The sequence below is a fragment of the Populus alba genome, chromosome 10 (genome assembly GCF_005239225.2).
Source record: "Populus alba chromosome 10, ASM523922v2, whole genome shotgun sequence".
In the NCBI taxonomy this organism is placed as follows: domain Eukaryota; kingdom Viridiplantae; phylum Streptophyta; class Magnoliopsida; order Malpighiales; family Salicaceae; genus Populus; species Populus alba.
In genome coordinates, this window is record NC_133293.1 from 2,396,832 (window position 1) to 2,468,920 (window position 72,089).

Sequence of the window (72,089 nt, forward strand, 5' to 3'; positions counted from 1 at the left end):
TGACAAGTTCCCACTGGAAGGCACTTCACCACCATCGTCATGCCGTGGAACACGATTGATTCTTGTTCTCATATGAGGTTCGAAATAGTACGAGATAAATGTTGATATCTCTTCAACAATATAGGCCTCAGATATGGAAGCCTCAACATGCGCCTTGTTCTTAACATTTTTCTTGAGATTAAACAAGTACCTGCATTGAATTACAATTCAAGTATTTCCAATTAAGAAAAACATAGAAAAAACTCTTAGATATGAATTCTATTGCAACTGTAATATCTCACCGTTCGAATGGGTACATCCATCTATACTGGACCGGTCCTCCAGCTTTTACCTCAAACGGTAGATGTATAGGGAGATGCTCCATTGAGTCAAAAAATGAAGGAGGGAATATCATCTCAAGTTTGCATAGTGTCTCGATGATATTCGTTTGAAGCCTCTCAATGTGCTCAACATTCAACTTGCTGGAGCATATATCTCTGAAGAAATGACTGATCTCCATTAGTGCATCCCATATTCCCTTTGGCAACAAATCATGAAAAGCTAATGGGATAAGTGTTTCCATAAACACATGGCAGTCATGACTCTTCATTCCATACAATCTGTAGTCCTCTATGTTAACAAGCCTTGATATGTTCGATGCATGTCCATCCAAAAAACACAGACTCTTAAGCCATTTGTAGACTAGTAGCTGTGCGTTTTTCTCTAACACGAAGCTTGCCCTTGGTTTTGCGACCCGTGACTCCTCATAAACCAACTCCATATTTTTACGGTTACAGTATAAAGCTATATCCAATCTAGCCTTCATTTTGTCCTTTTTCTTCCCCTTCACATCCATGACGGTGTTGAAAATATTCTCAAACACGTTATTTTCGATGTGCATGACGTCAAGGTTATGGCGGAGAAGATTGGTCTTCCAATAAGGAAGGTCCCAAAAGATACTTCGCTTTACCCAATTATGGGTCAAACCAAAACCAGAAAAATTTTGCTTACCTGATTGAAGGCCAAACACAATGTCACCGTACTCTGATACAACATGATGCAATTCTTCACCAGAAAGACGCGTGGATGCAACATCTTTTTCAACTCTGCCAACAAAGAAATCTTTTTTGTTCTTTCTGAACCTGTGATTAAGTGGCAAGAAGCGACGGTCACAGTCAAAAAAAGAAGCTTTACCTCCGTTTGCTAGCGTGAATGCCTTGTTGTTTTCCATGCAGTATGGACATGTGAGCTTCCCATGTATGCTCCAACCAGAAAGCATTCCATAAGCTGGAAAATCATTGATAGTCCACATCAAAGCCGCCCTCATAAGAAAATTTTGTTTCCTCAATATATCATAAGTCAGAGCTCCGGAGGACCACAACTGCGCTAGCTCATCAATTAACGGTCGAAGACAAACATCTATATTCCGCCCCGGGCTGCTTGGAACGGGTATGGCAGTAGATAAAAACATGAACTCCAACCTCATACACATTCCCGGTGGCAAGTTATAAACTGTGAGTATGACCAGCCAACAAGAATAGGGAGCAATAAATGACCCAAATGGGTTGAATTTGTCTGCACACAACCCAAGACGCACATTCCTTGATTCAGCTGAAAAGTCAGGATGCACACTGTTAAAGCGTTTCCACGCTTCGTCGTCAGAAGGATGCACCATCACACCATCAACCGCATCATGTGTTTGGTGCCATGTCATGTGCTCAGCAGTCCTTCGTGACATGAATAACCTCTGCAGTCTAGGTGTGATCGGGAAATATCTAAGTTTTTTATACGCCACTAGAGTCTTTCCCCTGCAAGTTCTGGGTTTGTACCACGAATGCCCGCATGTCATGCACTCGGTCATCTCAGCATTTTCAAGGTAGTATAACATGCAGAAGTTAGGGCACATGTCAATTTTTTGGTATCCTAAACCGAGGGGTTTCATCATGGACTTCGCAGCATAGAAGTTCTCTTTGAGCCTGTTCCCTTCAGGTAAAATGCTTCTTGCCCAATCAATAATTTTGTCATACCCGGCCTCACTCAGCCCGTGATCTGACTTGATGGTGAACACCTGTGCCACGGCCGATAATTTACTGTGGTTTGTGCAGCCATCCCATAATGGTTCGTCAGAATCTTTCAACAAATCAAAAAACCTAGCTGCCTCTGCATTAGGTTCTTCTTCTACGATTGGACATTGACTGACATTACCTTGATTCATTCTCATTGCATCCATAACCATGTTTCTGTAAGGATTAGTGTTGTCATTTGTCGCTTCATGCACGTTGCTACCACTTGAAGTTGACCCAACCACCGTTTCTCTCATTCTCCTATTACTAACAAATACCTCTCCATGTGCATACCAACACTGGTAATCCTCCACAAACCCTTTGTGTAGAAGATGCATTATTACAACATCTGGATGCAGATACTTTTTATTTTGACACTTCCTGCATGGACACCTAATACCGCCTCCAGTAAAATTTCTGGGAATAGATGTTGCGAAATTAATAAAACCCTGAACCCCGTTACAATAATCCATCCTCCGCAATCCTTGGGGTGAATCTAGATACATCCATGAACGATCATCCATGACTTCTATCGAACCTCTATAAAATTATGATGACATCATGTATATATTAATTAACTAAGTTAGGTAAATAAATTTGTAAATATATTACTTTACCTCGAAATTATCCAACAAACCAATCACAACTTCTCATAAATATTAAATATTCATTATCATTTATCAATGTCCATACAAATTAATATATATATATATAAATTAACAGAAATTACCACTCTACAATACCATCGATAAAACTTAAAAAGGATCTATTAAGCAAGCTATTAATTATTTCAAAACATAACTTGTAATTCCACAAAGTTTTAACAATTTACAAACAAATACAATCTTACAAAATCTAAAACAAACCATAACAGGTATAAAATTATACATTAATAAACTGCAAGTTTGTTTGAGAAATAACAATAAAACATGTACATCTACTAATAAAAATACTTATACTAAAAAAACAATAAAATTGACATTTAAATGTTAAAATTTAAAAAGATAGAATTGCTTACAAATATTGATAAAATCCGTCGGTAAATCAAAACACGGATGCTGTGACCACAAAACTTCAAGAAATACAACTGCTGAGATGAGAAAGATTTTTGTTTGGGGGCGAGGGGGGGCTGGTTATTTGCAAATGGGGAGACTTGGGATTAGGAAGAAGAAGGAGAAATGGGGGAGGAGAATGTCGGTAATATATTCACTTTTTCCGACGGACTCACCGACGAAATAACACCGTCGGTGAATCCGTCGCTAAATGTCATGGGGAATCGACACGTCACCGCACGGACCGCTTTTTTCAAATCCCTTGGTGATTCCGTCGGTATTTTTTGACTGTGCACCTGTCACGTCGTACGTATGGATTTGGCATTGAAATCCGTCGGTGATTCCGTCGGTATTTTTGATGGTGCGAGTCCCAGGATTTGAATCCGTCGGTGATTCTGTCGGAAAAATCACCCGCCAAACCCCCGCCTCAGGTACCCGCCCTTTTTTCATTAATTCTGAACTTTCCGTCCGTAATTCGGTCGGTAATTACCGACGGATTATAACCGTCGGTAATTACCGACCGAATTACGAACGGAAATATTCCGTCGGTAATTTCGACCGAAAAATACCGACAGAAATTTTCCGTCGGGGATTCCGTTGGTATTTAGCGAATTTCTGGTAGTGCAATTACTTAGCCTCATTTTGAAGCCTTTGGACTTCTTTTCTTGCCAACCATCGTCGCCAACAACTTTGGATAAAAGTAGCAGCCGTTCTATTTCGTATTTCATCATTGCAACATTTTTTCTCCTCTCCTTTTGAAGCTTGCTACGCATTGACTGTTGTCGTTAACACATAATGTTCTTGCTTTATCTCCCCGAGAATACGAGATAGACTCTTTAAAACACTAATCTCTTTATTTCTGTCCCTTTGATACCACCTCTCCTTTTGAATCCTCCTTTTCTTTTGCCATAACACCTCATCAAAATACATGAAATCCCTTCGGTTTCTAGGCTGCTGAAAACCTTCTCGATAGCCTATGGTCTCATCCTTAAAACCACCATCACTATTATCATCAACGTCCTCCTCAAAATCCTTATAATCATCCCACTTTGGCCTTTCAGCCCCACTGCTATGGTATGATTTCAATTCAGCCCCAACCTTTCTCACATCTTGGGTACATGTTCCAGCCACATTACCATGTTTTGTCACCTTCTCAAGTCTTTCACACATGTTCCCCATCGTGAAATTCATTATTTCCATCATCTTCATCATGGCTTGCATTTGGAATTTAAGTTCTACATCGGGAGGGCGTGGTGTGTTGTTTTGTTCTGACATTGTACCTGTAAAAATTGGTTAGTGGAAAAACAATCCTCACATCGCTTGTGTTTCGCTCAAACACTCTTAATATCCTCACACGCTCACACCTCTTGTCTCACCTTCTTGTGGTTCTTGTAGAATTAAAACCAACACCAAATAGAACCAATCCAAATATGTATATATGACTCAAGAGGCAATAAAAACTAGAAAAACAAGAAAAAACAAAACTGTGATGATAGTCTCGCGAGTAGCAAGCGAGTCTATCCGAAATATGAATGAAACTGAAGACTTGAATAAAAAAAAAACAAAATATTAAAAATGATGAAACAACACCCAGATATGTTGGATATGATGAAAATAAACTGAAAGAAATGAAAACAACAAAGAGAAACCAAATTTCAAAAGTTGACGCAAAACAAACTCGTTTACGACGAGATAAGTTCGAATCTGGAACCTAAAGTCAATGATGTCCAATTGAGCTAAAAATTCAGATATAGAGCTCTACCAAGCTACATAGATAGAATATGAAATTTGAGCAATTTACGATAAGGTTTGATAGACTGACGCAAAAATGTTATGAATCAGACCTAATTAGACCCGAATTTGAAACCCAAAGAAAACGATATCCAATTGACCCCAAAATCAATATGTGGTGCGATTAGGTTCCTAGTAATAACATAATCAAATTTGAACTCATTCTGAGTTGATTTGGTCAAATTTTCCTTTGTTTAGTTTTCTGGGGCAGAAACAAACGAATGCCTTTTTGAATGACTTTTTTCTTTTCTTTTCTTTTCTTTTTTTCTCTTTTTTTTTATGCCACTGATATATTTTGGTCAGGAACCAAACGAAATAATTTTTTTTCTTTTATATGATACCAAATCAAGAGAAGAAGAAATTGGACACTAAGAATTTTTTTCTTTTTTGCAGAAACAACAAGAAACGAAAATTTCAGAAGGATATAACCTGATTAATGGAGCCAAGCTCTGATACCAAATGATGCAAACCTCATGATCACATGGTCATGTAACCCACATGCAAAGACATCAATTCCCGGAAAGCCAATAAATCAGGTTTGATAGGAGTGTGACACAAAGATAACTTGTACCTAGGCACCAGTACTATTGAAAATGGAGACCCCCGCCCAACAAATATTGATTCATGAACGAGAAGTATAAGGATGACGCCACGAAGACAGTTATTATTCGATAAGTTGTTTTCAGTTCTTTAGAGAACCATGAAAGGGAGATTATCTCACTAACCCACACACACACAAAGTGCGACAAACAAGAAGTTTATTAATCTGAATTGTCTTCTTTGCATGTTTGGTTATGCCCTTATTTATAGTGACTCCGAACTAAAATAAACCATAATGGACCCCTTATGTGAACTTATATGATGCCCACTTACAATTAAACCCAAATAATATAAATAAACCCTAAACTAAGAAGAAAATAACAATAAAATGAATAAATCTGAATTTAAAATCCTAAATTTGATAGGATCATATTTGTTACCCTTTAGAAGTCCCATATAAGATAGGAGAATCAAATCTGAAGGTGGAATTAGTTCTGAAATCTTCTTTCTTTTTTGTAGCTAGGATGAATAAGGAATCCTATTGTTCAATGTTCAGTCCATATCTCAAGTTATAGAAGTCCAAATGACCTCAATTGTTTTTTCTTTAAAAGAGGAGACAATTTTCTAAAACTTTCATGAGTTAAGTTTGTTCAAATTCTGACGTTACCAATGACGTTTTGTTTAGAAAAGAAGATAAGGATTGTCACCAAGTCAAGATGTGGCCACCTAATCAACAATTAGTCATTAAATCAATAGTTTTAAATTTTGGCCTATAGAAGGAGGCATTTGCCATGCATTTAGGCATCTTGGTTGTTCAGATCAAGATCTTGCTCTTGCTCTCTTTATTTGTAATTTGTAATATTCAAGTTTTATTCCATGTTATATTTTCATTAATCTCTTGTTTATGCCTTTCATTTTCTTTACTATACTTTTATAATCATGTTCTCCTCTTATTTATTTATGTTTCTTTTCTTCATAATGTTTAGCTAAGTTTATTATATCAAGGTGAAAAGGTTTCACCAATGGTGTTAGAATAGGTATAATATAAACTTAACATGAGCTTCAATGTTTATATCCAAGAAAGTTTGTTATTAACATGTCTTATCTTTTATCTTACTAATTCTTAATACCTTGTTAAATGGTTAATCTAGATTTGTGTTGTATAACACTTGGTATAACAAATACTTGGCACTTTCCTAGCCAACCGTATGGTATAACCTATACCTGTGCTATAAAAGGAACTTAATTTCTTGTTAACATAAGTTAGCATCATGAATTCCTGACAATATATAAAAGTTTAGTGTTACTTAAATAAGATAATTAATATGATTATGTTAAAAATTTATAATGAACTATTAATGATAAATCATCTTATTGGAACCTTCTTTGCGTGTGGTTTCCAATTGATTAATAAAAAGAGTTTATATTATACTTATTTCTAATACTATTAGTGGATCCTCCAACCTTGACATTTGTTTTTATCATTGTTGAACCTTGCATTAATCTTACATCTCAAAGTCCTCTTTAACTTATTATTATTATTTATATAATTAACCTCTATATGGTCCGACCCCGGTCTTGCCGGGTTATTTATTACTTCGACACTCTTACACTTGGGAGAGACATCAATCTTTTGATCGTGTCAATTGCTCTCTGACCCAAAGCAGAGGACACGACATGAATAGAAAAATGTTAGAGGTCGGAAAAAATCCTACAAAGAGTTTAAGAAAATATGATTGCAACCCAATACTCATTAGCATCACACTTTTCTTGTTTAGTTTTAATTCAACTTTTTTGGAGAGTAATCAAAGTTGATAATGAGAGAATTCTATCAATTTATGGTTCCTAAAATTGTCTATTAAAGGGATTGAAGAAGAGCGTTTTTAGGTTGGTTTTTCTGCACTATTTAGATATATTTTTCTACAGAATTTGACATTCTTCTTCATATATTTTCCATCTTAAATCTTTTGGTTTTTTAAGCTTTATTCCTTTTTGTTTTCCTCGTAATCTAGAGCTTAGTTTCAATTCTTGTAGAAAGACATTGAGTATAGTTCATTTGTATCTGTTGGACCTTGTTTATGAGTGCACCTAAATAAAAAGGTGTTGTTGAAATCTTGTGAGGCTTATTGAAGTGATTTTTTTGCTTTTCACAAAGTGAGGAGCAATAAAGTTTTAAGGATAAATAAGTTACCTTTGGCAACATAAAAAACCAAGGAGGTTGGTTACATTTTAAAATCTTCAACAAGTAATTACTTTAAATTGGTTTTGTTTAAGTATATTTTTTATACAAATTTAGTAGACATGCCAACACTTTATTTCTATATCTTATGCAAGTTTATATATTTACTTAGTATGCATGCTATCATTTTTTTTATTGCAAGGTTATCATATTCTTGTTGGGTCCCAAAATCAATAGACGTAGCGAAAATGATAAATTTAAAGTAATATTTGTGAGTCCCTAAGAATTCGTTAGATAGACCTAGAGTTGTATCGTTTTCATGTGAGTTATGTAACCAAGTCTCAGGACTAGGGGTGGAGCTCGGGGGAGGTTAGTGGGGACCTAGGCCTCTGTGAAAGTTTTAAGATTTTATAACCAGACCCAACTCTTTTTTTTAAGGAAAACATTGTCGTTTTCAATCAAAGATACAAATACCTAGTTAATAATAATTTAGATTGCCGCATCTCTCTATGTGAGTGTGTAAGGGTGAGCTTTCTCTTTTATTTTAGTTTTCTAATGGACAGAATCGACTTATCGAAGAACAATTGTCTTCATGGCGATGTCATATATTTTTTATTCGTGAATTGTTATTCATTGAATATGGAGATATCAAATTTCAATAGTATTAGTGTTTAAATTCAAGGTTATTTATATGTCACATTTTCAAACCTGATTTCTTGTCTTTTCAAGAATTTTAGTGTTTGCAAATGAGTTATGTGTCCATGTTCTTAGAAGCTGGGGACGAGCTAGGGAAGTGTAGTTGGTGCCTAATCCCCTGCAAAAGTCTTAAAATTTTATAACTAGACCTAACTTTATTTTCTTTTTTTAAGGAAAATTTTGTCGCTTTCCATAAAGAGAAATAAATCCCTAGTTAAAAAGACAAAAGCCACACCAGCAACCTCAAATCCTTCCTTCCTCTATTGTTTTCCCTGGCCCTCACCCACCAAAATCCTTCAATTTAGGCGGCCAAAAATTCTAAGCCACAACAAAGAATTTCAATTCAAGTTTGGCTTCAACAAAAAATCCAGAAGATAGTGCCGGTAATATGCTTAGGATTCTTCTGGTACATGAATTCATTCCACGGGTTTACTGTTAAATTTTTTGTCGTTTTCATTTTGCATAGCTTATAAACTGCGTTTCTCAATTTTCTTTCTTAGCTGTGATCCGGACAATGCACCCTTTCTTTTCATATAATATGATTTATTAGTATATAATAATTCCCCTTTAAATCACTGAAGCCTTATTTTCTCTTATTTATCAACTTTTTCTCAACCCTTCTCACACAATCACATTAACTTTTTTTAGATTTATTGACTCAACTTTTCACTCAAAATATATTTGTTATTATTTTGGCATGTCTTGTCATTTTTAATTTCAGTATTAAATTATTTATACTAATATACTTTGTTTGATTTTTGTAACGTGTTTAACTTTAAACTGCAATGCAATATATTATTATTAATATGATATAAAATTTTCTACGTGTTATTGATATTGTTATATTTATTTAATAATAAAAATGTTTGAATTTTTTGTTATTTTGTTAGGAGTTGCTGATATATTTTTAAAATGATTGGTGGATGGAAGCACCGAGGATAGTCTGGTGGTTTGCCACTTTCATGATTCAGATTTTCAAGATTGGGTAGCTATAATTTTCAACGAACTCAAGCAATGGAAAAGAGATGCGTTTACCTATGTTAAATAGGCAATGGAAAAGAGATGCGTTTACCTATGTTAAATATTTTCACATCTAGCAAGGCCAGCCATTTTGTAATATAACGAAGAAACACGAGAGCAGCAATGGATTGCATCCCCATGCTTGTTTTCTGCTTCATTTCATTTCTGATTGTAAGAACAACCACACCTACTGACACCATAAACACAGCTCAGTTCATTAGAGATGGAGACACTATAGTTTCAGCTGGCGGGACCTATGAATTAGGATTTTTCAGCCCCGGGAAATCCAAAAACCGATACTTGGGGATATGGTATGGCAAAATATCTGTCCAGACAGCAGTTTGGGTTGCCAACAGAGAAACTCCACTTAACGATTCATCAGGAGTCGTAAGGCTTACCAACGAAGGACTTCTTCTTCTTCTCAATCGTAGTGGAAGCATCATTTGGTCTTCCAACACATCAACACCTGCTAGGAATCCAGTTGCGCAGCTTTTGGATACAGGAAACCTTGTTGTGAAAGAGGAGGGTGATAATAACATGGAGAACTCCTTGTGGCAGAGTTTTGATTATCCAGGCAACACACTAATACCGGGCATGAAGCTAGGACGGAATACCAAAACTGGCATGGACTGGCACTTGACATCATGGAAGTCACCAGATGATCCTTCCAGAGGTAATATTTCAGTAATCCTTATTCCTGATGGATATCCGGAGTATGCAGTGTTGGAAGATTCAAATGTGAAGTATAGAAGTGGGCCATGGAATGGTATGGGGTTCAGTGGTTTGCCTCGGTTAAAACCAAATCCAGTTTACACATTTGAACTTGTTTTTAATGATAAGGAGATATTTTTCAGAGAAAATCTTCTTAATAACTCAAGGAATTGGAGGGTCTTCCTAAGTCAGAATGGTGATATCCAGCACCTCCTCTGGATCGAGCAAACTCAAAGTTGGTTTCTTTATGAAACAGGAAATACAGATAATTGTGAGCGTTATGCACTCTGTGGCGCAAATGGTATCTGTAGCATTAACAACTCTCCAGTGTGTAATTGCTTGAACGGATTTGTACCAAAAGTTCCAAGAGACTGGGACAAGACTGATTGGTCAAGCGGTTGCGTTAGAAAGACAGCACTAAATTGTTCCAGAGATGGGTTTCGGAAGCTCAGAGGTTTGAAGATGCCGGAGACAAGAAAATCATGGTTCAGCAGGAGTATGAACCTGGAGGAGTGCAAGAACACATGCTTGAAGAACTGCAGCTGTACTGCGTATACAAACTTGGACATCAGGGATGGAGCAAGTGGCTGCTTGCTCTGGTTCAATGATTTTATTGATATGAGAACTTTCTTTCAAAATGAGCAAGACATTTTTATACGGATGGCTGCATCTGAACTAGGTATGAATTTATCCTCAGATTAGAGAAGTCGGTTTTTTTTCTTATTATTATTATTAAAATTCGAAATATATTCAGATAGAAAACTAGCAAGCTATTGGCAAAAGGATACTTTCTTTGCAAGGCTATCAGCAACAGTGTTTCCTTCTACACAGCTGATTAGTCATGGCTTGGTGATGGTAACATGATGGATTGGTTTTCTCCTACCCAAAATGATACTGTTTTATAACAAATGAGTAGAAAGCTGAAATTGAATGCTACAAAGAAAACTTTCCAGCCATATTGTCATTTCCTCTTTTTAACACCAGTTTTTCTGTACCATGTTATAGATAACGGTGGCTCTGCAAAGGCTAATACCAAATCCAAAGTGAAGAAAATGATCATAGTAAGCTCTGTGTTGCCTACTGGGATTCTGTTCGTTGGCTTATGCTTGGTCTTGTATGTTTGGAAAAAGAAGCAGCAGAAAAACCGTAAGTATTTGTTAAATTAATTAAGATTAAAAAAAAAAAAATACTTATGTAGGAGACTGGAATTCTTATTAATCTGTTTATTTTAAATTGCTTGAGTTAACCTAAATACAAATAGATTATATATAGGTTAAACTGAAAATATTATTCTAACCTTAATAAATAAAACATAAGTAAATGTATTATTTAACATCTCTCCTCAAACTCACGATGAAACAGCTACAAGCATCGAGAGTTTATCAAATAGAAAACGAAAACGAGAGATGAAATGCGACTTGGTAAAGAAATCTACAATATGCAAGGAAGAAGGAACAAAAGGCAAAGTAATGGTGTCATGCATGAGATGATGACGAGTACGATAACAATCGATCTCAATGTGTTTAGTTTGCTCATGAAAAACTGAGTTGTGAGCAATCTGAATAAAACTCTAGTTGTCACAATACATAGAAGTAGGATGAGAATGGAAAACTTCAATATCAACAAGTAACCAACGTAGCCAAACAATCTTCTTGGTAGTAGATGTCATAGCACGATATTCTGCTTCGTTTAAGGATTGAGAAACAATAGATTGTTTCTTACTCTTCCTAGAAATAAGAGAATCACCTAGAAAGATACAGAACTGGTAACAGACTTGTGATATGTGGGATCACTACCATGATCAGCTTTAGAGTATGCACGCAGCTCCAAGGAAGAGGTGGATGGAAATAAAAGACTCTGAAAGACTATATCTTGAAGATATCGCAAATTATGAAAAACAGTTGCCTAGTGAACAATAGTAGAAGAAACAAAATGACTAACAATATGAACAACATATGCAATATTTGGATGAGTAATGGTGAGATATACCAAGCTCCCAACAATAGTATGGTATAAAATAGGATATGTTAAAGGTAAACCATCAGAAGAAGAATACCTTACGTTAACCTTAACGAGAGTATCTACAGTCTTGTTATCAGTGAGTCTAGCTCGTTCAAGAATATCTGCAATATATTTTGACTGGGAAAGAAGATAACCTCTAGGTGAGGAAGCTACCTCAAAACCTAAGAAATATCGAAGATAACCCAAATCCTTCATTTCAAATTGTCTAGCCACTCTGTCTTCAAAATTGAAATACCATTAATATCATCACCAGTAATAATCATGTCATCAACATATAAAGATAGAATGATATGACTTGTATTAGTGTACTTAATAAAAGAGCAGAATCATGACTGCTAGAAACAAATTCAAGAGACAAGATCATAACAAAGAATTTCTCAAACCAAGCACGAGGTGCTTGTTTGAGACCATATAATGCTTTCTTAAGTTTACAAACATACCTAGAGTCATGTGAAACACGAGGAAGGGGCGCCATATAAACTTTTTCTTGAAGATCTCCATTTAAGAAGGTATTTTTAACATCAAGTTGAGAGATATGCCACTAACGAATTGAAGCTACTGCAATAAGAGTACGAATAGCAGTCATTTTTGCAATAGGGGCAAACGTCTTCTTATAATCCATACCATATTGTTGAGAGTATGTTTTTACAACCAACCTAGCTTTGTATCACTCAATAAACCAATCAAAATTAGTCTTGATCTTATACACCCAATGACAACTAACAACACTCTTACTAGGAGGTAGATGAACCAAATTTCAAGTATTTGTCTTATGCAAAGCAAAAAGTTTCTCATCCATAACCTCCTGCCAAAGAGATCAAGAATTGCCTCTTTATAGGAAGAGATCAAATAGACAATGAATAGAAGTTAAAAAAGGAAGTAAACGATGAAGAATAACAAGAATATACAAAATCAAGTAGTTTTTTGTGGACTTACAAATGCGTATGGATTGACGTAGAGGTGGATCTACAATCTCAAATAAAGCTTGAGGAGCTATAGATAAGAATGAAGCTTCAGGTGTGCTGGAGAGTAAAGTGTCAGTACCTGCAAAATTATGAGTATAAATTGGTTGAACATGAACATGGAGAGGAGTGTCTGAGGTACTAGGAACCTGAGATGATAAACTATTAGAATCTTTAAAAAAAGGATCTGTACGAATAAGATCAGGTCTAGTCAAGTTATGAGTAATGGATGGAATAGAAAAGAAAGGTATATGCTTAAGAAAGACAACATGACAAAACACATAAAGTTTCTGAGTTATTGGGTCAAAACAACGATACCCCTTTTTACTTTCACCATAACCTAGAAAGAAACAAATAGCAAATCAAGAGGACAATTTACCACGTTCTACATAAGGACAAAGAACAAAACAAGTACAACAAAAAACTCTAAATGAGGAATAATTAAGGACACACCCATATAACTTTTCAAAAAGACACAAACCTGAACTATGAGACAATGAAATGGTATTAATCAAACTTACAGCAGTAAGGACAACTTCTTCCCAAAACTCATTAGGAACAGAATCAGACAACAATAAAGAACGTGCAGTCTTGACAATATACCTATGTTTTCTTTTTAGCAACTCTATTTTACTCATGAGTATCTATACATGAAGTTTGTTGAATGGTTCCATCTTAGGCAAAAAAGTGACAAAATTTATTAGAGGTGTAATCTCCACCCAAATCACACTTAAAACATTTGATTACAGCAGAATGTTAAGTTTTAACAAGAGCTTGAAAGGTTGTGTATATCTCAAACAATTCAAAACAATGTTTCATTAAATAAACTCACTAATAACGATTATGATCATCAATAAATGAAACATAATATTGAAACCCTCCTTTATGGTAATATGAGAAGGTCCCCATACATTAGAATTAATCAAGTCAAATGTGAAAAAGAAACAAAAATACTTTGATTAAAAGGTAAAGCAAAAAATATTGCCAATTTACATCCACTACAATAAAAAAATATCAAAAGTTTGCAAATTTCTTAAAGCTCATGTGGATGCCAAAAATCTCAAACAAGAAGACGAAACATGACCTAGACGAGAATGCTATAAATAAAAACTAAAAGATGAAGAACTCAAATAAAAACAAGACAAATCAACAATAGTAGTAGTAGCAGCAACAACAATTGATACTTTTAACTCGTCTAAAATATACAGTTCATTCTCCCTACGACCTGTCCCAATCAGATTTTGAGACTGTAGATCCTATACATAACAAAAAAAAAATGACTAAATAATCATCAGAATCACATAAATGACCAACGAAAGCAAGATTTCATTTGAGTTTTCGAATAAGATAAACATTAGGGAAAGACAAGTGAGGTGTTATAACAGAACCAACACTTACTAAGGGCATAGGAGTGCCATCAACAGTCATAACAGGAATGGAAGGCAAAGGGGACACAAGTAAAAGATGAAGAATCTAGAGACCCATGATGTGAAGCACCAGAATCTAAGACCCATTTAGAACATGACATACCTGAGGAACTATGAGGCAACTGACCTATGGAAGGAGAAATGAACATTACTTATGGCTGTAAGGAGAGAAACTTCTGAAATCGCTTAGCTAGAGTACTATGATCAGTGATAGAGCCTGATGAAGTTATTGCTGCAATATTGTGGTGGTGGTTTATAACCCTAGAGGTGGTTTATAAGCATTAGATTGTGACTGACTGTCATGCTTCCAAACTTGATTCTGTTTTCTAAACTTCAAACACTAGGCCTTCCAATGACCTTTTTGCTTATAGAAACCGCACTCATCGAATCCAACTCTTGTGTAAGGCTTATTATGATGATTAGAGAATGGCTTAAAGGGTACTGTTAGTACAAAAGGATTTGAAGCGGAAAGAATTATCTTTTTAGAATAAGACTAAAAATGTATTTCTCCATCCAATAACTCACTAACAACATAGTTAACAGAAGGTAGTGGAAAACGATGTAGAATTGAACCTCTAAGTCTTTCAAAATCACTGCGAAGTGCTGTTAAAAACTGTATACCAATCGTTAGTACTTTTTCTACGCTCAATATAGGCATCCACATGCCTTTAATTTTGCCGATTATGTAAGAGCTAATTGATCACAAAGATCTGTCATAGCATAATAAAACTCCTGAATACTCATATTCTTCTGATGAAGAGCTCGTATGTCATTCTCTAACTAATATTGCTTTGCAAAATTTGATTGCGTGAATAACCTTTGCAGATAATCTTAAACCTCATTTGTTGTCTTATAGTTCGCCAATTGCATGCCTATGGAATGCTCAACAGAATTGTTGATCCAAGTAATAATCTTTGCATTATTTGCTTCCCATGTATCTATCAAAACAACATCCCCTTCCTTAGTATTCTTGGGTATCACATAAGTTCCACTAACATATTCCCACATCTTCTTACTCTTAAGAAAATTTCTCATTACATAACTCCAGTATGAATAATTCTTTCCATCAAACCTCGCAATCATAGACTGACGTGAATCATCTCTTTCGGTGGCTATAATTAACAAACAAAACCAGAACACAAAAGCAATGAAAGACAAAGTACCAAATTGCAAAAACTGAACAGATATCGCAGAAACAAAACAAATATCTTCTTGAAATTATATAATTACTCCAAAACACAACACAAATTGCAGAAACTGAATGCAAATATTAAATTGCAGAAGTTGAAGGAAAGGAGAAAATACCAGATTTTGTAGAAGCGGAAGAATATCACTCCAAAATTTTTTTTGAGATTAACCCTTGTTCTATAAAATCAGCTCTAATACCATGTTAAGTTAATTTAGATTAAAATAAAATACAAACGAACATAAAGAGAAGGAGGTTGGAATTCTCATTAATTTGTTTATTCTAAAGTCCTTGAGTTAACCTAAATACAAAGAGATTATATATAGGTTAAAGTAAAAATATTATTCAGCAAAAGTAAATTTATTATTTAACAGTATTCACACCAAACAAGATTGGGTATGGTAACGTATTCCTATTGAACCAGTCCTGGATCATTAGATAGCAAGATTGGGTTTTTTAAAAAAAATTAATTTGATTTTCAGTAATGTAAGGTATGACTGTAAGTTGTTCAAAGCCCGGTTGTGTTTGATGCTATACAAATCTTGAGTTTAGCAGCAAATAGAGATCCTTTGTCTTTCTTTCTATTTTTTCAACAAGCATAACAGTTATCCTGACAAGGAAAAATGACAGGTAATTTGCAAAGAAGATCAAATAACAAGGACTTGAAGGAAGAACTAGAATTACCCTTCTTTAACATGGATGCGTTGGCTTCTGCAACAAATAACTTTTCTGTATCCAATAAACTAGGACAAGGGGGTTTCGGACCTGTTTATAAGGTAATAATTATCCATAAACAGTCATGCAATATAGCTTCTGAGTGTTCATGGTACAAACTCCAGGCACCAATGGAGTTCTGTGGTATTGAAATTGTTCCACTACAGAACCAACCTTTTTTTAGCATAAAAGGATGACTGATTGGAAAGAATTCCTGAACAGATACAAGCTGCATGAAATTCTCTGAGAATTCAGCAGACAACGTATGATTTGCTTATGATTCTGATTTATTATTTACAGGGAACATTAACAGATGGACGAGAAATAGCTGTCAAGAGGCTGTCTAAGAATTCAAGACAAGGACTTGATGAGTTCAAAAATGAAGTCAAACATATCGTGAAACTTCAGCACCGGAATCTAGTGAGGCTTCTTGGATGCTGCATTGAAAGAGATGAAAATATGTTGGTCTACGAGCTTTTGCCTAACAAAAGCTTGGACTTCTACATTTTTGGTATGAATCTCACAGAACTTTTCAAAAAGCTATTCCAATGTTTCAAATCAATTTTTTAGCCCTTCGTTTCAAAGGTTGGAAGGTGGCTTTGTAGGGGAAGATTTCTCCACTTTCATGCTGACAAATTCTGCCATATATGTATATGTAATTGTAACTCAAAATTCACTGATCGTAACTTATCATCTCCTTTTTTCTAGTTCCTTCACCAACATTTATGAATCTGATAAGAGATGTAATGGATTGACTTGGGCAGATGAGACTCGAAGCTTGCTACTAGATTGGCCTAAGCGCAACAACATCATCAACGGGATTGCTCGAGGACTCCTTTATCTTCACCAAGATTCCAGACTAAGAATAATCCACAGAGATCTGAAAACCAGCAATATTTTGTTGGATGACGAAATGAATCCAAAAATCTCAGACTTTGGCCTGGCTAGAAGTTTTGGAGAAAATGAAACTGAAGCCAATACTAATAAAGTGGCTGGAACGTAGTGAGTGTCTTCATCTCCATCATACGCATTTTATCTTCATAGTCCGCAAATGGAACTTAAAATTCTATGAATACATGCAGTGGTTACATATCCCCAGAGTACGCAAATTATGGGCTCTACTCGCTAAAATCAGACGTCTTCAGCTTTGGAGTATTGGTGCTAGAGATAGTGGGTGGCTATAGGAACAGAGGATTCCGTCATCCAGATCACCACCTCAACCTTATTGGGCATGTAGGAGTCAAAGCTATGTTACTTATTATCTTTAATTTCAATATATTCTTGAGTACTTTTTTCAGAAACCAGATGCCTGCACATGTTTAATGAGACCTGAACACTTTAAATCTTCAATGTGTTATTTATTGACAGCATGGTTTTGTTTATCAGGCTTGGAGACTGTTCAAACAAGGCAGGCCTCTGGAACTGGCTGCGGGATCAAAAGTTGAAACACCCTATTTGTCTGAAGTGCTACGTTCAATTCACGTGGGGCTATTGTGTGTGCAAGAAAATCCAGAAGATAGACCAAACATGTCATATGTGGTTTTGATGTTGGGTAATGAAGATGAATTGCCTCAGCCTAAACAACCAGGATTTTTCACTGAAAGGGATCTTGTTGAAGCAAGCTATTCATCGAGCGAGAGCAAACCACCTTCGGTAAACGTATGCTCAGTTTCAGTGTTAGAGGCAAGATAGATTACTTGTATTTTTATTCTTATGAAAACTTGTGTGTTTGTTTTGCGTGGTCTTGATGTTTGTGATCGTGTACTCATAAAAACTCTGCTGAATGTTTTCCATGGCAAGGTTAATTTATAGGAAATTATTAACATATTTCAGTGAAAAAATAAAAAGGGAACTTGAGAGGCTAAAATTTAACCCCAATAAAAATACAACTCAAGCTTTTAGAGGAGAGGGAATTAAGCAAAACTAGGCTCTCGGCTCAACTGAGGCCTGGACATTGGATGCATTGTAAAATAATTTTTTGCACTACAAAACATTATTTTATCCCAACTTAAATTTGAACTTGGGTTTGGCCCTTCAAGAATTACCAGTCCAGTCCATGAATGGTAAAATTGATTAGTTTTCTTCTAGAAGGATTTTTTAGATCTGACAGTTTTTTTCAGCTCAAAAGACATGTATTTTAAAGCTCCAAATATTTAGGTTTAATTCAAATTTTATGGAAAGTAATCAAAGCTAATAAGAGAATTTTATCAGCTTTTAGTTTCTAAAATTGTCTGTAAAAGGGATTGAAGAAGAGTGTTTTCAAGCTGGTTTTTCTGCACTGTCTAGATAGATTTTTCTACAAAATTTGACATTCTTCTTCACATATTTTGCATCTTAAATCCTCCGGTTTTTTAAGCTTTATTCCTTTTTGTTTTCCTCATAATATAGATCATAGTTTTAGTCCTTGTAGAAAGACATTTAGTATAATTTATTTGTATTTATTGAACATTGTTTATGAGCGCACCTAAAGAAGACGGTGTTGTTGAAATCCTGTGAGACTTATTGAAGTGAGTTTTTTTACACAAAGTGAGGAGCAATAAAGCTTTAAGGATAAATGATTTTAACTTTGGCGAAAAAAAAGAAAAGAGATTGGTAATATTCTAAAATCTTCAACAAGTTATTACTTTAAATTGGTTTTGTTTAAGTATATATTTTTTATACAAATTCAGTATACATGCTAGAATTGTATTTCTATATCTTATGCAAGTCTAAATATTGACTTAATATGCATGCTATCTTTTTTTTATTGCACGATTATCATGTTCTTATTGGGTTTTAAAATCTATACATGCATCGATAACGATAAATTTAAGGTAATATTTGGGAGTCCCTAGGATTTCATTATATAGATCTAGAGTTGTATCGTTTGCATATAAATTATGTGACCAAGTGCTCACGAGTAGGGGCAAAGCTAGGGGGAGGTTAACGAGGGCCTTAGGCCCTTGCAAAAGTCTTAAGATGTTATAACTAGATCAAACTACTTTTAAAAAAAAAAATGGAAAACATTGTCATTTTCCATTAAAGATATAAATCTCTAATTAATAATAATTTAGATTACTGCATCTCTCTTCATAAGTGTGTGAGGGTGACTTTTCTCTCTTATTTTAGTTCTCTAACAAACTAAATCGACTTATTGAAGAACAATTGTCTTCATGTTGCCATCTTATACTTCTTATTCACGAACTGTTATTCATTGATGGGGTAATCAGATTCTAATAGTGTTGGTGCCTATGTTCAAAATTATCTTTGTGTCACACTTCCAAATCTGATTTCTTGGCTTTTCGAGAGTTGTATCGTTTCCAAATGAGTTATGTCATTCTCACAAGCAGAGGCATAGCTAGGGGGAGTTTAGTTGGGGCGAAGCCCCTACAAAAGTCTTAAGATTTTATAACTAGACTCAACTCTATTATATATATATATATATATATATAAAGGAAAATGTTATCATTTTCCATAAGAGATATAAATCCCTAGTTAAAACGACAATAGCCACACCAGCAACCTAAAATCCTCCCTTCCTCTATTGTTTTCCCTGGCCATTACCCACCAAAATCTTTCAATTGAGACGGTCTAAAATTCTCCCTACTTTTTCTAAGCCACAACAAATAATATTTAATGGGCAACAATATAGTTTCCATATGTGGCTTGGACTCCGTATTAATGTGGAATCCTGATGGGGTATAGAAACAATTATTCTATCCTTATTATAATAGAAATCTATCATTAAATAAGTTTTCAAGTCCGTTAAGAATACTTTGCAAACAAGAAAACTAAAAAGGAGACAACTTCATATTTGATTCTCCTAACTTGTACGAGACTTTTAAAGGACAACAAATCTGATCCTATCATATTTAAGATATTAAATTTGGATTTATTATTGTTATTATTATTTTCTTCTTAGTTTATGATTTATTTATATTATCTACTCCTATCATATTTAAGATATTAAATTTGGATTTATTATTGTTATTATTATTTTCTTCTTAGTTTATGATTTATTTATATTATTTGAGTTTAATTGTAGGTGGACATCATATAAGTCTATATAATGGGTCCATTAGAGTTTGTTTCAGTCTAGAGTCAGTATAAATAAATACATAACCAGATATGTAAGTTAGACAATTCAAATTAATAAAATTTTTTCAATACGTGTTGATGTTTTCTCTCAACCCTTCCATTTTATTCAGGTGTTTCAACACAAGATAATTGATGAATGATGCCATGCTTTTGATAAAAAAAAGCTGGCATACTAAACTCTTGTCCATTATCTAATCTAAGAGTTCAAATATTAGTGTTGAAATGAGTATGAAAATAAGCTATAAAGTTGGTAAGAATAGCTTTAGTTTCTTATTTGAATTTCATTAAAAAAAAAAACTAGGTGAATGTAGTGTAATCATCAACAACGGTAAGGACGAATCTATAACCAGAGTAAGAAAGAACAAAAAAAGGCCCCCAAATATCAATGTGAACCAATTGAAAGGCTTGATTGGATTTATCAGTTGACAGAGGTAAAGGAAGCCTTTTTTGCTTAGCTAAAGGACAAATCTCGTAGATAGAATTGCTAGTAGCTGTTACAGAAGAATCAGAACTACTTAGGACATTAATTTTTTATGCTGAAATATGGCCTAAACAAAAATGCCAATTATTAGAGGCAACGATACATGAGTTGACTAATGAACTAGAAGGCAAGCCAATAGAACTAGGAAGGATTTCAATATTAGATTGAGCAAAAGGTTTGTGAAGATGGTATAGGCTAGATTAAACTTCAACAAGCCCAATCATCCTCCATTTGCTTAGATGTTGCAAGATACATTTTGTTTGAAGAAAAAATAATCCAATAGAATTATCAGCAATTAATCTTAAGACAGAAACAAGATTGACATTAAAGGATAGAACATAAAGAGCATTGTGTAAAATGATATCAGGAGAAAATTTAACAGTTCTAATAAAAACAATTGGAACCATTTGACCATTTGGTAAATGAACTTTGGAAGGAGTTCAAGGCAAAATAATTGAATAAAAAAGAAGAGGGCTACAAATCATATGATTTGTTGCTCCTGTATCAAGAATCCAAGTGAGTTGATTCTATGATGAAGAAATTGTAACAATTCGACTATATGACTTGATCAATGTTAAAAGATCCTAACATATCCTCTTAATTTAAGGGTGTGATTTTTTTTTTTACCAAAACATTGGGTAGAGTTTTGTTTGTATTTACGACATCCCAAGCTATCGACTACTATTAATTTACTCAATCATCCCATCATCACAAAGTCCCATAATTCTGGATCTTATATCAAACATCATAATTCAACACCTCATTCAATCCACACAATTATATATATATATATATATATATATATATATCCTATAAGTAAGTTCAATATGAACATAGTCCACATATCATATCATAAAGCTTAAAAGAAAATGAATACTAACTTACAAAGAAAGCATTTACAACATAGTAATTATTCTTAAACATTTCAAAAGGGTTAATTACAAGATAACTAAAATATTACATGCTAATCTGAACTTTTATAAATACATCAAGGTTTACACAAAAAGTATACTATATAAATGCGTTAATTCTCTTTTGTTTAAGTTAAATATTAAACATAAGCTTGATAAAGTAGAGTCCTAAACTAATTATCTCCATGGATATTTGATGGACCTGTTACATAAATAAACATATCATTATGTTGATAAATAAATATATATATATATATATATATATATATATATATATATATATATATATATATATGCTTATGTAATGTATACGAATGAAGCACGCTTCTATCGAATCCATAAGAATTCTAATAAAGAACTTAAATTTTACTTGTAAATTTTTTAAACCCAATTAACACTCATTTGCATATTCTTAATTTGAATACTCGTATTTACTTGCATGAACCAAGTGACCTTACAAAGTCTAATCTTGTAATTCATTTCCCAGCAATCCTATCAAGGATGTCATTAGCCAAAGCTAATCTTTCCCCGGCAGTCCTATCACAGATTCCATTAGTCGAAGCTAGTCTTGTAAATCATCTCCCAGCAATCCTATCACGGATGTTATTAGCCAAAGCTAATCTTGTAAATCATCTCCTCATCTCCCGGCAAACTTATCACGGATGCCATTAGCCGAAGCTAATCTTGTAAACACGCTAGACTTTATTTACATTGAACATGATATTTATTGTAATTGCATTTACCAAAAGAATTTTAAATTGCATAAGTGAAAATAGGAGGAAGATCATGCACCTGCTTCGTCTGTCTTGCGACCTCCCCTAATAGAAGATCCAATCCTAGTTGCTCTTCCTGAATCATAAGGAATTTTTTGTTATGATTCCTTTAAGCCGATAGTATAGAGAATCCATATTCATCCATTACTCATATGTTACTTTCTATGCATGTTCATTTCCTCATAATAGCATACATACATATATCATGTATATTTTCAAAGTTAGTATCTCAATGTGCAAGTGTTCATATGACTCAATTCTTTTATATTCTTATATATAGTATTCACGTGAAAGTTTAATGTTACTATCTAACTTTGAACTGTTACTATCCAACCGTTGCTTACTAGACATTGAACTGTTACTATCCAACTGTTATTGTCCAACCATTACTGTCTAGACATTGAACTGTTACTGTCCAATCATTATTGTCTATATATTGAACTGTTATTGTCCAACTGTTACTGTCCAATCCTTACTGTCTAGACATTGAACTGTTACTGTCCAACTATTACTCTTTAGACATTGAACTGTTACTGTCCATCTGTTACTATCCAATAGAATCAGTCACAACTCAGTCTTGGTTAGTAACCCATAATTGGAGTTCTACATCTGTAAATTGAGCAAGACCAGTTTCAGTGGTTAGCTAACATCCAAATCTATAATTTTTATGAGGAACCCAATCCTAATTCCCTCATCCTCCTACTCGAAATATCACCAAAAGTCAGGAGATGAATATGTCCAGATTCGTCACCCCCTTTCCTTCACACAATACTTTCATAAAACTACATACCACACATGAATTAACTTACTTTTAACAACAAATACGTTTTCCCCAATTCATGTCTAAGAACCATAACCTATAATTCAATATCAAGGCATCAATTCATTATCAAATTTGAAATGAATTTTTAAGATCATGTTTAGAACACCTTACCTAGTACGAATTGAGATTTTGATCTTTAACAAGTTGAAGATTTTCAACTCCCTCCTTTCTTTTTTTTCTTGTTCAATTTTCTGGTTAATCCCTTGCACACAAGTGTTTATCCCATCTATAAAACTTTAATCTTGGATGGGTTTTTGAAATTTTAGTGTTTCTCTTTTGATTTTGCAAGAATGGATGCAAAACTCTATATTTCCTTTCCTTATGGTTCCTGCAGATTTTTTTGGTGAGGAGAGGGTATTTATACTCTATAATTTTTTTTATTTTCATTTAGGAGTGTATTATTCTCTTCAATTACATCCAACCCTCAACAATACCGGGTTTGTTATAATGTCTCGAATTATTTCACCTGGAAATTTATATTAAAAAATTTCTAAATTCTTGTTTTTATTTAACAATATGCATGAATTTCTTCACTTTTATTTTTTTTTCCCGGGGTTTACATAAATGGTATGACAAGAAAAAGACATACCTGATGCAGATGCAACATTAGTAGTAGAGTTTGAGTTTGAGTTGGAAATGCTATTCGCAGGAGTAAGCAGATTTTGGATTTGCTCTTGAGAGAAAACAATGTTGGGAGTGCCAGAATTTTGCTCCAAAACAACAGTATTGTTTGCAATGGATAACCTTTGAAAATTCTTGCCAATAGTTGGTGTATAAACAAATGTTTTTTCCTTTTGGTCCCTTCCATCTAGGAGGTTATCCAATTAACTGAAAGTATTTATCAACAAGATGTCCTGAATAACCATAATGAGAGGCTAAGCTAGAGAAGCTAGAGAACCATCAATAAAGGCAATTTAATTTTCATTGTTAAAGTAATTGACATGGATCGATTCCATGCAATGTAATTCTCACCAATGAAGATCTTAGAGACTAGAAGAGCATCGGGATTATAAGAAGGATGCAGGTAGTAGCAACTAGATGAATCATTAGAAAGGTTCTAAACAAAGACATTGGATGAACAATTATGTGTCGTAGAAGCATTATCCTCAAGATGAGCACACATTGTGAAGTTTTGGAAATATCAAGAAAATTGTGAAAAGAAATGTGTAGACAAATATCTAATTATCATAAATGTGCTCTGATACCATGTAAAATTACACAGAAATAATTTGTATAGAAAAGAAATGTGAAGCTTAAGAGAAGAAAAATATGTTCTGCTTGAAAAGGAATTCCCCTTTCTTTTGATATATCTTTCATATGTTACTTTCTTTACAGGATAGTGTGAATATATATATATATATATATATATATATATATATATATATATATATATATAGAGAGAGAGAGAGAGAGAGAGAGAGACTTTGATCTGCTACAACTAATTGTAACTGCTATAACTTTAACTCCATTGTATCAATAGCATTCTCTATATTCCAACACTTTTTTCTAAGCCACAACAAAGAAATTTAATTCAAGTTTGGTTTATTTTCAATTTATGGTAACTTCTCATTTTTACTTCTCTCCATAGATTTCAACAAAAAAATTTACAAGTTGATTGTACAAGGTGCTACTTTGATAGTTGGATTAGCCAATACTGGTAATATGCTTAGGTTCTTTTTGGTAATTGAATTCATTATACGATTTTACTATTAATTTTTCTGTCGTTTTCATTTTGTATAGCTTATAAAGTGTGTTTCTCCATTATTTTTTTTATTAGGGTTTGTTTAGGAATGTCATAATGATTGTGGTTCATAGTGTTTTTTTTTATATAAAAATACATTATAATATATATGTATGTATGTATATATATATGTATGTATGTATGTATATATGTATGTATATTATTTTTTAAAAATTTATTTTTAACATCAATATATCAAAACCACTTAAAAATATATAAAAAAATAATTTTTTTTTTAAATAAATTTTAAGGAAGCACTATGCAAAACATGCATTGGCTTTGCTCGGGACAATGCACCTTTTCATTTCATATAATGTCATAATTCAATTTTTGTCCCTTTTTATTTTATTTTTATTCTTTCTATTTATTTTTATTTTTACTATATTTTCTATAAAAACATTAATAAAAATCATGAAAAAAAAATGAAAAATGATAATAAAAATGACGATGAAAAAAATAATGATGAAAAACAAATAAAAATTGAAATGAATGAAGAATAAATTAATATTTGGGTCAAGACAATATAAATTGAAAGTTTGAGGATTTAATTAAACTTTGGATTAGTTTAATTAATTAAGTCAAGAGTTTAATTAAAGAATTGATAAGTTTGGAAGCTTAATTGAACTTGAATTAGTTTAAATAATAAAATCAGGATCTTAATTGAAAACAATACCAAAGTTTGGAGCTGAATTCAGTCAAAATTGCAAGGAATTAAAGTACAAGTACCAAAGTGAAAAAGTAGGGGTAGTGTAGGGAGCTTAATTGATTTTATAAGAGGTAGTTTTGAAAGAATTAAAAGTTGAAGAGTTAATTAAGGATTGGATTGAAACATTTAGAATACAAGGACTATTTTGTAAATAGCTCTAAACTCCAGTGGTTCTATTGCAAGTTATCCATGGCACGAAATTACAAAACAAAAGGAGCGAATTTCCTGATTAAGGGGCTGAATTACAAAATTGAAAAATGTCAGTGAGCAAAATAAAAATGATCATTTCTCATCTCAAAACGGTGTCGTTTCAAAGAGCATTGTTCACCACCTTCCTCATTACACCAGGGAAGCCGTCTCAGCAGGAAGAAGGAGGAGCAATTCGCCCAGCTGCCCACGATGCAATACGTTACTGAAACGTATAAATATATGGCATTCTCCGGCTATAAAGACAGAGAAAGAAAGGCCACGAGGGAGGAGGACCCAGATCAGGGGGGGAGAATAAACGCAAAAACCAGGAGAGGAGAAGACAGACGCAAATAAGCCGAACACAGCAAAGACCGAGAGAACCAGAGGACGAACTGAGAGACCAAAAAGGAGTAGGGAAAACCCACGAACAGGGGAACGAAAAAAAACACGCAGGAGAAAGGGAGAGAGAGAGACCGGGAGAAAGAGGGAGAGACAGAAAAACTAAAACAGAAAAAGAGAACAGAAAAGGAAGCGAAAGGCGAGAAGGCAACAGAGAAGAACAACGAAATGAAGAATAGAAACAGATAACAGGTAACAGTCGGGTTTTCAAGCTTTGGTCTTCAGCAGCAACAGGTAAGCCTTCCTGTTTTCCCTCCCTCAAATTTAATTAATTCACGCTTGCGGAGAAAAGAAGACCAGTCGGGTTACTGGTTTCACTTTGTCTGAAATCAGTAACAGTACTGGGCCGGCCTGGTTGAAAAAAAATCAGAAAACAGCTGAGATTGTGTTTCATAAAACAGACCATGGTTTTTACTCTTTTATTTTCACCCTTTTCTATTTTGATATCTAGCAAAAAAAAACTTTTTGAATATCAAAAAATTCTAAAACATGATTTTTTTGAATTTATTTATAAGTACCTCCTGGATTCTTTAGGTATTTCACTATATAATCGAATTTTTATTGTGAAATGTAAATCCAGTATATGATATATTTTTTTTTCTTTTAAAAAATAAAAAAATATATATGTATGCATTGATTTAAATTTATTTCATTGGTTTATTTATTGAGGTTAGATTCAAGAATATCACACTTTTTTTTTTTTGCTACGTAATATATACCAACACTAGAGTGAAAAGTATCTGTAACCGAAAATTTACTACCACTAAAGTCAGGAATATTACAGGTATACCATCAAAGATAAAACACAACAAACTCTTAGAAATTTAAAACAAAATCAGCAATACATTCTGCCTTATGAATGATGCTTAAGGGGTGATAATGTCTTTTATTTTAAGTAACTAGTTCTATGCTATAGAATCTCTGTTAACCAGTTATGATTTTTAATGACTATAGTATTAGGTTACCATGTTCTTGTTGGGTCCTGAAATCCATACATGCAGCTAAAATGATAAATTTAAGGTAATATTTGGGAGTTCCTAGAATTTCATTACATAAATCTAGAGTTGTATTATTTGCATGTAAGTTATGTGACCAAGTACTCACGAGTAGGGGCGAAAACTATGAAGAGGTTAGTAGGGCCTAGGCCCTACAAAATTCTTAACATTTTATAACCAGACCAAACTCGATTATATGCCCTTTATGGATTGGCTTCCAGACTTGAGCCTTCTTTTATGGGCAAAATTATGATGGAACAGCAGGCAAGCTACGACTTGCTCCACAGAAATATGCAGCTTTCCATTGCTCTGCTCACACTCTCGGAAGCTTCATCAACATTGCATATTGACAATTTCCATCGAGCCACAAATACTTTAATTTTTAGTAGTTTTCAACGATTAAAATTCGAGAACGTTAAGATTTTAATACAAGAAACCTTAATTTTGTCGCTAAATGAGTACAAAATTCTTAACATTTCTTGCACAATCTTGAAATTCATCACAACAATACAATCATCAATTATCCTCAGGATCTAGATCAAATGCTTTAATACCAACTGTAATAATCCGGCTTTTCAAAGCCAAGACAACAATAATTTTGTTTTTTAATAACATTCCAAAAATTGATAAATCGGTTTCCACTCGTTATCATAGCTCAATCTATACACCAAACATCAATCAACATTTCATTAACAACAATTTTTACACATACACATAATATTACAATTGCATGATTACAAGCTCACATTATAATATACGTACATAATCATAAGTTTGTCCTTTTGTACCACTAATAAATATCATGAAATTAAATAAGAGTATCAAATAATAGATACACAATTAGTACACTTAGTTCATACAAAATACATCATGATTCAAAATGTAACTGCATGATTCTTTGCAAAAGTGAGTTCCTGTGTAATGAGGTTCCTAGGTACCTCATTGTTGAGATGTCATGCAGTACAAATATGTATAAGAATTATAAACAATTACTAATAACAATTAAATAGTTTAACAGAAGCATTAATGTTATTCTCCATTTAAGGCGTAACAAGCGTAGTTTCTTGCATGTACTTGATATATACAAAACATAATACACATGAACACATCAATTCTTGAAACTAACTTGTAACTCACAGATTTGTCTATCCTCTTAGGATGCCATTAGTCAAAGCTAATCATTTAATCACCTCAATCATCCTTTTAGGATGCCGTTAGCCGAAGCTAATCATTTACTTATCCCGCGCATCCATTTAAGATGTCATTAGCCGAAACTAATCATTTAAGCATCCCAATCACCCTCTTAAGATGCTTTTAGCTGAAGTTAATCATGTAATCATCTCGGTCATCCTTTTAAGACGCCATTAGCCGAAGCTAATCATATAATAATCACGGTCATCCACTTAAGACGCCATTAGCTGAAGCAAATCATGTAATCATCCTCCTCACCCTCTTAGAATTTCATTAGCCAAAGCTAATCATTTAATCATCTCGGTCTCCCCTTTTCTTCTAAGTAGGTTTAGGGAAAGTTTGACAGTATTCCTTCTTTTCTTCTCCTGATTTTTCTCCCTTCTTCTTCCTCTCTCAATTTCTAGCCCCTTTTCTCCTTCCCTCTAGGCAGTTGTTCGATCTTCTGTCAAGTTCTCAACTCTCTCTCTCTCTCTCTCTCACACACACACACACACGTTCAAAGAGGCACTTCCTGCTGGATTGGTTTAATATCTGTTGGGAAGGAGAAAGAGAAGAGAAGCATGCAGCTGAATATGCAGCTGCTGCAGATAGATTTTGGGAAGAGGAAGGGTCACCTTCTTTCTCCTCCTTATATTTATACCTCCTCTTAAAGAGCTAGGGTGTTTGGGTGTTGGTTTAAGTTGGTTCTTATCCCCCCTTTGGTTATTCCAAGATCGGTCCCCGCCCCCTACTCTTTAAGGCAGGCCAGTTTGCTCCCCTAACTATAACTTAGCATGATCCGGCCTTTTACTTAGATTTATGTTGGGTATTACAACCACGAATGGCACATAAATTCATCAGCGCTCATAACCACTATCGACTCAGGAATCGTCACCAAAAACTAAGTCGCTGTTGATTCAAAAATCGACAGTGAAAACTATTTTTTTTTTTATTCTAGTTTAATTCCAATCTGGAGTATACCCATAAAAATAATTTAAAACTAGGATAGGACTCAATTCAATTAAGACAGGGGTAAAAATATTATAAATTATAATTTTTTTCATGCAATCCAATGAAATCACAACTAGACATTTTTTTTTAAAAAAAGAGTGGTTGGTTACTATGAAATTACTTTTTTATTGTTTTTCCTTTTTTTTTTATATGATTCTAAATTTACATGTGTTTATAACAAAGACAAAAAGTTATTATAGTATTAAAATTATCAACTTGATAATTCAAAAATAAAAGCCACATGCACTATATTTACTGCATGCTGAGAGACCCACAAAGTTTCTCTCATTTGTGTGGGCTTCTCTTGGGGGCTAAAGCACCGAGGATAGTCTGGTGGTATGCCACTTTACATTATTACATGTACAAGTTATTCAGTCTTCCCTTGAAGTCTCCAGCACCGACTGCTCTTGGCCTCTTTCACTTGACAAGGAATAAGCTTCGCTCCACTAGCCTTGATTGGTGGATGGAATAAGCTGCGCTCCACTATCCTTGAGTGGTGGCATGCCACTTCCATGATTGGATATGAGTTCTCTGTACCAGAAGATTGGTATTCCAACGAACTCAAGCAATGGAGAAGAGATCTTAAGCTTATAGGGTCGTAATTCAGAGTCCACTACCTCCATTTTCAAAGTAAATGATTCCTTAAGCTTTGATGTTTTAAGTCTTAAAGTAGTGTCAACCATTTTTGGAATACAAGGGTCACTTCAGAGCAATAATTTCCAGAGTCTTGTGTTCTCTGTAGGTACTTGTTCAACCTAAAAAAAAAAAATTCAAAACAAGGAGTATATTAAGGCTTTGATATGCGAGACTTATATTTTTTAAAAAATCTCAATATTTATCTTGTGTTATCTTGTGCCTCACTTGATAATAAAAATTAACCGTGTCCCAAGACATGAAAAGTTAAAAACAAGAAGCATGTTAAGGGTTCGATATGCAATGATTATATTGTAAAATAAATTTTAATATTTATCTCATACTTTTTTTAGCCTCACTTAAGAATAAGATTCAACTGTGTCCCAAGACATAATGATGTGAAGAAGTGTCTTTAAGTGAGAATTTATCAATATTTTCTCATCCTAAATAACTTTTACCAAAAAATATTGTAAGTGGAAAATACTTGAAAAAAATTGAATACAAACATGTATATAATTTTAGGTTATTTAACTGTGATAAATTAAGACTTTTTATTTAGTAAGTATAATATTAACATGTTATTTTTAAATATTTTCTCTTATATTCTCATAAACTGATAGATTAAAAATTCATCGTAGGCTACATCGTCAATTTCTACTATCTCAAAATTTTCATTTGACTGAATCTCAAATTTTCCAATTAAAAGAAGAAAAAATTTCCATGTGGGATGGAATGTTTCTATTAAAACATAATTTCATTAAATATTTCTTTTTTACATAAACTCCTTCATTTAGAAAGGATCGTTTTATAATTGATTGGTTACCCGTAATGAAAAATAAATGTAGGGGTCATGTCCAAGTTGTTCAGGATGGTAATGATAAAGTAACTACAAGAGATAATGTCTTCCAAAATCATGAGTTAATTAATACATATCGAGTTGTTTTGTCTATCGACTTGGAAGAAAATTCAAATTTTTATATTATTAAGAATTTTTTTTATGTTGATGTTAGGGAGTTAAATAATATATTGAAAATCAATGAAGATATAGAAGTTGATAAAGATGAAGATATCAACAAGTATCAATTCAATGAAAAAAATATGATAGACATTACGATAATGGAATTGATGAAGAAGAAGATAATTCTAATTAAATTGTTAAACATCAATGTGCAATGATATTTGCTTTAATGTAATCTTTTTGGTTGTTCATTTACAATGAACTATTGTTAACATTGATGAAATATTTATTGTTGTGATTTTATTATTATGAATAAAAATAATATTATTGTGTTGTGATTTCATTGTATACGCAAGTTGGATAGATAGGGAATGCACAAACACTTTGAAAAATAATTACAAGACGGACAAATTAAGTAACACAACCGGAATTATTGACAAACTAAGTCCCTCAGAAAGTTCTAGAGAGTTGAAAAACAATTACATGACCTTGCCACTAATAATTATAGACAAGATCACTAATCAGTGCATATTATCCTCGATCTATTTTATTAACAAAACATGAAATTTTAAGCTTCTAATTATTTTTCTTTTTTTAATTAAGGATTTATATGTTATTTGATTTAAATCATGTTAAAAATATATTATAGCACGCAATTTAATATAATAATTTGAAAATTTTTATTAATTTATATAATTTTTGAAACTATCATGAATTGTGGAACAATTATCATTTTTGGAACGCTGTTAAAGAGTGTCATTCTACTGTTATAGTAACTTAAAGAGTACTTTAGTACTTTAGCAATTAGGTAGGTGTTCTCTGTAGCAGAAGATTGGTATTCCAACGAACTCAAGCAATGGAGAAGAGATCTTAAGCTTATAGGGTCGTAATTCAGAGTCCACTAGCCTCAATTTTCAAAGTAAATGATTCCTTGAGCTTTATGTTTGAAGTCTTAAAGTAGTGTCAACCATTTTTGGAGCACAAGGGTCACTTCAGAGTCTTGCGTTCTCTGTAGACTAATTGTGATGTTAAATAGGCAATTCCTTGAGACGAATATTTTCACATCTAGCAAGACCAGCCATTTTTTAATATAACAAATTGAGAGAACCAATGGATTGCATCCCCATGCTTGTTTTCTGCTTCATTTCATTTCTGATTGTAAGAACAGCCACACCTACTGACACCATAAACACAGCTCAGTTCATTAGAGATGGAGACACTATAGTTTCAGCTGGTGGGACCTACGAATTAGGATTTTTTACCCCCGAGAAATCCAGAAACCGATACTTGGGGATATGGTATGGAAAAATATCTGTCCAGACAGCAGTTTGGGTTGCCAACAGAGAAACTCCACTTAACGATTCGTCAGGAGTTGTAAGGCTTACCAACCAAGGACTTCTTGTCCTTCTCAATCGTAGTGGAAGCATCATTTGGTCTTCCAACACATCAGCACCTGCTAGGAATCCAGTTGCACAGCTATTGGATTCAGGAAACCTTGTTGTGAAAGAGGAGGGTGATAATAACATGGAGAACTCCTTGTGGCAGAGTTTTGATTATCCAGGTAACACACTAATACCGGGCTCGAAGCTAGGACGGAATAGAATAACTGGCATGGACTGGAACTTGACATCATGGAAGTCATCAGATGATCCTTCCATAGGTAATATTTCAATAACCCTTATTCCTGGTGGATATCCCGAGTATGCAGCGGTGGAAGATTCAAATGTGAAGTATCGAGCTGGGCCATGGAATGGTCTGGGGCATGGTTGTTAAAATCGCGAGTCAACTCGTAAAATCGTACGATTTTACGAGTTGATATAGGCTAAATGTGCTAAATCGTTCACTAAACTCGGAAATAGGTAAAATCGGGTCAAAATCAGGTAAAATCGTTAAAATCGGGTGAAATCGCGCAAAATCACGATTTTACGCGTCTGTGAAAAAACAGAAATTGGGTGCCACTGTTCTCTCCATCTCCACGTGTCAAGCAATGGCCGGCCAGCCTATTAACTATTACACAATACACAGTCACACGCAGAACACGCAAGTTCGCAACAAAACCAAAATCTTCATCTTTCTTTATCTTTTTTCAATCTTTCACAATTCACACAACACAGAACCGGAACAAATCGAAATCCCCAAGTCACTAAATCCTTGCAAATAACATCACAGAACCGGAACAACCATCTTTTTCCCCGGCCACCGTGAGATCCAGATTTCAGACAACAACAACGGCGGCTCTCCAGTGACCAGTGACCAGTCTCCAGTCTCCACCAGCCATCGTAAGTTATTCCATTTATCTCGTTTCACCTTCTGCAAATTTAGAATCTAGAGTAATTTATTTGTCAAATTGCAGACATGTCCTGATGTCCATGTCCCCTGTGTCACCGAAAATTTTGATTTTTTGATGGGTATGTGAAATGGGTTTCTCACCGAAAACAAGTATGTGAATGGGTCTCTCACCGACTGCTTGAATTGTGATTTTTTGATGGTCTGTGACTCTGTGAATGGGTCTTTCACTGAAAACAAGTTTATGAATGTTTATGGATGGGTCTTTCACCGAAGATCACCATAACAAGATTTAGAAACAGACAACAACAACAACAACGCTAGCTGCGCTCGGCTACAACAAATCAAACATATTACCTGTTTTGAATTCGAGGGAAGAGCAAGAGGCAACGAGAAAGAGAAAGGGTAGAAAATTATATATGAAGAGAAGGGAAGAATTCTATTTTTTTTCCTCTCTCTGTCTCCTGCGGTTTTCTTTGAGGTTAGAGAAATGTTGATTCTCTTTTAGATTTAAGAAGAAGATTGTAGCTGTGGATAGGAATTATGGTTAAACATCCCCGGTTTTTGATGGGTCTGTGAATTAATTAAGGTTATTGTTAGGAATTATGTTTTTTATTTATTTATTTTAAGGATGAGTTGTTGAAGTTAGACCCTTTTTATTTACGTGTTGGATAGAGATGCTGCTGCTAGAAACATTGAATGTATACTAAATGTTGTATTATTTAAAATGTTTAATATTAGTTTCTGAATGCAGTATTAGTTTTTTTTTAATGCAGTATTATCTAAAATGTTTTTGAATTCAGTATTAGTTTTTGAATGCAGTATTAGTTTTTTTTTTTTTTTTTTTTTATATCTGGATGTTTAATATCAAAATTAATTATAATCATAAAATGTTTGGATTGATTACATGACTGATTTGAATTGATTCTTGAATTGTTAATTATTAGTTAATGAAAAGTTATTTTAAATTATGTATGATTTTTATTTGAACCATGTATTTTAAGATGTTTGAATTATGTATGAATTTTTATTTGAAGGCTTGAAATATGTATGAATTTTTATTTGAAGGCTTGAAATATGTATGAATTTTTATTTTAAGCATGTTTTTTAAGGTGCTTGAACTATATATGAATTTTTATTTGAAATATGATTTTTTTTAATGTATTTTAAAATTCCTTACGATTTTACGATTTTACGATCCGTTTTTACGATCCGAGTTTGTGTGAGGCTTTCCGTGCCGTGTTAAAATCGCGATTTTAACAACCTTGGTCTGGGGTACCAAATCGGATGTACACATTTGAATTTGTTTTTAATGACAAGGAGATATTTTACAGAGAAACTCTTGTCAATAACTCAACGCATTGGAGAACCGTCGCAACTCAGAATGGTGATCTCCAGCTCCTTTTGTGGATGGAGCAAACCCAAAGCTGGTTTCTTTACGCAACAGTAAATACTGATAATTGTGAGCGTTATAACCTCTGTGGTCCAAATGGTATCTGTAGCATTGACCACTCTCCAGTTTGCGATTGCTTGAATGGATTTGTACCAAAAGTTCCAAGAGACTGGAAGAAGACAGATTGGTGAAGTGGTTGCGTTAGAAAGACTGCACTAAATTGTTCCAGAGATGGGTTTCGGAAGCTCAGAGGTTTGAAGATGCCGGAGACAAGAAAATCATGGTTCAACAGGAGTATGAACCTGGAGGAGTGCAAGAACACATGCTTGAAGAACTGCAGCTGTACTGCGTATGCAAACTTGGACATCAGGGATGGAGGAAGCGGTTGCTTGCTTTGGTTCAATGATTTGATTGATATGAGAACTTTCCTTCAAAACGAGCAAGACATTTTTATACGGATGGCTGCATCAGAACTAGGTATGAATTTATCCTCAGATTAGAGAAGTCGTTTTCTTAATTATTATTAAAATTCGAAATATATTAAGATAGAAAACTAGCAAGCTATTGGAAAAAGGATACAACGTTTAAAAATCTTAAAACCAAGCTATATAGTCTCTGATCGTATCCAAGCCTTTCCTAGCAAGGCTATCAGCGACAGAGTTTCCTTCTGTTTCTCTGAGCGTATCCAAACCAAGCTATTAATTTTCCCTTATACACAACTAGATTAGTCATGACTTGGCATGTCACTTGGTGATGGATTGGTTTTCTCCTACCCAAAATGATACTGTTTTATAATGAATGAGTAGAAATCTGAAATTGAATGATGATAACTAACCAAACAAATACAAAAGGCATTTGGCATTTCCTCTTTTTAACACCATTTTTTCTGTACCATGTTACAGATAACGGTGACTCTGCAAAGGTTAATACCAAATCCAAAGTGAAGAAAAGGATCATAGTAAGCTCAGTGTTGTCTACTGGGATTCTGTTCGTTGGCCTATGCTTGGTCTTGTATGTTTGGAAAAAGAAGCAGCAGAAAAACAGTACGTATTCACGCCATCAAATTTTAAGTATTCCTATTGCACCAGTTCTGGATCATTAGATAACATGATTGGGTTTTTTTTTAAAAATAAAATATAAATTTGATTTTCAGTAATGTAAGGTATGACTGTAAGTTGTTCAAAGCCCCGTTGTGTTTGATGCTATAAAAATATTGAGTTTAGCAGCAAATAGAGATCCTTTGTCTTTCTTTCTATTTTTTAAACAAGCATAACAGTTATGCTGACAGGAAAAATGACAGGTGATTTGCAGAGAACATCAAATAACAAGGACTTGAAGGAAGAACTGGAGTTACCCTTCTTTAACATGGATGAGTTGGCTTGCGCAACAAATAACTTTTCTGTATCCAATAAACTAGGACAAGGGGGTTTCGGACCTGTTTATAAGGTAATAATTATCCATAAACAGTCGTGCAATATAGCTTCTGAGTTTTCATGGTACAAACTCCAGGCACCAATGGAGTTCTGTGGTATTGAAATTGTTCCACTACGGAACCAACCTTTTTTTAGCATAAAAGGATGACTGATTGGAAAGAATTCCTGAACAGATACAAGCTGCATGAAATTCTCTAAGAATTCAGCAGACAACGCATGATTTGCTTATGATGCTGAGTCATTATTTACAGGGAACATTAGCAGATGGACGAGAAATAGCTGTCAAGAGGCTCTCTAAGAATTCACGACAAGGACTTGATGAGTTCAAAAATGAAGTCAAACATATCGTGAAACTTCAGCACCGCAATCTAGTGAGGCTTCTTTGATGCTGCATTGAAAGAGATGAAAATATGTTGGTCTACGAGCTTTTGCCTAACAAAAGCTTGGACTTCTACATTTTTGGTATGGAACTCACAAAACATTTGAAAAAGTTTTTCCAATGTTTCAAATTTAGCACTATTGAGCTTCCAAAATGGATTTGCTATCTATCGTTCAAATCCCTTCGGAAGGTGGTTTTGTGGTTTTGTAGATGTAATTGTAACTCAAAATTCACTGATCGTAAGAGATGTAATGGATTGACTTGGGCAGATGAAACTCGAAGCTTGCTACTAGATTGGCCTAAGCTCTACAATATCATCAACGGGATTGCTCGAGGACTCCTTTATCTTCACCAAGATTCGAGACTACGAATAATCCACAGAGATCTAAAAACCAGCAATATTTTGTTGGATCACGAAATGAATCCAAAAATCTCAGACTTTGGCCTGGCTAGACGTTTTGGAGAAAATGAAACTGAGGCCAATACTAATAAAGTGGCTGGAACGTAGTAAGTGTCATTTCTATCATACGCATTTTATCTTCATAGTCTGCAAATGAAACTTAAAATTCTATGAATACATGCAGTGGTTACATATCTCCAGAGTACGCAAATTATGGGCTCTACTCGCTAAAATCAGACGTCTTCAGCTTTGGAGTATTGGTGCTAGAGATAGTGAGTGGCTATAAGAACAGAGGATTCCATCATCCAGATCACCACCTCAACCTTATTGGGCATGTAGGTGTCACAGATTATCTTTAACTTCAATATATTCCAGTTACCAAATGCCCGCGCATGTTTAATGAAACCTGAGCACCTTAAATCTTCAATGTGTTATTTATTGACAACATGGTTTTGTTTATCAGGCTTGGAGACTGTTCAAACAAGGCAGGCCTCTGGAACTAGCTGCGGGATCAAAAGTTGAAACACCCTTTTTGTCTGAAGTGCTACGTTCAATTCACGTAGGGCTATTGTGTGTGCAGGAAAATCCAGAAGATAGACCAAACATGTCATATGTGGTTTTGATGTTGGGTAATGAAGATGAATTGCCTCAGCCTAAACAACCAGGATTTTTCACTGAAAGGGTAATGAAGTTGAAGTAAGCAATTCATCAAGCCAGAGCAAACCACCTTCGGCAAACGTATGCTCAGTTTCAGTGTTAGAGGCAAGATAGATTACTTGTATTTTTATTCTTATGAAAACTTGTGTGCTTGTTTTACGTGGTCTTGATGTTTGTGATCGTGTGCTCATAAAAACTCTGCTGAATGTTTTCCCTGGCAAGGTTAGTTTATAGGAAATTATTAACATTTTTCAGTGGAAAAAAAAAAGAAGAAAAGCTGAGAAGTTAAAATTTAATGCAAATACAAATACAACTCAAGCTTTTAGAGGAGTGGGACTTAAGCAAACTAGGCTCTCGGCTCGGCTCGGCTCGATTGAGGCCTGGACTTGGATGTATTGTAAAATAATAATTTTTTACACTACAAAACATTATTTTATCCCAACTTAGATTTGAACTTTAATCTGGCCTTTAAAGAATTACTAGTTCAGTCTATAAATGGTAAAATTGATTAGTTTTTTTCTGGAAAGATTTATGTAGATCTGAACAATTCTTTTAGCTCAAAAAACATCTAATTTAAAGCTACAAATGGTTAGGTTTAATTCAAATTTTATAGAGGGTAATCAAAGCTAATAAAAGAATTTTATCAGCTTTTGGTTTCTAAAATTATCTATAAAAGGGTTTGAAGAAGAGTGTTTTCAGGTTGGTTTTTCAACATTGTTTGGATAGATTTTTATATCGAATTTGACATTCTTCTTCACATAATTTGCATCTTAAATCTTCTAGTTTTTTAAGCTGTATTCCTTTTTATTTTCCTCGTGCTTTGTTTCAATCATTGTAGAAAGACATTAAGTATATTTCATTTGTATATGTTAAACATTGTTTATGAGTGCACCTAAAGAAGACAGTGTTGTTGAAATCCTGTGAGGCTTATTGAAGTGAGTTTTCTTGCATAAAATGAGGAGCAATACAGCTTCAAGGATAAATGATTTTAACTTTGGCAACAAAAAAAAATGAGATTGGTTATATTCTAAAATCTTCAACAAGTAATTACTTTAAATTGGTTTTGTTTACGTAAATTTTTTATATATATAAAAATTTAGTATACATGCTAGGATTATATTTCTATATCTTGTGCAAGTCTATATATTCATGCTATCATTTTTTTATTGCACGGTTACCATGTTCTTGTTGGGTCCTAAAATATGAGTTATGCCACCAAGTTTTCTCTTTTATTTTACTTCTCTAACAAACTGAATCGACTTATCAAAGAATAATTATCTTCATGTTATCATCCTATACTTCTTATTCACGAACTATTATTCATTGGGTGGGGTTATCAGATTCTAATATTGTTGGTATCTATATTCAAGGTTATCTTTGTGTCACACTTTCAAATCTGATTTCTTGGCTTTTCAAGAGTTGCATTGTTTCTATATGAGTTATGCCACCAAGTTCTCACAAGCAGAGGCAGAGCTAGGCCCTGCAAAATCTTAAGATTTATAACTAGACACAACTCAATTATATATATATATATATATATATATATATATATATAAAAGGAAAATATTGTCTTTTTCCATAAGAAATATAAATCCCTAGTTAAAAAGATAATAGCCACACCAGCAACCTAAAATCCTTCCTTCCTCTATTATTTTCCCTGGCCCTCACCCACCAAAATCCTTCAATTGAGACTGCCTAAAATTCTCCCTGCTTTTTTCTAAGCCACAACAAAGAATTTCAATTCAAGTTTGGTTTATTTTCAATTTTTTGGCAAGTTAACTTCTCTTTTTTTACTTTTCTTCCCAAGTTTCAATCACTCAACTCTTTCTCAACCCCCTTTTCACACAATCATATTAACTTTGTTTAGATTTATTGACTCAACTTTTCACTCAAAATATTTTTATTATTATATATCTTGGCATGTCTTGTCATTTTTAATTTCACTATTAAAATATTTATACTAAAATACTTTGTTTGATATTTGTAACGTGTTTAACTTTAAACTGCAATGCAATCTATTATTATTAATAAAAAAATTATAAATTTTTCTATGAGTGTTATTGATATTGTTATATTTATTTAATAATAAAAATGTTTGAATTTTTTGTTCTTTTGTTAAGATATACTTACAACAATTTTGATGGTGATCCACTATAAAAATAAAAAAAAAAAAAAAAAAAAAACACTATTGCTTTCGTACCAATAGTATAATAATAATTATTTTTAATGTATTTTTTATTCAGAAATGTATTAAAATAATATATTTTTTAAAAATATATATATTTGAAATAGCACATCAAAATAATTCAAAATATAAAAAATAATTTGAAGTAAAAAATTAAAAATTTCAAAAACTCTATAGAAGTGAAAAGAAGTTATTTTTAAGTTAGTGAAGTAAAGGAATCTATTAAAATTCAAAACTCAATAAATTATCAAGGGAATGAATCTTCTCAACAAATGAGTTGGAAACACAGATTTTCTGCATTATATACTTTAATCTTACTATTATAGTATGATTAAAGGGAGATTCTGTGCATATATAATAATCATCCCAATGCTTATATCAATTAGGCAAATTAGCTTTAATAAAAAAGAATTGATAAAACTTTACTCAGCATTTCCAAAACTTGGTCAAATCTACCAATTGGGCTAGATTGCATTAAATTATAAGCTGAGTACCGGTTCAAATTTGTCAAGATTTTTAACAAATAAAAACAAAACCATAATTTTTTCAAGAATATAATCATTAAAAAAATTAAGTAAATGCAAAATGGCATAATTTATTAGTAACAAGCTATTAAAATCGTTCAAGTGAATTTAAATTAATTGGAGAATAATTAGTTCATTAATAAGTGGAAGTGGAACTGATATAATTAATTTAAATGACCTGATGAATTAGTTTATAATCTAGATAAATTCGATGGTAATTTTCAAAATTAATTCGATTATAATTTTATCACTCTCAATCCTAAAAACAAACTTATCATAGTAGAAAACAATGGAATTAATTAGAAAATCTAGGCTTTGAAATAAATGTTTTTTTTTTTGTAAACTAAGAGATAAATAATAGTGATTTTGTTTTTAATTTTCATAGGAATAATAACTTATTGCATTCGATTAAAAAATTAGGTGAGGAATTATTACAATCCAAGTTTGAAAATAGGAATAATAAAATCACTTGGAAATTCAATAATTCGTTTGTATTTCTTATTTCATTTATTTTGAGGCAGAGGAAAATGTTTGTTTTTTTTTTCTTAAATTTAAATTACATGAATTAAATCTATCATATTATAAATTTTCAAACTTGTGCTGTTGCTTGTTATAGCATTGCTGTTGGAGGATTGCTCCATGGACTAAACAGATTACAGTTAGCACAGCAATTGGGATCATATACAGTGTTATAGTCATGAAGCTGAATCTCACCACTGGTCTGGTCCCAAATCTCAATGTCTCTGCTGCTCTTCTTGATACAGAGAGGAATATTCCTGGGAGCACTAAGGAACCTGGGATTGGTTGGATGACTGGTTTCCTCTTTGTAAGCAGCTTCGTTGGGCTACTTGCTCTAGTTCCTCTGCGAAAGGTAATATGTTTTCTTCAATTTGCTTGATGAATCGATTGTTTGTGTTTTACTAGTGTTGGTGTTCTAGAGGTAATTCTTCATGAATTGATGATTGCAAGTTTTCAACTTCATTTGAATCCTAATCCACAATGAGCTCGACTTCTTCTGTATGTTAATTACTTATGAAGCTTGAATTTGTCTCTGATCATGCATTTTTGTTGCCCTAGATCATGATAATAGATTACAAATTGAGTTATCCAAGTGGAACTGATAGGTGAGCTTCAAGGAGAGTGGTTCCCTTCAACTTAATGGCTACAAGGTCTGCAATTAATAAATTTTAGCTCCATTTCTTCAGGAGATTCCCCACGCATTCCTCGGTGCTTGTGGTTTTTGCTGAAATAAGTCTTAAAGAAATTCATTTTTGTTTCAGGGTTTCATTTCTATTTCTCGGATCCTAGGAGATGGCCTCTACAATTTTCTCAAGAAATTCATATTTCATTGCCAAGAGTATAGTTGTCAAACCCGACTCGGCGGTTAACCCGATCAAAGAGTCGGGTCCCGGGTTTTATGGGAAAACCAGGGTCAACCCAGATTAACCCGGAAAAATTAAAAAAATATATATTCAAAGTTTTAATATTTCATATGAAAAAAAAAAATCCATGTAAACATAAGCTATACATATTGTAAATAATAAAGTTTAAAAGAATATTTTAAAAAGTTTTTTATTCCACATTGAAAAAACATAATTTTTTTTCTTGTGAATATAAAGTATATATACTAAAGGGTTTCAAATCCCATATTGAAAAAGCATAACTTGTTTCTTGGAAACATAGAGTATAATTTCAAATCCCACATTGAAAAAAACATAATTTTTTTCTTGTGAACATAAAATATATATAGAAAAAGGTTTCAAATTCCATTATTAAAAAAAAAATTATTAAGAATATAAAATATATATATTAAAAGGTTTCAAATCCCGCATTTAAAAAAAATAAAATATTTTTATAATATTTATATATATTAACTTTTAAAAAGGCCAGGAGTATACGTGCCAGAGCAAAAGATATCCTCACCTCACTTGAAAATCATGATTCTCATCACATCATCCTATAAATTGAAAATTAATGGTAAGAAACTATTGTCCCACCTAAAGTTTGATAAGATCAGCATTCATCAAATACCATCCTGCCAACATTATTCATTTGAGCAAAATAACCACTTGCATGATACAATCCCAAGTCCGATTTTCAAACAAGAGAACTTGGAAGCCCTTATTCTTGCGTCTAGTAGTAAATTGATAGGTGAGATTTCTTTTTCTATTTGCAAGCTGAGATTCCTTCGGGTCCTGGACTTGTCTAACAACAACTTGAGTGGTTCTACGCCATTATATTTGGGGAACTTCAGCAACATGCTCTCAGTATTGCATTTAGGCATGAAGAATCTTCAAGGCACTATCCCTTCAACATTTTCAAAGATAATAGCTTGGAATATCTCAACCTTAATGAAAATGAATTAGAAAGGAAAATACCATCATTTATCAGCAACTGCACAATGTTGGAAGTTCTTGATCTTATTAATAATAAGATTGAGGATGCATTTCTTTTTTTCTAGAAACGCTTCTAGAGCTGCAAGTTATTATTCTAAAATTCAATAAACTCTAGAGTTTTGTGAAGGGTTTGACTGCATATAATTTATTCTCTAAATTACGGATTTTTGACATTTTTTACAATGATTTTAGCGGGCTGTTGTCAACTGGTATTTCAATACTCTTGAAAAATGATGGCCTATTCCGTAGAAATGAATGACGTGGAAAGGATTGGAATTTGAGTTTGTAAAAATTCAAGGTATCCTTGTAGTAGTTGATTAGTCAAGTGATAGTTTCACTGGTGAGATTCCAAAATTGATTGGAAAGCTTAAAGGACTCCAACAACTTAACCTCTCTCACAATTACATTATTGGTCATATCTAATCATCGTTAGGAATTTTGACCAATCTAGAATCATTAGATATATCTTCAAATTTGTTCACCGGAAGGATTCCTATACAGTTGGTAGATCTAACATTTGTTGAAGGAAAGTAGTTAGACACGTTTGATCATCGTTCATTCGAAGAAAACTCGGATTTTTGTGGATTTTCAATGCCAAAGAATGTAGCAATGGCGAGGCACCACCATTACCACCATCAAATTTTATTGCAGGAGATGATTCAACATTGTTTGAAGATGGGTTTGGATGGAAAGCTGTGGCAAATGGGTATGGATGTGGGTTTATGTTTGGAGTCATAATGGGATATGTTGTGTTTAAAACAAGAAGACTTGCATGGTTTCTGAAAATGGTTGAAGATCAATGGAGTCTTAATGCAAGCAGAACAAAGAAGAATGCTAGTAGAAATGATGCAAGAAGAAACTAAACAATTTTGTTCTTGTTCTTGAGTTTTTTTTACTCTGCATTACTGTTTGGATATTTACTTTCATAAGAGATCATAAATTGTAAGATCCTTTGTTGATTTACTCCACACTTGAGAAACTTTGTATTGCGAGGAACCAGTTTCTGAAAATTTGTTAGGGTCTGCATCTTTTGGAAAAGATTTATCAATAAATGGATGCATCTAACCTACATGATTGCTGCGACAGGATAAATTAAAATAGACCCTGCTCCAAAATTAATACAAAGAGGTAGCCAGCCAGCAAACGCCAAGTAATTATTAGGAAAGCCAAATAGATCATTGTATTTGCTGATCATTTTCTATCAGGCAAAGGCCCGAAAATAAGCACACATGCAAGCATAAAATAAAAGGCAACAACATCCTTGTCGTATCAGATTTTTTTTTTTTAATGAGTCGTACTCCGTCCAATATATTTAAATTTGGATCGGACCCGATCCGATCATGAACAGTGAAGTCATTCTCCACTGTTCACATATAATTAGTACTTAAAAGTGCATTTTTATCAAGGTTTTATATCATCATTTTGCACTTGAAGTATCAATAACTCCTTAACTAAATCATGTTTTATAATAACATACCTAATAATATAAGATATCTTTAATTTATGGTAAATGTTCATCTTAAATGAAGGCCTATCACATTAATGAAAGGATTGATTGATGAGTTCAAGTATTGAAATTGAAAGGACAAAGAGATGGCCAAACTTAGAAAAGAGATGTTGGTGGAGTCCAAACTGGAACACTGTTTGGTAATTGGGTCATATATCGAGTTCTAGATGTCCAAATGATCTTAATTTTTTACACAGATTTGGTAAGACATAGGCCTATGACTTTGATGTAGAGTCCAAGATTTAAAAAGGTCGTTTTCAAGTCCAAATTATAGCAACAATGGAGAAGTCCGAATTTGTCTTGTAGCCCAGACACTGTTCGGTAATCAGCCTATATCTCGAGTTCTAGAAGTCCAAATGCCCTCAATTTTTTTCTTCTGGAAAGATAAGACAATTTCCTAGAACTTTCATGAGTACACATTCGCTATGAAAGGAACTTAATTTGTTGTTAACATAAGTTATCACCATGAATACCTGATAATATTTGCAAGTATTGGCATTACTTGAACAAGATAATTAATATAATCATGTTAACAATTATAATATGATTGGAACCTCATTTGTTGTGGTTTCTAGTTGAGTAATAAGAGTTTATACTATACTTGTTTGAAGTACCATTAGTGGGTCCTCTAACCTTGACATTTGTTTTTATTATTGTTTAATCCTCATATTAATCTTACATCTTAAAGTCCTCTTTTATTATTACTATTACTATTATTAATATCATTACTACTACTACTACTTCTATTATTACTATTATTGTTATTATTATATTACTATACTATGTTATTATTAGTATTATTATTATTGTTGTTGTTGTTGTTTGTTGTTATTTTATAATTTAATATAGTTAACTTCCTTATGGTTCTACCCCGATCTTGCCCGGTTATTTATTACTTTGACATTCCTGCACTTGGAATAAGACATTAATCTTTTAGTTGTGTCAAGTTTTTGGCGCCGTTGCCGGGGAGGTAAATTGTTGTATAAATTATAATATTTATTTTATGTTCTCTTTTCAATTTTTATTTTATCTAACTTTTGTTTCCTTTGTTTTGTTTTGTTTCTTTTTATTCTCTTTCTTTTTTTTCATTTTATTCCCTTCTTACACGTGCATGAGAGTTTGGTCACATACATCAAGTGGTAGACTTTGTAAGGTATCCTCATCATTTTGAAAAAATATGGTCGAAGAAGATAAATCAATTGTTTTCAAATAAGAATAATGAGAAAAACCGTGTGAAAACACTTAGAGACCACATGAATCCTACAAGAACAAGTGCTTCCTCATGCATAATTTTCCCTCTTGATGCATCTCATTTCAACTTTTACCTTCTTGTCATGGCTTAAACCTAGAAAATCCATACTTTCATTTAAGGGAATTTGAGGAGGTCTGTAACACCTATAATGACTCAAATTGTAGCATGAACACCATTAGATTAAAGCTTTTTCCTTTTTCATTAAAAGATAAAGCTAAAACATGGCTACAAAATTTGAGACCAGGATCTATTCATGCTTGGGATGAAATGCAACAATAATTTTTAAAGAATTTTTTTCCGTCTCACAGAATAAACTCTTTCAAAAGACAAATCATCACTTTCACTCAAAAGCCAGGAGAAACATTATACCAATGTTAGGATAGGTATCGAGACTTGTTTAATGCTTGCCCTCATCATGGTTTTTAAACATGAAGATTGGTTTCATATTTTTATGAAGGGTTAACACCTAGAGATAGGTAAATGGTTGAATTGATGTGCAATGGAACTTTTGAAGATAAAGACTCTAATGAAGCAATGGAGTACCTATACTTGCTAGCCGAAAATGCTCAAAATTAGGACACCACAGGTACTTTTGAGACACCAAGTAAAACTCAACCTCATACATCTAGTGGAGGTATGCACAATCTTAGGGAAGATCATGACCTCCAAGCCAAGTTTGCATCTTTAGCTAGAAAAGTCGAAGCACTTGAATTGAAAAATAGTGGTCAATTAAAATATGTTCAAGACATTGTGTGTCAAATCTGTGAAACCAAGGAAACACTCAAAAATGATTTTTTCAACTTTGGCCTTCTTTTAGGGAATACTCCATGAACAAGCCCATGCTTTAAACAGTTTCCAAAGGCTAACCATAACCGTATACTCACAAATGTATAACCCTGGTTGGAGAAAGAGTCACCCAAATTTCAGTTGGAAGAGTGATAACAATAATACACAAACTTCACAGCCACCGTTTCAAGCATACCATAATTTTCAAAATTCTCATGGATATGCACCTCCTTATGCTCCACCTCCCTAAGAAATCTTAAGAAAACATTACATGCATTCATTTGAAAAGCAAGAGGCAATTAACACTCAACTTGCTCAAGGCATGACAGATTTTAAAGATACTCTTACAAAGTTAACATCTGCTCCTAGTTTCCAAGAGAAAGGTAAGTTTCCATCTCAACCACAGCAAAATCCAAAAGGACAATACAATGCAAATACAAGTAGTTCCGAAAGCCAACACATGGATCAAGTCAAATCAGTCATCACTCTTCATAGTGGTAAGGTTATTGAAAAACCCATTCTTGAACCTTGTGAGAAAGATGATGAGTCTATCTCTGAGGGAAAGGAAGGGTTTGAACCTGAACATTGCAAAGAAAAGACTGATTCTCCACCAGCACTTCCATTTCCTCATGCCATGACCAAACAAAGGAAAGTCAATCACAACTTTGAAATCTTTGAAACTTTCAAACAGGTAAGAATCAATATACCTTTGCTGGATGCTATTAAACAGGTTCCTTCCTATGCTAAATTTTTGAAAGATCTGTGCACTATGAAGAGAAAACTGAATGTGAAAAAGAAAGCCTTTTTAGCCGAACAAGTAAGTGACATTCTTCAGAGCAATAATGCTTTGAAATATAAAGACCCTAGTTGTCCTATAATTTTTGCTTTATTGGAGAACATAAAATTGAAAGAGCTTACTTGATTTTGGAGCTAGTGTGAATTTACTTCTATCGCACGTGTGCGGCGTCGTGGCAAAAATATCCAACCTTAAAATCACGTCTAATGTGGCGAATGTGGGGAGACAAGGAATTCTTGTCTTTTATTGGTGGAAAATTAGAATGGGAGTCGCCACCTAGTATTTTGATCACTAAGAGATCAGGTACGGGGACTAGTTGTGTAAAGGGAAGGTTTTAGCACCCAAAATACGCCCTGCCTAAGGTAGGCTACATTGTTTAATTGTCTGATAAAATCTAAGGTTTTGTCGTGTTTTCTAGTTGTTGGTCCGTCTATGGTTTAAGAAAAGTCATCTTCGATAAAGAGATCATTATCTTATCCGGTAAAACTTAACTGTTCTAACGTTAACAAAAGAATTTTAATATCTAGAATACGTCCTACATATAAGATCAAAACCCTAGATATTAAAGAAAAACAAAATAACTTTTTTTTGGAATTTTTGAAATATTGGCCTAGTTCTCGTGACTTTAATAAACTAGTTATTAAAGCCAAAATGCATGCTAATACAAATTTTTGAATCTTTGTTGTATGAAAATATGATATGATTTTTTTAATTATTTTTTGAAAAAAACCTAGGCTGTATGCATGAAAACAAAAAAAAAAATTAATGTTTTGATGAAAATCAGGTATTTTAATATCGGATTTGTATCTTTACAGTATAAAAATACAAACCAATAATGATCAAAATGCAGTAAAACACATACGAGAAAATCACAAATTTTTTGAAAAGATTTTTGTAAAAATTTCTTTTGGGCTGGACCCAGCTGGTTTCTACCCATAAGCATGCGTGAACAATTTACGCACACCTGCTACAGTCACGATGTAATTAATTTTCAAGTGCACAGTGTACGTGCATTATCTGCAAAGTTAGGGAAATTTACTTGGAAACTGAGACCAACAAAAATGACTATGCTAAGACTTTGGCTCACGGTCAGTAGTAACTGGTTCTGAGGAAGACGAAGACGATGGTAGCACTAGATTGGTCTCTACGGTTTCCTCTGCTTACATTCTTTCCTTCTGCTCGTTTATGTTTCCCTTTCGTGCTGCTTCCCCTCTCCCTCTGTTTTTTTCCTTTTCTCTTCTCCACCCACGGTCACTCTCTCTGTTTCTCTCTTTTCTTTCTCTTCTTCCCCTTCCTGTTCTCTGTGTTTCCCTCTTCCTGTTTCTTTTTCTCCCTCTTTATCTCGTCCTTCTTTTTTTTTTTTTCTGTCTACCCTCTTTGCTCCTCTGTTTTTTTTTCTTCTTCCCTCTCTGTTTCCTGTCTCTTTCGTTCTTCTCCTCTCTCCCCTTTATTCTCTTTTTTCTTTATGTCTTTCTCCTGGTTTTTCACCCCAGTCTTTCTGCCCCTTTCCCCCTCTGTTTTCTCCCTCCTTAGTGCAGTACATCCTCTGGCTTTTATAGCCAGATGATGCAAGCGTTTTCTTTGTAGGGATGGAGTAACGGCCGAAGAGATATCAGCCGTGGAACATGGCCCCTTGATCACCGCCTTCGCGGCTGCAAACGTTTCTCCACCAGCTGTAATGTAACGTCTTCTAAAGAAGACAGTGACCAGTGTTGAGCGAAATAGCGTCTTTTTGCAGTTTTAAATAATATTTCCGATTTGATCCATGAATTTTTATGTAATTTTGTAATCAAGTCCCCCGGAAAATTGTAATTAGACCCCTTGAGTTTAGCGCCTTTTATGATTTGGTCCTTGGTTTTGAATTATTTCAATTAAATCCTTAATTGGCCATCAAACTTCAATACTTATGCAATTAAGCCCCTGATTTGAATAAATCAACTCTTCAAAATTATAATTGCACCCCATAACTTTAATTATTTCCAATAAAAGCCTAAATTGACTTAAAAAATCAATTTTCTTGCAATTAAACCCTCTATAAATTCAATTAAACCTTGGATAAAATTTAATTGAGTCCATAAACATCTTATTTTGGACTTTTCTTCCTCAACTTGAATTTTTCTTTGTCAATAGGGCTCTCATTAGTAGAAAATATAATGTCAAATTTCAATTTTTGTATTTATGATCCTCCTCGACCAATTCCTAGCCATTTTATAGGCGTTCCAACATCCTTTTCTCACTCCTTTTATTATTATATTTTTTGTATTCCTTCCGAATAGTTTTTTTTTTTGTATTTTCTTATTTTTTGTAAGGAAAACCAAAAATGGGTAACAACAACTTCCATATTCAGTCTTTTAAAGTCTCAATCTAGGTGAGTTAAAACCAACTTCTGTAAATCTTTTACTTGCTGATAGCTCTGTAAAAGTGCCTAGAGGAATAGTTGAGGATGTGTTAGTACAAGTTGATAAATTCATTAACCCTGTAGATTTTATTGCCTTGGATACACAACCTGTTGAAGCATGTAATTCAATTCCTGTCATTTTAGGACGTCCATTTCTTGCCACTTCTAATCCATTGATTAATTATAGGAATGGATTGATGATGCTATCATGTGGAAACATGACATTGGAGATGAATATTTTCAACATTTACAAGCAACCTTGATGCGAACCTCGTGATCACGTGGTCACGCAACCCACAATCAAGATTGAGATCTAATCTCGGAAAGCCGAAATAGGTCTGATAGGAGTGTGACACAATGGAAACCTGCCCTAAGGCACCAACACTATTGGAATGAGTAGAATGACGCCATGAAGCCAGTTAATCTTCGATAAGTTAGATTCAGTTCGTTCAAGAACTGAAGAATGCAAGAATCACTCTCACACGTTAAAATTGAAAAATTCAGAATAATATTCATCAAGCTGCTGAAATTTTGGCCTACATGAGTTTAAATAGTTCTTGAAAAGTTAACCCTAATGGACCCCTTATGTGGACTTATATGAGGTCCACTCAAAACTGGCCAAAAACCCTAAACTAGAAAGCCCATAACCGGATCCAAACAAGCCTCGGACCCTAGCTCAAAACAGAATTTTAATTAAGCCCAGACATGAAAGAAAATAATAAAAATAACTAATTTGTCATTAAATACCACCAGCCTTTCTTTCCTTGTGTAGCTAGGAAGACTAAGGAATCCTTATAAGAAAAGGATTCTGAAACATTAATGAATCACTGCCACACTTGTAGATTATATTGCAGCTCATTAAAGATCATTGTGGAATTAGGAAATTCCCAAAACCAACTGCTACATCCTTGTAGGAAAAGAATCCTAACCAAATAGGAAGTCCACAAGTCAAATGGAAGTAAATAACAAAATTCGTACAGCCTCCGTTGACCAATATTACGGTTCCTTCCCAAACTTCGATTGACCTGAATTTTTAACCCAAGGTAGTAAGATATGTCTGGAGAGTCCACATACAATTTTAGCCCGATCCAACGGTCGGATTGAGAATTATGACTGTTGCCGTAAACCCAGACTGTTGCGCTTTTTACGTCAAAATCCAAATCTGACCTTACTTGGGTCATATCACAGGGCTGAACCGTATCATTCCCTCCCTCTTTAAGAAGATCCACCCTCGAATCTTGAATAGGATTAATGGTGACTTCAGTCGCCTCTTGTTTAAGCCTTCAGAATCCCCTTATTACTAACACCTTTCTCCAACAACACTGTATAGACTGACAAGAATTTCAAATAAGCACGCTGTACTAACCACTTGCGTACATACTTTTGAATGATAACCACAGTGACTTTCCTTCATCTTTCATTCTTTTGGCACTGTACCTCTTTTTCCAATGAAGCTTGAAGATCATAGAATAATCTTCTACACTTATCAACTTCTCGTTCTAAAACCCCCAAACCATGGCTTAGTTTTTCGCATCGTTGATCTACAATCCTCCTCTATTCCATCTCCCTTGGTGAATACATGACACAGATAGGAAGAAAAAAAAAACAAGAAGACGATGAGAAGAATAGAGTTGATAACAAGAAGAACAGTGATTTAGATTCGAGATTACGAATCTGACTTTTGTTTGGACCAAAACTTATCGAAAAAGACAAACAAATGTGAAAGTGATGAAAATAACTCAAACAACAACCAAATATCAAAATATGACTATAGTATAATGGCAGGAACGAAATCAACAGGAAAAAAAACAAGTTTTGAAAGATAACACCAAATAGACTGTTACGACAAAACAAGACCCAATTCAGGAACCTAAAGAAACCGTTATCCAACTGATCTCAAATTAAATATATAGTATTATGATACTAAACAAACAGCAAATCAAACTTTCTAGGGTGTTAGATTATGTCTAGGTACCAAAACCCTTTGTATGATCAGTTTGTGGCATAATTGAACCTCCATTTAAAACCTCCAGAAGCCGATATCAAAATAAGCCCAAATTTAATATGTTGTGCAATATAATCCCCAATACACAGAATATCTTTTCAATTGATTCTAAGGTGGTTTGCTTATGGTTCACTAAGAGTAGTGTTTTTGCGGCAGAATTGAACCTCGAATTAAAATCTCGAGCAAACAATATCAGAATAAGGCAAAATTTGATATATGATGCGATCCCACCCCCAATATATTGAAAATGAACTTTCAATTGATTCCAAAGTGGTTTTCTTATGGTTCACTAAGAGTAGTGTTTTTGCAGCAGAATTGAACCTTGAATTAAAACCTCAAGCAAACAATAACAGAATAAGGCAAATTTTGATATATGATGCGATCCCACCCCCAATAGACTGAATATGAAGTTTAAATTGATTCCGAGGTGGTTTACTTATGGTTCACCAAGATTTGTGTTTCTGCGGCAAAAATTGAATGATCCTTCAAATTTCAACTAATCACTCTTTTCTCGATTTCTTTCTCTTTTTTAATAAACTGATATGATTAGAGACAGTAACCGAATGAAATATAATTTTTTTTTTTTGCTTAGATGACATAGACTCGAAGAACAAGAAGATGGACGCAAACACTAAAAAACTTAAGGGAACACTAAAGAAAAAAAAAACGAAAATAACAGAATGATATGACCTTGTTTCTAATTCCCCCAAAATAGGTCTGATAGGAGTGTGACACAATGGAAACCTACCCCAAGGCACCAACACTATTGGAATGAGTAGAATGATGCCACGAAGTCAGTTAATCTTCGATAAGTCAGATTCAGTTCGTTCAAGAACTGAAGAATGCAAGAATCACTCTCACACGTTAAAACTGAAAAATTCAAAATAATATTCATCAAAGCTGTTGAAATGTTGGCCTACATGAGTTTAAATAGTTCTTGAAAAGTTAACCCTAATGGACCCCTTATGTGGACTTATATGAGGTCCACTCAAAACTGGCCAAAAACCCTAAACTAGAAAGCCCATAACCTGATCCAAACAAGCCTCGGACCCTAGCTCAAAACAGAGTTTTAATTAAGCCTAGACATGAAAGAAAATAATAAAAATAACTAATTTGTCATTAAATACCACCAGCCTTTCTTTTCTTGTGTAGCTAGGAAGACTAAGGAATCCTTATAAGAAAAGGATTCTGAAACATTAATGAATCACTGCCACACTTGTAGATTATATTACAACTCATTAAAGATCCTTGTGGAATTAGAAAATTCCCAAAACCAGCTGCCACATCCTTGTATGAAAACAATCTTAACCAAATAGGAAGTCCACAAGTCAAATGGAAGTAAATAACAAAATACGTACAGCCTCCGTTGACCAGTATTGCAGTTCCTTCCCGAACTTCGATTGACCTGAATGTTTAACCCAAGGTAGTAAGATATGTCTGGAGAGTCCACATAAAATATTAGCCCGATCCAACGGTCGGATTGAGAATTATGATTGTTGCCGTAAACCTGAATTGTTGCGCTTTTTATGTCAAAATCCAAATCTGACCTTACTTGGGTCGTATCACAGGGATGAATCATATCAAACCTGAAGATGATAATGATTTACAGGAAGTGGACTTTATTGAAAAATTAGTTCATGATCAATTTCAAACCACTTTTAGAGAAATTGAGATTGATGAATCTGATGATTTGCAAATGATATACTTTTAGGAAGAATCAAAGGCATGTAATTAAAGACCAGAAATTGAAGAATTACCACCACAATCAATTGAGTCCATACCTTCAAGTGTTCAACCACCAAAACCTAATTTGAAGCCATTACCATTTAATCTCAAATACTCATTTTTAGGAGAAAATAAAACTTTTCTGGTAATAATCTCTTCCAAACTTAATGCACATCAAGAAGGTAAGTTATTACAGACTCTGAAAATGCACAAAAATGCATTAGGATGGACCATAGTTGACATAAAATAAATTAGCCCTTTGATTTGCACACACAAGATTTATTTGGAAGAAAATGCTAAACCCTCTAAAGAAATACAACAACGACTTAATCCTAATATTAAATAAGTAGTGAAAAATAAAGTCATTAAACTTCTAGATAATGGAATCATTTATCCTATTTCTAACAGTAAATGAGTAAGTCCTACCCAAGCTATACCCAAAAATTCTTGAGTCAATGTAATAACAAATGAGAAAAATGAGTTAATTCCTACTAGGACTATTATTGGTTAGCGCATGTGCATTGACTATAGAAAACTTAATTCAATGACTAGAAAATATCATTTCCCCTTACCTTTCATGGATCAAATCCTAGAAAGAGTTGCAGGTTATGAATTTTATTGTTTCCTAGATGGCTATTCAGGTTACAATCAAATTGAAATTGCATTGGAAGATCAAGAGAAGACTACTTTCACATGTCCATTTAGTATTTTTGCATATCGAAGGATTCCTTTTGGATTATGTAATGCACCAGCCACGTTTCAAAGATGCATGCTTAGCATATTCAATGATATGGTTGAACGTTTTCTTTAGATTTTTATGGATGATTTTTCTGTTTTTGGTGATTCATTTGATGATTGTTTGACTAACTTAGAAAAGGTTTTTAACATGTGTGAAGAGAAGAATCTTGTACTGAATTGGGAAAAATATCACTTTATGGTAACAAACGGCATTGTACTTGGTCACATTGTTTCATCGAAAGGAATTGAAGTTGACAAATCTAAAATCAAGTTTATTGCCAACTTACCAGCACCAAAATCTGTTAAAGATGTTAGATCATTCTTAGGACATGCTGGTTTTTACAGAAGGTTCATCAAAGATTTTAGTGTAATATCTAAGCCCTTGAGTAACCTTCTAACAAAGAATAATATTTTTGAATAGACTGAACATTGTGAAGAAGCCTTTGTTAAACTTAAAAACTTGCTTACTTCTGCTTCTATCATTCAACCTCCTGATTGGTCATTACCTTTTGAAATAATATGTGATGCTAATGATTATGCCGTGGGTGTTATCTTCGGACAAAGAAAAGATAAGAAATCTTATGTGATTTACTATGCAAGTAAAACTTTAAATAGTGCTCAAATAAATTACACCACCACTAAAAAAGAATTACTTGCAGTAGTATTTGCATGTGATAAATTTAGGTCTTATCTTGTTGGCTCACCTGTTGTTGTTTTTAGTGATCATGCAGCATTGAAATATCTTCTTTCTAAGAAAGATTATAAGGCTAGATTGGTGCAGTGGATTTTGTTACTTCAAGAATTTGATATCACAATCAAAGACAAGAAAGGCACCATAAATGTTGTCGTAGATCATTTGTCAAGATTGATAACAGATTCGAAATCTGACATCACACCAATCGATGACTACTTTCCCGATGAATCTTTACTTTCCATTTCTACAATGCCTTGGTTTGCTAATATTGTTAATTTTCTTGTTTCAGAACAATTGCCAGCTCATTGGAGTAACCAAGACAAAAGAAAGTTCTTGAATAAAGTGAAGAACTTTTATTGGGATGACCCTTATTTATTCAAATATTGTCATAATCAAATATTTCAAAGATGCATTCCTGACAATGAGGTAAGTAGTGTCATTAATTGTTTTTATTCTGAGGCATGTGGGGGTCATTTCTCGTCAAAAAAGACAACTGCAAAAATCTTACAAAGTGGATTTTACTAGCCCACCATATTCAAGTACTCACATGCATTCTGCAAGACTTGTGAAAATTGTCAAAAGTTGTGATCTATTTCAAAATGTCACATGATGCCTTTAAATCCTATTTTTTTTTCATTGAGATCTTTGACTATTGGGGTATAGATTTCATGGGTCCATTTCCTCCATCATTTGGTTTCGTGTACATATTAGTCGCAGTAGATTATGTTTTAAAATGGATAGAGGCAATTCCAAGTTGAAACAATGATCATAAAATAGTGATAAAGTTTTTTAAAGACAATATTTTGAGTCGATTTGGAATCCCTCGAGCAATGATAAGTGATGGTGGAACACATTTCTACAACAAGCCATTTGATTCTTTAATGAAGAAATATGGAATCACACCAAAAGTTTCCACCTGTTATCACCCTCAGACAAGTGGACAAGTAGAGCTTACTAATAGGAAGATCAAACAAATCTTGGAGAAAACAATGAACCCTAATAGGAAAGAATAGTCTTTAAAACTTAATGATGCACTTTGGGCTTATTGAACTGCTTATAAAACATCATTAGGTATGTCACCTTATAGACTAATCTATGGAAAACCTTGTCACTTGCCTGTGAAAATTGAACATAAAACTTATTGGGCTATTAAAACCTTCATTAATTCAAACCTTGATGATGCTAGTCAGCTACGAAAATTGCAAATAAATAAGCTTAAGGAAATAGGAAATGATGCATATGACAATTGAAGAATTCATAAAGCAAGAATCAAAGAGTTTCATGACAAGAAAATACTAAGAAAAACATTCAATATTGGTCAAAAAGTCTTGCTTTAGAATTCTCAACTCCATTTATTTCCTATAAAACTAAGATCAAGATGGAGTGGTCCTTTTATTATGAAATATGTGTATCCATATATAGGACCTGCGATATCGAGAATCCAAAGAATGACAATGTTTTTAAGGTAAATGGGCATCGTTTGAAAGTTTATTTTGATAAATTTTCGGTTGAAAATTACTCTATGGAATTAAGTGATCCTATATATAAAGATTGATTATTTTTCTTACATTGTTTTGTGTTTTGTTTTGATAGTCTCTCTCTCACCCCGGTCAAATGTTGGATAATAGTACACCGTGACTTAAGTTGGTTCTTTTAGTTTCCCATAATAACTGATAATCGTATATATTTCTACAACACTCTTCTCTTTCTCCCTTCTTTGAATCTTTTCCCCAATTCTCATTTAAAAATGGACACCACTCTTGAAAAATTGAAAAGGTATTTTCCCGTTTTGCCTCCAAATGCGATTACAAAAATTTACCATGCTAGGTGTACAAGATTGAGGTTGTTAATGAATCATGGAATTCCTGAAGATATTCACTGGCTAATTGAAGCAAAGGTCCGATTATCAGGTGAGTCCTCCAATTCTTGCATTTCACACATGCCTGAAACAGGTAAAAGCACTTTTGCAAAGAAACGTCATACAAAATGACTGAAAGTCTGTCACAAATGTGCTAGATGGACTTGTAATGCGACATGTCGGTTTTTAGGAATGGTATCTGTAAACCGTGAAGATAAAATACAATTCATTAAGGATGGCCTGAGTAAAGGGTCTTTAGATAATCTTTTGTTGACCCTTGAGACGTATCCTAGTGGAGATATGCATCATGTAATTCTTGATTTATGGCCACAATTCTAAAAAGAACATGCTCGACTTAGTCTTGGGAATCTAACTAAAAAAGATCATGTTTGCCAGTTTGTAAGAAAACTAGATGGGAAGCCTATCCCCAACCCATAGAGGGCGTTTAAGCTATTCTTGGACATAAAACCAAGGGAAGATGTGAGCCACAATCACAACTACCTGTACATACACATGCTTTTTCAAAATAAATAGTTAATAAAGAGAGAAAATGTGTGTGAGACTACAGTTAGCCTATATATAGGTGGTATGATTACATTTTTAATTTCTCATCTATAAATTCTTCTCGTCCTTCCCTTCATTTCCACTTAACCTATATATTCATCAAATATAGAAGTGTGTAGAAATGGCAGGTTCCTTAAGTCATCACATAAGAAATATTTGTGTTTTCGGTGGATCCAATCCTGGAAAAGAAAAAGAGTTTTTAGAATTAGCAAATCATCTTGGTCAGGTACTAGCTGAGAGAAAGATTCATTTAGTGTATGGGGAAGGCAGCCTTAGGTTAATGGGAGGTGTGTCAATGGCTGCATTTTTAAGAGGCAGTCAAGTTTTGGGGGTTGTCCCCAAAGCTTACCAAATGAGGACATCATTGGAAAAACAATTGGAGAGGAACTATAGGTCCCCACAATGTATGATCGACTAAATGTCATGTTTAACCATGTTGATGCCTTCATTGCCTTACCAGGTGGTCTGGGTACATTGGAAGAGATCTTTTATATTTCCTCTTAGGCCCAACTGCACATTCACCATAAACCTATAGGTTTGTTAAATGTTAATGGTTTCTATGATAAATTGTTGTCTTTTCTTGATCAAGCTATGAAACAGGAATTTCTAACATCTTCGACACGACAAATCATAATCTATGTTGCTACTGCTGAATAATTGATTGACCAACTATAATCTTTCATCCCTGTCATTAATCCCTGCATAAGTCGCCTAGATTGGTCAACTAAGGAAAGCCGTAAAAAGCTTAGATTAGATTTGAGCCTTCATTTGTGAAACCTTGTGTCTTTTGGTTTTATTAATAGCTTTTTTTTGTTACTTCTTGTATTTGTTTAAGTGTGTTTCAGGTTTGTCATTGTTCATTGTTTCAAGTGATGTCTTCTATACTCTATCTTTCTACCTTAGTACATTAAGGACAATGTCTCGTTTTGGTTGGGGGGAGAGGGTAGTAGTTTACATTAAAAAAGAAAACTAACTTGCTAACTGTTTTTGCTATTATTAAAACCAATTGATAAAATTGTTATTAGGATGGCAGAGTAAGGAGGAAATTTTATTGACTCTTGAGACGCATCTTAGTAAGTATCATCACCAGGGTCTATCAAAATACTTCTTGAAATATTCAGGTTTACAAACTCTCACATTTTTTATCACTTGATCCTGCTTATATACTCATTTAACAAGTATTCTTAAACTTTCATTTTCACGCACACACTTTAACATATGATTGTGGGTTGCACATTAGATTATTACATTATTTAAGTTCTTTTGTTAAAGGTAACAACTAAGGGAAAGGGATAGTATATAATTTGCAAAAAAAAATGATAATATTGATAATAATAAAAACATAAATAAGTTTGGTTTCGTAACCTCCCTAACCTAAGCAATATGCCCGAAAGGGTGTTTTAACACCTAATACCCTAAAATAAACTGACTTGGGAGCTATTGGCCCAAAGCTTGTTACATGGGTTAAAGAGAAAAGCTTAAGGGAATCAAACATTGCACTATCCACATATAAATATCTACAACCCGAGTTACAAAGCTCGTAGGGGTGTCTCAACACCTAATGCCCTAAGACCAACTGGTCTGGGAGTCAATAGCCAAAAACTTGTTACATGGGTTAAAGATGTATTGTGTTGTATGTGTATATATAAAACAAAAAAAAAACAATAAATAAATAAATAATCTCAACCCAAGGAAGTTAACCTTAACATTAGAACATAATATTGTTTTCTTCCAACAAAAGTCCCATCATCTATGTTTTCATACATTGAGCACATAAAAAGAAGTTTTATTATTATCTTGTTTAAGATATATGAAGCAGGAATATAAATTTAATGAGAGTTTGTTTATTTAGATAGATTAATGGAAGTTGAGTAATGAATGCCTTACTTTGTGGAACTTGCAAATTATTTTTCTATTTTAACACTTTGATTACTAAGGACTAGTAATAAGCTGGTTGGGGGGTGTGAGTAGTACTTAAAAGTGTATTTTTATCAAGGTTTTATATCATCATTTTGCACTTGAAGTATTAGTAACTCCTTAACTAAATCATGTTTTATAATAACATACCTAATAATATAAGATACCTTTAATTTATGGTAAATGTTCATCTTAAATGAAGACCTATCTCATAAATGAAAGGATTGATTGATGAGTTCAAGTATTGAAATTGAAAGGACAAAGAGAGGGCCAAACTTAGAAAAGAAATGTTAGTGCAGTCCAAACTGGAATACTGTTCGGTAATTGGGTCAAATCTCGAGTTCTAGATGTCCAAATGATCTCAAGTTTTTACACAGATTCGGTAAGACATAGGCCTACAACTTTCATATGGAGTCCAAGATTTAAAAAAGCCGTTTTCAAGTCAAAATTATAGCAACAACGAAGAAGTCCGAATATGTCCTATAGACTAGACACTATTCAATAATCAGCCTATATCTCGAGTTCTAGAAGTCCAAATGACCTCAATTTTTTTCCCTGGAAAGATAAGACAATTTCCTAGAACTTTCATGAGTACAGGTGGTTTCCAGTTTTGATGTTAGCAATGACGTTTTATTCAGACAAGAAGATAAGGATTTTTACAAAGTCAAGAGTTGGCTACCTACTCAACAATTAATCATCAAATCAAAAGTTTCAAATTTTGGCCTATAAAAGAAGGCATTTGCCATGCATTTAAGCAGCTTGGTGTTCAGATCAAGATCATGCTCTTGCTCTCTTTCTTTGTATTTTGTAATGTTTAAGTTTTATTTGATGTTATATTAATCTCTTGTTTGTGCTTTTCATTTCCTTTCCTTTATTTATATAATTATATTCTTATCTTGTTTATTTTTCTTTCTTTCATTATGTTTAGCTAAATCTATTATGTCAAGGTAAAAATGTTACACTAATGGTGTAAGAACAACTATAGTATAAACTCAACATGGACTTTAATGCTTGATACTAACATATTTTATATTTATTATCTTGCTCACTCTTAATACATTGTTTATTAAATGGTTAATCTAGATTTGTATTGAACAACCCTTAGTACAACAAATGCTTGGCACTTTCATAACCCAACCATATAGTATAACCTACATATGCGCTATGAAAGAAACTTGATTTGTTGTTAACATAAGTTATCACCATGAATACCTGATAATATTTACAAGTATTGGCATGACTCGAACAAGATAATTAATGTAATCATGTTAACAATTATAATATGATTAGAATCTCATTTGTGTGTGGTTTCCAATTGAGTAATAAAAGTTTATACTATACTTGTTTGAAGTACCATTAGTGGATCCTCTAACCTCGACATTTGTTTTTATTATTGTTTAATCCTCACATTAATCTTACATCTTAAAGTCCTCTTTATTATTACTATTACTATTATTAATATCATTACTACTAGTACTACTACTATTATTATTATTGTTATTATTATTATTACAACTACTAATTATTATTAGTATTGTTATTATTATTGTTGTTGTTGTGTTGTTGTTATTTATAATTTATATAGTTAACCTCCCTTGATTCGACCCCGGTATGTCTTGGCCGGTTATTTATTACTTCGACATTTCTGCACTTAGGAGAAGACATCAATCTTTTGGTCATGCCATCGTGAACAGTAAAAAATGAATTAATTTACTCTTCATTGTCAAGATCGCATGAGAAAAGAAGCAGCTCTCAGCTATTTTCGATAAACATGTGGTTTCAACGTAATTTTTCATGGATCCCTCAAATAATAAATTAAATTTTAATATTAACTAAATACATTATTATTTATATGGTTTGTTTTAAAAATAAAACATTATTATTTATGTGGTTTGTTTTAAAAATAAAAAGCTGCACCATACACAAACACTCTCAAAAATCTGTTTAATTCATTTTAATATATTTATAATAAACAAATATTTTAAGAAAAATACACTGATCATACACATTACCAACCAAGTACACAGGACAAGTTGATAGGAACTTTTGGATACTTAAAAAAGACTTTTAGGGTCGAGAAAAAACGATACATGTGTGCTCCCGTAAATATTACTTTGCCTTGGTTTCCATCCGTCTAGAAAGTAGAAACAACAATTTAGTGGGACATTATTTTGCACAATTTTATTTTATTTTTGTTTTTTTTTAATTATGTTTCTGTTGCATTTTTAATACTAATTAACAAGTATAACAAATTAGTCTTTCTTTGCTCCGATTAAATTAAAGGCACATCGGAGAAGTTCTAACTTAATTTCATTAATTAAGGCTTTATCTGTGGTGTTCCCATTAATTCCAAGTCTCGTCAATGAAGACTTTTGGATCATGAAAATATATAGATATAATAGGCAAAGTCATTAGTGCTGCATTATTTTGCATGCATATAATTTGTGGTCTTGCTGAGTTTTGAGTCAAGAAAGCTAAGTCTACGAACTGCTTTATTTTTTATTACAGCCGGTCATTATACGGAAACTAAAGTTCAATTATTGGAGATTTTTTGTTTTTTGACTCATTAAAATAAACGGTAAAGTAACACAGCTAAAAAAATAATTAAAAAACTAGCCTCGACTCATTTGATAAAATGAGTCTCCTAATTTCTTGTCAATAAAATTTATTTTTTGTCACTTAATATTTTATAAAAAATATTTATATTTTATTAATACTATATAAAAAAAAAATTGTGTTTCAACTCCATTAAAAATAATAAGGTTCAAGGGTTATAAATACTCCTTGAACCATACAGGTAAAAGGTTAAAATTTTTATTTTTTACTGTATATATATTTTTTTAATTATTTGTTTACTTAATCTCATTGTTAAATTATTTTTTATTTAAAATACATTAAAGAAAAATCAAAGTATGTAAATTGAAAGATTGATAAGCAAGAAAAAGTATTATTTTTTTAAATAAGCGTGATCAAAATTTGTCAAATAATTATTTATTACTTTTACTACTAAAAGGATTAGTAATTTAAGAAAAATAAGTAACCCCTAAACATAATTCATTTAGGAAATTAATATTATCGTGATTTTATTTTTAGAGCATGTTAGTATGGTGGAAGTTATTTTTTAAAATATTTTTTATTTAAAAATATATAAAATAATATTTTATAAATTTTATAAATTTTATTTTTGACAAGAAATCAATATTATCGTGTCACTAGCATGTTTGTACATCGTTTTAATATTGCAAAGATTGTGAAAAACGATATATAAGTGCAAAGTCATTAGTGCTTGGCGTAATTATTACTTTGCCTTGCTTTCCTTTAAGTCTTGCAACAACTACTTAGGAAAGTTGATACGAACTTTACTTTCTGTAAATAGTTATGGAAATACATATTACTTTTTTGTTGTTATTTTTAAATCCTGAAAGAGGTACGTATTATTCTCACTCAATTTATCAGTTTCTCAATGTTTCCACTGTGCCTCTCTCTATTTCTCTCTTTCATTTTGTTTCTCCACTAAGTATATATTTGAATTTATAATTAATATAAAATAAAAAAAACATAACATGCATACTAATATTAAAATTAATTATGCTTAAATTAAAACAAAAGGCATATAAATTGAAAGATTTATAAGAAAGAAAATTATTTTTAAAAAAACAACACATTACTAAATTAAGCATGATCAAAATTTGTCAAATAACTTTTTAACTATTTTTAAAAGTAGAAGGATTGATTAATTTTAAAAACAATTAACCCCCGAAAAATATTTGATCTTTTTAAGAAATTAATACTGTTGTGTTTCTATTCTTATTCTCATCAATGAAATATATGTTTAGCACTGTGATAACTTTTACAATTTAAAATTTGTCATACAACTATTTTGTTATTTTTAATACTAAAAGGATTAAATAATTTAAGAAATATTAGCAACCCCTAAAACACTATTTAATCTGTTTAGGAAATCAATAATGATTTTTTTAAGTTTATTTTTTTTAGTTTTATCCACCAATATTTTGTTATTTTTTGTATTTATTTTTTTATGGTTTTAAAAATAACAAAGATTAACTTGGATTTTTTAATATCAATCTTTATTGAATCTAGCTTTTTAAAAATAAGTTTTACTTTTAAATTAAATTAAATTAAATTAAATACATGAGAGGAAGCAACTTTTGTTCAATACAGCTATTGCCACAACTTGTTGACTGGATTGGATTGAAGCGGACATAAGAAGGTGAGGATGACTCTTTAAGGTATTGTTTTTTTTTTTTTATGTTTTAAAAGTGTTTTTAATTTATTTTTTTTACTTCAAATTAATATATTTTTTTGTTGTTTTTAGATTATTTTGATGCATTTATGTCAAAAATATTTTTTTAAAATAAAAAAATTTGACTTTACATGCCAACTTGACGCTAACCCTATTTGTTTTTCTATTTTAAAAAGTGCTTTTGAAAAAGTTTGAAATTTTTTTAATTTTACTTTAAATTAATATTTTTTTATATTTTAATGTACTGATATTAAAAATAATTTTTGAAAAATAAAATTTTTTATTTTGAAGCATTTCCGAGTTAAAAACATTTTAAAAAAACAATCGCAATCACACTCTCGAACTAGCAAAAAGTTTTCTTCGGAATTTCTTGGAAATTATATTTTAATGGGCAAATCAATCTTCGCATAAATTTCATTGAAAAACATCTCTGAGCATTCAAATTAAGCTGTCACGATTTTTAAACTGTTATACTTTAGGGTCAGGAGAAACGAGATATAAGTGCAAAGTCATTGCTTTGCGTAATTATTACTTGGCCATGAAACAACAATTGTGGATTTGTTTGTGGAGCGAAAATTTTAAAAATACTTTGGATACCATATTCACTTGCAGCTCCGTTCTGTTTGTTGCATACGCGAAGCGGATAATAAGATTAATTTTAAATGACGTCTAGGATTAATTAATTTTTTGTTATTTAAAAATATATTTAACTTGCAACATTTGTTTTTACAGGATATGTCTCTTGGATGTGAGCCCAGCATAATGGAGTTTTTTTTCATGAGCACATGTGGAATGAAGACTGCTAAAAGGGGGTACAACAGTTCGTCGATAATTGCACTTAACATTTTATGGTATATTCATTCAACCATTTTATTTAAGTAATTATTTTCTTGAATTGAATTTGATGATTTCTTTTTTTATTTTTAGGAGACATATAATAGCCTGTTGAGGAAGAGATATGAAGACGATCCTTCGACCCATCCAAGTTTCAATCTGGATTTGTGGATGGAGGCAAAATCATCTGGTGGACCCGATAAAAATCAGGTGTATGAACTCTCTAACACTACATTCGAGAACTTGCAGGTGGCTCATAGTGTCTCAATCGTTAAGAGCTCCAAATCGATATTGAGCACCCAATTTCAGGAGTTCGTGTCCTTGTAACAACACACGACTCATCTCACCAAAAAATATGAGTGACTCTCGGCGGATTATGAACAACTCCGTCAAATGGTCATGGACATGAAATCATATATTGGTGATACGTGTACGCCTCTTTTTTTGTTGTATGGTCATGGGAACGACCAACCTCCTCATCCTCTAGTGTCGTCATTGTTCTTGTTTAATTTTTATTTGTACAAATAAAATTGTAATGAATATTTGGATCTTATTAATATAAATTTTTATTATATTATTCAATTTTATTTTTACATATTTTAATTTTATACAATTTTATTTGTTTAATTATTTTCTTTTTTTATCCATACAATTTTATATTAATTATTCTATAAATTTTATTTTTTAAAATATTTTTTTAATTATCACGGACAGATTTACTGACGGAATATATCCTTCAGTATTTTCTAAAGAATTTGAATAAATTTATTGTTTATGCCACAATCACTAACAAAAAATGTTGTAGTGTACTGGTGTACAACTGTAGATTGGATTGAATTGAAATGGATATATGAAGTTGGGGATGACACTTATTTGTGTTTAAAAGCATTTTTTAAAAAAAATAATTTTTTTTTTTCTTTAAATTGATATTATGCATGCCCACTTGCTTAAGCTGTGAGTGAACTACAGTGTAAATTAATTTTGTGGCTTGAATTTCTTGGAAATTATATTCTATTGGGCAAAGCAATATTCGCATAAATTTCATTGCTAAATACAACTGGGAAAAAACATCTCTTAACATTCAAATTAAGCAGTCACGACTTTTATTTTTATTTTTATCTTGCTATAAATATTTCATGTAAAATTCGGCATTCATATTTATCTACCTTATTTATTAGCACTTGTGTTAGTGAATTAAGAACCTCTCCTCGTGTGGAAATATTCGCTGGATGAATTTATTGGCTGCTCAATCCCATAGTGAAATGGATTGGACATAAGAATGGTGAAGATGACTGGATTGGATTGAGGTGGACATAACAAGGTGAGGATGACTCTTTAAGGTACTGTTTTTTTTTTTTTTTTCATGTTAATTTTAAAAATGTTTTTAATTTTAATTTTAATTTTTTTCACTTTAAATTAATTTTTTTTATTGTTTTTAGATTATTTTAATGCGTTTATATCAAAAATAATTTTTTAAAAATAAAAAATTTGACTTTGCATGCCCACTTGTTGCTAACCCTGTTTGTTTTTTCATTTTAAAAGCGTTTTTGAAAAATTTAAAAATTTTTTTAATTTTATTTCAAATTAATGTTTTTTTATGTTTTAATACGCTGATATCAAAAATAAATTTTGAAAAATATTTTTTTTTATTTTGAAGCATTTCCAAGTGAAAAATACTTTGAAAAACAAACACAACTACATTCTTGAACCGACAAGAAGTTTTCTTCAGAATTTCTTGGAAATTATATTTTAGTGGGCAAAGCAACTTCGCATAAATTTCATTGAAAAACATCTCTGAACATTCAAATTAAGCTGTCACGATTTTTAAACTGTTATACTTTAGGGTTAGGAGAAACGAGATATAAGTGCAAAGTCATTGCTTTGCGTAATTATTACTTTGCCAAGAAACAACAATTGAGTTTGCACAATTTGAAGTCAACAAGGAATCTTGTTTAATATACTTTGCCGCGTTTCCAACACTCATTCACTCACTAACTCACTCTTGTTGTTTCTTGAGATTTGATTTCGTCTTTACATGTTTTACACGTCCTATGTCAGTATACAATCTAAGATTCGTTTGTCTATAAATACTGCTAATAATGTCTTTCTTCATTCCTCATCTCTCCCAAATATACTGCTAAATCCTGTAAGGCCAGCCAAACATGGGGTTTTCACCACTGTCCCTCTCCCAATCTCTCTCTTTCATTCTGTTTCTCTTCCATTTCCATTCAACAATTTCTTCATCTCATTTCTGTGCTCCCAACCAAAGTCTTTCTTTGCTCCAATTCAAAGAGTCCTTTTACATTAAGAGCTCTGCTTCAGAGCGTTGCCACCATCCCAAGACAGAGTCGTGGAAAGAGGGTACAGACTGCTGCTTGTGGGATGGGGTCTCTTGTGACATGAAAACAGGGCATGTCACTGCACTGGACCTCTCATGCAGCATGCTTTATGGCACCCTCCATCCCAATAGCACCCTCTTCTCCCTGCATCATCTTCAAAAGCTCGACCTCTCTGACAATGATTTCAATAGCTCCCATATTTCTTCTCGATTTGGCCAGTTTTCCAATCTGACACATCTTAACCTAAATTTCTCAGTCTTTGCAGGTCAAGTTCCGTCGGAAATCTCTCATCTCTCCAAATTGGTTTCACTTGATCTATCTGACAATCACTATCTAAGTCTAGAACCAATTTCTTTTGACAAGCTTGTTCAAAATCTAACCAAGCTAAGAGATCTCAATTTGGGTTCTGTAAATATGTCTTTGGTTGCACCTGATTCCTTGACGAATCTGTCCTCTTCTTTGTCATCTCTTTCCCTCAGTGATTGTGGATTGCAGGGGAAATTCCCGGGTAACATCTTTCTCCTCCCAAACCTTGAATCACTGGATCTATCATACAACAAAGGCCTCACTGGCTCTATTCCTTCGTCCAATTTGAGTAATGTCCTCTCTTTGTTGGATCTTTCTGACACAAGAATTTCAATTTATTTAGAAAACGACTTAATCAGTAATCTAAAGTCATTAGAGTATATGTCTCTTCGTAATTCTAACATTATAAGATTAGATCTAGCCTCGTTTGGTAATCTCACACGGCTCACCCATTTAGACCTCTAAAGTAACAATTTGAGCGATGAGATCCTATCATCACTTGGAAACCTTTTATATCTCATTTATTTAGAGCTCTCAAGTAACAATTTGAGTGGTCAGATCCCATCATCACTTGGTAATCTCACACAGCTCACCTTTTTATACCTCTCAAGTAACAATTTGAGCGGTGAGATCCCATCATCACTTGGAAACCTTGTACAACTCATCTATTTAGACCTCTCGAGTAACAATTTGAGCAGTCAGATCTCATCATCACTTGAAAACCTTGTACAACTCATCTATTTAGACCTCTCAAGTAACAATTTGAGCGGTGAAATCCCATCATCACTTGAAAATCTTGTATACCTCAGTTACTTGTATCTCTCTTCCAATAAGTTTATAAGTCAAGTTCCAGATTCCTTAGGTAGCCTAGTCAATCTTTTATATTTAGATTTATCCAATAATCAACTAGTAGGCCCTATCCATTCTCAATTAAATACCCTTTCAAATCTACAATATCTATCTTTATATGGTAACTTGTTCAATGGAACAATACCATCCTTTTTGTTTGCTCTTCCTTCTTTACAATATCTTGACCTTCATAACAATAATCTCATAGGAAATATAAGTGAACTCCAACATGATTCATTGATATTCCTTGATTTGAGCAATAACCACTTGCATGGTCCGATCCCAAGTTCGATTTTCAAACAAGAGAACTTGACAACCCTTATTCTTGCATCCAATAGTAAATTAACAGGTGAGATTTCTTCTTCTATTTGCAAGCTGAGATTCCTTCGGGTGCTGGACTTTTCCAATAACAGCTTCAGTGGTTCTACACCACAATGTTTGGGAAACTTCAGCAACATACTCTCGGTATTGCATCTAGGCATGAACAATCTTCAAGGCACCATCCCTTCAACATTTTCAAAGGATAATAGCTTGGAATATCTCAACCTCAATGGAAATGAATTAGAAGGAAAAATATCACCGTCTGTCATCAATTGCACAATGTTGGAAGTTCTTGATCTTGGCAACAATAAGATTGAGGATACATTTCCCTACTTTCTAGAAACCCTTCCAAAGCTCCAAATTCTTGTCCTAAAATCCAATAAACTCCAAGGTTTTGTGAAGGGTCCGACATATAATTCCTTCTCTAAATTACAGATTTTTGACATCTCTGGCAACAATTTTAGTGGGTCATTGCCAACTGGGTATTTCAATAGTCTTCAAGCAATGATGGTCTCGGATCAAAACATGATTTATATGGGGACAACAAATTACACTAGCTATGTCTATTCCATAGAAATGACATGGAAAGGTGTAGAAATTGAGTTTACAAAGATTCGAAGTACTATCAGAGTACTAGATTTGTCAAATAACAATTTCATTGGAGAGATTCCAAAAATGATCGGAAAGCTTAAAGCACTCCAACAGCTCAACCTTTCTCATAATTCCCTAACAGGTCATATCCAATCATCATTAGGAAATTTGACCAATTTGGAATCATTAGATCTATCTTCAAATTTGCTTACCGGAAGGATTCCAACGCAGTTGGGGGGTCTAACATTTCTTGCAATCCTAAACCTTTCACATAACCAACTCGAGGGCCCCATACCAAGTGGAGAGCAGTTCAACACCTTTAATGCAAGCTTATTTGAAGGAAACTTGGGTTTATGTGGATTTCAAGTACTAAAACAATGTTACGGTGATGAGGCACCATCATTGCCGCCATCAAGCTTTGATGAAGGAGATGATTCAACATTGTTTGGAGATGGATTTGGATGGAAAGCTGTGACAATAGGGTATGGATGTGGGTTTGTGTTTGGAGTTGCAACAGGATACGTTGTGTTTAGAACAAAAAAACCTACATGGTTTCTTAGGATGGTTGAAGATAAATGGAATCTCAACAACAAAAAAACAAAGAAGAATGTTGGCAGATATGGTGCTAGAAGAAACTAAATAATGCAATTGATGTTTTCAAGTAAGTTTTGCAAGCATTTGAGTTTTCAAATTTTATATTCACAGTTTTTGTTAGGCTATCTTTTCTCTACAATTTATTTGATCAGTGTTACCTTTCTAATTTTTCAGTGCAAACAAGATATCATGTTGATTTGACACGGAAACAACACTATGGTGGCAGATTGCACTACCAGAAATTCGCTAAATACCAACGGACATACCGACGGAATTTTTTTTGTTGGTAATTTTCGGCCGAAATCACCGACAGAAAATATTCGTCGGTAATTAGGTCGGTAATTACCGACGGAAATAGGCCGTCGGTAATTACCGACCGAATTACCGACCGAAAATTCAGAATTAATGAAAAAAGGGCGGGCAGTGGCGCGAGGGTTTTGGCGGGTGATTTTTCCGACGGAATCACCGACGGAATTAAAAACTGGGGCCCGTACGCGTGATGGGACCTGTTCACCGTCAAACAATACCGACGGAATCATCGACGGATTTGGAATGCCAGATCCGTACCGGTGACGTGACCGGTGCACCGTTAAAAATACCGACGGAATCACCGAGGGATTTGAATAGCAGGTCCGTGCGGTGACGTGTCGATTGCCCGTCAAAATTACCGACGGTTTTTGCCGACGGATTAACCGACGGAATACAAACCGTCGGTAATTCCGTCGGCAAAAGTGAATATATGGCCACTCTGCCGACACTCTCCTCCCCCATTTCTCCTTCTTCTTCCTAATCCTAACCCTCCCCATCTGCAAAATAACCAGCCCCCCCTCGCCCCAAAACAAAAGTCTTTCTCATCTCAGCACAACAAGTTGTATTTGTTTTGTGGTCACAGCATCCGTGTTCTGATTTACCGACGGATTTTATCATTTTTTGTAAGTAATTCTATCTTTTAAAATTTTAACATTTAAATGTTAATTTTATTGTTTTTTTAGTATATATATTATTTTTTTTTAGTAGATGTACATGTTTTATTGTTATTTCTCAAACAAACTTGTAGTATATGAATGTATAATTTTATACTTGTTATGGTTTGTTTTAGATTTTGTAAGATTGTATTTGTTTGAAAATTGTTAAAACTTAATTTGTAGAATTACCAAATTACATGTTGTGTTTTGAAATAATTAAGAGCTTGCTTAATTAATGGGTCCTTTTTATAGAGGTTCGATAGAAGTCATGGATGATCGTTCATGGATGTATCTAGATTCACCCCAAGGATTGCGGAGGATGGATTATTGTAACGGGGTTCAGGGTTTTATTAATTTCGCAACATCTATTCCCAGAAATTTTACTGGAGGCGGTATTAGGTGTCCATGCAGAAAGTGTCAAAATAAAAAGTATCTGCATCCAGATGTTGTAATGATGCATCTTCTACACAAAGGGTTTGTGGAGGATTACGAGTGTTGGTATGCACATGGAGAGGTATTTGTTAGTAATAGGAGAATGGGAGAAACGGTGGTTGGGTCAACTTCTAGTGCTAGCAACGTGCATGAAGCGGCAAATGACAACACTAATCCTTACAGAAACATGGTTATGGATGCAATGGGAATGAATCAAGATAATGTCAATCAATGTCCAATCGTAGAAGGAGAACCTAATGCAGAGGCAGCTAGGTTTTTTGATTTGTTGAAAGATTCTGACGAACCATTATGGGATGGCTGCACAAACCATAGTAAATTATCGGCTGTGGCACAGGTGTTCACCATCAAGTCAGATCACGGGTTAAGTGAGGCTGGGTATGAAAAAATTATTGATTGGGCAAGAAGCATTTTACCAGAAGGGAACAGGCTCAAAGAGAACTTCTATGTTGCGAATTCCATGATGAAACCCCTCGGTTTAGGATACCAGAAACTTGACATGTGCCCTAACTTCTGCATGTTATACTACCTTGAAAATGCTGTGATGACCGAGTGCATGACATGCGGGCATTCCCGTTACAAACCCAGAACTGGCAGGGGGAAGACTCTAGTGGCATATAAAAAACTTAGATATTTCCCGATCACACCAAGACTGCAGAGGTTATTTATGTCACCAAGGACTGCTGAGCACATGACATGGCACCAAACACACGATGTCGTTGATGGTGTGATGGTGCATCCTTCTGACGGCGAAGCGTGGAAACGTTTTAACAGTGTTCATCCGGACTTTTCTGCTGAATTAAGGAATGTTCGACTTGGGTTGTGTACAGACGGGTTCAACCCATTTGGGTCATTTGTTGCTCCCTATTCTTGTTGGCCGGTCATTCTCACAGTTTATAACTTGCCACCGGGAATGTGTATGAGGCCAGAGTTCATGTTTCTATCTACTGTCATACCCGGTCCAAGCAGCCTGGGGCGGAATATAGATGTTTGTCTTCGACCGTTGATAGATGAGCTGGCGCAGTTGTGGTCCTCCGGATCTCTGACTTATGATATATCGAGGAAACAAAATTTCCTTATGAGGGCAGCTTTGATGTGGACTATCAGTGATTTTCCAGCTTATGGAATGCTTTCTGGTTGGAGCACGCATGGGAAACTCGCATGTCCATACTGCATGGAAAACAACAAGGCATTCACGCTAGCAAACGGAGGTAAAGCTTCTTTTTTTTACTGTCACCGTCGCTTCTTGCCACTTAATCACAGGTTCAGAAAAAACAGAAAAGATTTCTTTGTTGGTAGAGTTGAAAAAGATGTTGCATCCCCGCGTCTTTCTGGTGAAGAATTGCATCATGTTGTATCAGAGTACGGTGACATTGTGTTTGGCCTTCAATCAGGTAAGCAAAAGTTTCCTGGTTTTGGTTTGACCCATAATTGGGTAAAGCGAAGTATCTTTTGGGAGCTTCCGTATTGGAAG

At 33.4% G+C, this 72,089-nt stretch overlaps 3 protein-coding genes and 2 pseudogenes across 4 annotated transcripts; all 5 read left to right on the plus strand.

The window, feature by feature from the left end:
• Nucleotides 1–8,532: 8,532 nt before the first annotated feature.
• LOC118051983 (G-type lectin S-receptor-like serine/threonine-protein kinase At4g27290) lies at nt 8,533–18,078 on the plus strand. 2 transcript variants are annotated; one of them, XM_073411820.1, is made up of 8 exons: nt 8,533–8,683; nt 9,191–10,710; nt 11,037–11,177; nt 16,247–16,404; nt 16,643–16,853; nt 17,107–17,344; nt 17,425–17,575; nt 17,729–18,078. In XM_073411820.1, the coding sequence occupies exons 2-8, from the start codon at nt 9,444–9,446 to the stop codon at nt 18,032–18,034; spliced, it is 2,472 nt and encodes an 823-aa protein (XP_073267921.1). In that variant the 5' UTR covers nt 8,533–8,683; nt 9,191–9,443; the 3' UTR covers nt 18,035–18,078. The 2 variants fall into 2 exon arrangements, with proteins under 2 accessions (XP_073267921.1, XP_034918681.1); XM_035062790.2 differs by having other exon boundaries at nt 16,259–16,404.
• A 14,241-nt stretch (nt 18,079–32,319) lies between these two features.
• Nucleotides 32,320–32,982, plus strand: LOC140954188 (G-type lectin S-receptor-like serine/threonine-protein kinase At4g27290). The gene has a single exon (XM_073411683.1). The coding sequence runs from the start codon at nt 32,320–32,322 to the stop codon at nt 32,980–32,982; it is 663 nt and encodes a 220-aa protein (XP_073267784.1).
• A 1,815-nt stretch (nt 32,983–34,797) lies between these two features.
• Nucleotides 34,798–37,970, plus strand: LOC118051989 (G-type lectin S-receptor-like serine/threonine-protein kinase SD1-1; annotated as a pseudogene).
• A 4,433-nt stretch (nt 37,971–42,403) lies between these two features.
• On the plus strand, nt 42,404–43,725 carry LOC140955991 (receptor-like protein 54; annotated as a pseudogene).
• Nucleotides 43,726–66,552: 22,827 nt separating this feature from the next.
• On the plus strand, nt 66,553–69,245 carry LOC118051985 (receptor-like protein Cf-9). Its single transcript, XM_073411721.1, is given in 5 exon segments — nt 66,553–66,988; nt 67,019–67,134; nt 67,215–67,231; nt 67,233–67,311; nt 67,591–69,245. Coding segments are annotated over 5 exon segments (2,256 nt in total). The 5' UTR covers nt 66,553–66,599.
• Nucleotides 69,246–72,089: the final 2,844 nt, after the last annotated feature.

Coding starts and splice junctions, on each gene's coding strand:
- LOC140954188 (XM_073411683.1), top strand. CDS start 32,320: ATGGATTGCATCCCCATGCTTGTTTTCTGCTTCATTTCATTTCTGATT.
- LOC118051983 (XM_073411820.1), top strand. CDS start 9,444: ATGGATTGCATCCCCATGCTTGTTTTCTGCTTCATTTCATTTCTGATT. Junction 16,405..16,642: donor GTTTCGGACCTGTTTATAAG/GTAATAATTATC, acceptor TATTATTTACAG/GGAACATTAACAGATGGACG. Junction 17,576..17,728: donor ACCTCAACCTTATTGGGCAT/GTAGGAGTCAAA, acceptor TTTGTTTATCAG/GCTTGGAGACTGTTCAAACA.